This window comes from Xenopus laevis, chromosome 1L (genome assembly GCF_017654675.1).
Source record: "Xenopus laevis strain J_2021 chromosome 1L, Xenopus_laevis_v10.1, whole genome shotgun sequence".
Lineage (NCBI taxonomy): Eukaryota > Metazoa > Chordata > Amphibia > Anura > Pipidae > Xenopus > Xenopus laevis.
In genome coordinates, this window is record NC_054371.1 from 120,475,120 (window position 1) to 120,533,192 (window position 58,073).

At 38.5% G+C, this 58,073-nt stretch overlaps 1 protein-coding gene across 1 annotated transcript; it reads right to left on the bottom strand.

Annotated features, from left to right (window-relative positions):
* Positions 1–10,375: 10,375 nt before the first annotated feature.
* On the bottom strand, positions 10,376–48,996 carry LOC108713396 (polycomb group RING finger protein 3). Its single transcript, XM_041562787.1, has 9 exons — positions 48,582–48,996; positions 26,850–26,967; positions 21,515–21,611; positions 19,652–19,707; positions 18,485–18,595; positions 18,000–18,088; positions 14,128–14,265; positions 12,871–12,951; positions 10,376–10,765 (listed from the first exon to the last, which is right to left on the bottom strand). The coding sequence occupies exons 2-9, from the start codon at positions 26,956–26,958 to the stop codon at positions 10,718–10,720; spliced, it is 729 nt and encodes a 242-aa protein (XP_041418721.1). The 5' UTR covers positions 26,959–26,967; positions 48,582–48,996; the 3' UTR covers positions 10,376–10,717.
* Positions 48,997–58,073: the final 9,077 nt, after the last annotated feature.

A 58,073-nucleotide genomic window follows, 5' to 3' on the forward strand; every position in this document is an offset into this window, starting at 1 on the left:
AGGGGATGATCATGTATTTATATAGCAGCAAAAAGCTGCACAATAGTGATGTGCGGGTCAGGGTTTTCCTGACCCACACCCGACCCTAACCTGCCATGCTCCAGCCCACGCCCGCGCTTCCGGGGTCCTTTTAAAGACCCGCACCGACCTGCCCACTGATGATGTCACAATGATGTCACCAAAGGGGCGTGGCGAGCAGACGCGAGACTATAAAACCGGAAGCCGGCATTTGAAGGTGGCGGGCAGGGAGAGCAGGAGAAGAGCTCAACCCGCACTGGCCTGCCACCCGCGAGGAGCAGTGCGAGGTTGACCCGAACCCGCCCGACCCGCAGGTAAACCCTGATTTATAGCTAACATGGATCTCATGATGCCGTCTCCCTTACCTGCCTAGTGCTTACCCCTTTCACATCAGAATTGGTTGAGGGGGGAACAACACTAGTGCAGAGAGCACTACTGCACACATGTCACATATCAGAAATGACGACACCCAGAATTAGAAAAGAGTAATTGGGTCTGATTTGTGTGAAACGTACAAATATAATCGTGCAAATTGCAGTGCACTGCTTGCAATTGTGTCAGGCACATCTCACCCTGACAACTGCAATTGCACCTGCATTTTGGGGAACGTGCGGCATTGTGGTTAAAAAAAACATGGCAATGGTGGTCATAAATGACCCCTAAAGTCTATGTAGTACAATGTGTAGCCTTGGAGATTAGGGACATTGTATAATTAATACTGCCAAATTTGAATCGGAGTTCCTTGCCCAGCAGCAATCCAGGTGCATGTCATACAATAATAGAATTAGAAAAACTGTATTTTCCTTAGAGTGAGTTTAGAATTTTGCAACAAGACTGTCTGCTGAACTTCATCCACCAGTGGGTCACTAATCCGTATGGGGAAAATTCACCCACCTCTGCTCACTCACAAACTGTTTCACTGCTTTTGAAAAAGCTGACATAGGAAGGGTTCCTTTTTATACATATGCTGTGCACAGTAAATAAGAGAGGGCAGGACAGAATGAGTAATGCCAAGTGCACTCAAATTTTGATTTTATGCACAACTGACTGCAGCAAACTGTACAGAAAAAGCCCCTCGTATCTGGGTTGGACAAGTGAAAGAAGACCACAAACAGAGCATTTGAGTGCTTGATATCAACTAGGGACAGGCTATTAAAAATGTATTATTCGCATTTAATCACATTTATTTATTAAAACTTTTTGGCTCTGACATGTGACCTACGTATTCTGGACAACAATCATGACCTATCCATACATCCTTGCCATCTGGTGAACTCTTTTCTAAGGTTTTCTTGATGGGTTTCATAGATGACCAATCACCCAAATCCAAAGCAAGAATACAATTTAACATGCTTCTTTTGCAAGAAAGTATATTCTCCCCTACTGGACTGTTCTGTAAACTCAAGCAGGCACTCATCAACGTGGATTCTGCGTGTAATGGATATAGTACAATTGTGCTCTCTGCAGCAGAGCCAGGCCAACCCGGCCAGGCGCCCTAGGCAACCTGGCCGGGCAAGGCGCCGGCTTCGTGTGCACTCAATCGCACATGCGTGAAACTACGCACCGGCGCGTATGCGCTAAATTCACGCCAGCGCGCAATCGCATTTCAAACAAATTACCGGCGCCAGTCAGGGAGACAAAGGACCGGACACGGGGTAGGCAACAGAGCAGGTACTGGCGCCCCCTCAGCTTTGCGCCGTAGGCACGTGCCTACTCTGCCTACCCCTAGTTCCGGCCCTGCTCTGCAGTACAAAATCTAAATTTCTATTTTAAATAATGAAAAGTTGGCTATCAAAGTTGCTAGAGACCCCTCTTGTCCTGACTGATCAGGATGTGCCATTTCTGCATGAGCAGAAGGGCTACTTATAGGGGTCGTTCACTTGAGTCAACTTTTAGTATGATATAGAGAGCGATATTCTGAGACAATTTCCAATTGGTTTTCAGTTTTTATGTTTTGGAGTTATTTAGCTTTATATTCAGCAGCTCTCCAGCAATCTGATTACAAGGGTCCAAATTACCCTAGCAATCATGCATTGATTTGAATAAGAGACTGGTAATTACCTCTGCTCGGCTGACCAGGATGTCACAGGAAGTGCTAAAGTGGAACTGGTTTCATTTTTGTTTAGTGCAAGAAATGACTAAAATCTTGGATTTTTTTGTAAATTAAAACAATAGGCAAAACATATGCTCAACACACGTATGTTTCATTGAACTCATGTTGAAATATTGCAGAAATAAAACTCGTAGGATGCTACATTCATGTATATTTGGCATAGATGTTATTTGCACATACAGTAGTTATGCCTTAGGTCTGATCCAGCATAATAGTGGGGGTTGAAATCCTTGAGCCAGAATTGCAGTGCTAAATCAATGAAAGCATCAATTTTCAGTGGAAAACCACTAAACAGAAGAATCACAAGATACACTTTACAGTTTGTTTTGTTGTTGCTTTTATTACAAGCATATAATATAAATTGGCAAAACACAGAATACAAGCTTCACTGTATTAAAATCAAACCATTCAAAACATTAAGCAAGAGAACTTCACCCGAAGGCTTTTAGACAACTTTTTTTTCACATGAACGCAAATTGGAAAATTGTAAATGTTTAAATTTTAAATGTTCAGGGGAAGGGTCTGTATAATTTCTCATGCTGTATAGATCTTTCTGAAATAAATGTTTTTTTATTATCATAGAGCTTTAATGCACTTAATGAATTGCCCTCTGTTCCGGATTTGACAACTTGCTTAATTAAAGGTATGTTAGGGATGCACTGAATCCACTATTTAGGAATCGACCGAACCCCCAAATACTTCATGAAAGATTCGGCCTAATACCGAACCAAATCTGAATTCCTAATTTGCAAATGCAAATTAGGGGTGGGAAGGGGAAAACATTTTTTAGTTCCTTGTTTTGTTTTTGTCACGTGATTTCCCTCCCCACCCCTAATTTGTATATGCAAATTAGGATTCCAATTCAGCAGGGCAGAAGGATTCGGGCCAAATCCTGCTTAAAAAGGCTGAATCCTTGATTCAGTGCAACCCTAATTAATGTCTATACAGTTTTGTCTTCTTTAAAATAGAAAAAAAAGCTGCGTTTGCGCATTGCATCTCCTGAAAACGTGTGGAAATTGTCCATGTAGTTCTACCTTTAGAAGAAGGCAAATCATTCAAAAACCATAGAAAGAAAATATGAAGGCCAATTGAAAAGTTGACCATTCTATAACATACTAAACGTTAACTTAAAGGTGAACCACCACTTTAAGGGTAACTTTGGGTGTTTTGTCCACTGCAACTATGCAGCACCAAAATGACAATATTTGCCCTTTTCTTCTGAGACGAAAGATGTAAATCACCCAGAATGCACTTCAATTGGCACTTACAGGAAACTGTCAAAGAAGGCAATTTTCAGAGTTTTAGCACCACTTGTTTGGGTAACTAAATATTGCAGTCAGCTCAATACCCAAACCACCTGGTTTGCCTGAATAACCTTTCAATTTTAGTAAAATATAGAATTGTAATAAAATTTTAAGCCACTTTTCTTCTTCTTCCACCGAGATGCTTATTTCTAATCATCTGACGGATTATGAATTTTAGACAATTATTACACAGCAGAACTAGTTTGTTTTTTCCAGACCACTGTAACATTTTTGTGTGCAAAGAAGTATTAAGTAAAAGATAAAATATTTAGCACTTTTTTTTTTTTTGCAGGGGATTGAAGAGAAACTGGGCAACGAGAATGGTCTGTCGTGGAAACTCCAGGTTTGCAGTCACAAGCTGAACACCAAAATAGATTAGAATAAACTTGATGGACTAAGACATACAGTATGATTGATTGACGTTGGTGTGTATACAGGTGTGCATGCCCTTTGCATGAGAAGTTTCATTGTTGGGGCTCAAGTAATAGCATAACCACAGGGTTTAATCTACATCACATAGAAAGTGGCAACATTACATTGTCCCCCACTCACCCTCCTAAACTTCAATGAGAACTGTCAAAGCTTTCTGTCCCCTTTCATTGCTGAGAAAATGCAAAGCATTTGGCAGCTGCCATCTTGGACAACATCACTTGTGCTCCCTGTGATTGGAGAACAGCTTTGGAAGATGATGATGGTTGTGGGCCAGTTCATGGGCACCCAACTGCATGTAGAGATCTACATTTCTCTCAGCAATATAGGGACACAGTAAACTTCTGGAAGTGCCCAATTGTTAAAAAAAGTAGGGAGGCTTTAACTAAAGCTTAAATAGGAATATAATAACAAATAGTGTATTTTATATTTTGAGCTTTCATATTGTTGGACCAGCCCAGATGTTTAGCAGCCCTGTAACATTAATGATTCATGGTTTTAAAGTTGTCCATTGCAGCTCCCCATCTTCTGATCTAGTTAGGCCATCCTTTGTATGCCAGTAGCACTGCACATGCTCCTTGTGTTGAGAAGCTGAGTTTAAGAAACAATCAAAACATTAGCAGAAATGTCTGCATTTGTGACAGAATGCAAAAGGCCTTGAGTATATGAAGAACACGTACAAATGAAGTGTGCACATTTATGGTTCACCATATCTTACGACCGGTAAAAAAATGATTGAATGTTAAATAAACCCAATAGGATTTTTCTGCCACCAATATGTAGTCATGCAGCTTTGTTTTATTAATACAGAGAAAAAGGAAATCATTTGTATAAATTAGAATTCTTGCCTAAAATGGACTCTATGAGACATATAGATCCAGTAATTTGGATCTTTTTGGATAATGGGCTGCTGGATAAGGGAACCTATACCAATACTAGCAGAAAAAAATGAGCAGTTATTAGCCATTGCTACAAACTCTATTTTATCACATAGCATAGAAGTATTTTGCCCAGTTCCAAATACTTTCTAAATATTAAAAACATGAAGATAAAAATGAGAGAAAGAGAAAGAAGCTTGCTGAACATCTTACAATTTTATTTTATATGCCTGTAAATAAAGCTGGCCACGTCAACTTTTTTTTTTAATGGTAAAATAATATAGACAGCTTAAAATAGAATAAATAATTTCATAAAGTTATTTTAAACCCCCCCGATCCTATTAAATTTATCATATATTCTGTCAGAAGTTTCTATTTTCCATAAGAACTATATTAACTGAAACTGCATACCTGGCTAACTGGTCTCCCTGCTGCGGGTTACAACAAAGACACAAAATATCATTTTCTGTAGAGACTTGACAGTGAATGCAGTTCTACAAACCTCGCCACTGCAAACAGAAATCATCACCTCCAATATACATCTCAGACAAAATAGGGGGTTCGAACAGCACCAGAATATCAAATAAACTCTGACCAAAAGTGCATTCGTACCCATTTCCCCATTGTAACAATTCCTCTGAATTGATGGATGATTTTTTTTTACTCTATGCCTCACAGAGGCTTCTTTACATCCAATTGTATCTCCTTCATATACTGAATCTGCAGAAAGTTGGTGCAGTGCAAAACACCATCTTAGATAGTGAGGATAAAGGAAATTCAGACATGGAATTCGGAGTTTTGTTTTACTGCTGAGGTTGTTGTGTTAATACACTGTAAAAAAAAAAAGGCAGAAAAATACAGTTCTCCAATGAAGTTAAAGAGAACCAGCTGTTATTTGTGAATCCCAGCTTCTAATAGGAATGCTCATCTATGGCTGCGCAGATAAGCAGGGATATACAGTGAAACCTGTTTGAAGCCGCTTAGCCCGGATATAGATAGTAGGTCAGGTCCTACAAGCAACAAAAAGGTCAATGTAGCACCATAGCAAGTTCAAGTAATCCTAAAGATAGTTGTGAAAAATTGTCTGAGGCCTGCAAGTATTCATTTGAATCATGTTCCTTTCTTTGCCTTGCACCCAACCGGTTTCAGAACACCACAATTCATTTCTGGACCCACAGTGATGAATAATAATTTGGCTCAGACGTTAAGGGGCAAATTCATCAAGGATCGAATATCAAGGGTTAATTAACCCTCGATATTTGACTGGGAATGAAAATCCTTCGACTTCGAAAATCGAAGTCAAAGGATTTTGCGCAAATACTGCGATCGAACGATCGAAGGATTTTAATCCAACGATCGAAGGATTATCCTTCGACCAAAAAAAACTTAGCCAAGCCTATGGGGACCTTCCTTAACATTGGGTTCAGTAGCTTTTAGGTGGCGAACTAGGAGTTCGAAGTTTTTTCTTAAAGAGACAGTACTTCGACTATCGAATGGTCGAATAGTTGAACGATTTTTAGTTCGAATCATTCTATTCGAAGTCGAAGTATTCCATTCGATGGTCGAAGTAGCCAAAAAAACACAATCCTTCACTCGAAGTTAATGAATTGGCCCCTAACTGTAATACAGAAGCGAATCTATCTTTGTAAATACAACCTGCCAGAGTCCAATTTTTTGTAAGATAACCTTAGCACCAAGAACAATTAATGTCTCTAACTGTTGCACAAGGAATTGGGTTCATTAATAAAGAGTATATCAGGGGGAAATTAATGTCAGAGCACTAAAACAAAAATCATTAAATGACTTGTGCTGACATGAAAGTAATCTTACTTTTGTAAAATATTATACAGTAACTGGTCCTCGTCTGGTCTGCCTTAATAAACACACACAGTAATTCTAATTTTGCAGGTTAAGTTCAAAAGTGCACAGTGACAACATAAATACAACCACGGAGCGCTGAACTGACTTTGAAAAAAATGTAAAAAGTCATATTTTATTCCATGTTTGGTTAAGTTATATTCCTTCTCTTCACCTCATAACTCCCTATGTATTGCTAAAACAAATATAACGGACTGTTATATCTTCAACAGATTGGCTCAAAAATATTAGTTTGCTAAAACCCATAAACCGTGTATTTAGACGATAGGTCCTTGGTAGATTTTTTTTACGAAAAAAAAAAAAAAAGAATCCCATGGTAATTTGGTGTCAATATAAATATGTCCAAAAATTAGATACAATATCATACAGAATAAGGTCCGCACTCTCAGGACTTAAGGAACTAAAAAATTTTATTCACAAAGGAGACTGACGTTTCGACCTCTACAGAGGCCTTTCTCAAAGTACTGATAGATATTACAGAAATGTCTTAAATACACAGAATGGCGGGAAAAGGTCAGATTGGGAAAGACGTGTCAGCACAATCGTCAGTATACGTAACATAATTAGCATACACATATTTAAAAACTATACACTCATTCGGTATATTACTTTTAATAATAACAATAACTCACTAACATTTAGGGGCAGATTCACTAAGGGTCGAATTTCGAAGTTAAAAATACTTCGAAATTCGACCCTCGAATTGAAATCCTTAGACTTCGAATATCGAAGTCGAAGGATTTAGCGCTAAACGTTCGATCAAACGATCGAAGGATTTTTCGTTCGATCGAACGATTAAATCCTTCGAATCTAACTATTCGAAGGATTTTAATCAAACGATCGAATGAATATCCTTCGATCAAAAAAAGTTTAGCAAGCCTATGGGGACCTTCCCCATAGGCTAACATTGACTTGGGTAGGTTTTATCTGCCGAAGTAGGGGGTCGAAGTTTTTTTTAAAGGGAAAGTACTTCGACTATCGAATGGTCGAATAGTCGAACGATTTTTACTTCGAATCGTTCGATTTCGTTCTAATTCGAACGAATTTAACCAATTCGATGGTCGAAGTACCCAAAAAATACTTCGAAATTCGAATTTTTTTCATTCGAATCCTTCACTCGAAGTTAGTGAATCTGCCCCTTAAACTCAACCTCTCCTACAATATACATTGTTAATCAAAATGGTTAAAAAATAAAATACTAAGTAACATTCTGTTGCTATTATGGCTATTAACTGCTGCCATAGGTGGAGCTAATCATTTAAAAGTTTAATGTTTTCTCTTTTGTTTACTGTAAAATTTCTTCGTGCATATTGAAAACTAATAAAAAAATTTGTGAAAAAAAAAAAAAAGTTTAATGTTACAATTAGTATCTAAAACAGAGATAAGATTATAGGTCTTTGTTAAAGTGAACACCCTCAATTTTCATACATAAAGCCCTTATAAAATGTAATATAACTGATATAACCCACACTTTAGGACAGAAACATGCAACAGGCCCCACCTTTTGGGTAAGAAACATTAACTCCTCTCATATGGTAATTAACCCCCACAAACTGGTATTAACCCTTCAATAACAAACTTGATGGTCAACTCTATTCATGGTGTTAGGACAAACCAGTCAAGGCATATTTGAGCCTAGCTGTATTGGAACCCAATACTGGTATAAATCATTTATTAAATATAACCCAAGATTGGTGTATAAAAAATCTAGTGTATATATACAAATTAGTTATCTATAAGGTTTAACCATCAAAGGTCATATTAACTATCATTATTAATTAATTATTTATGTGAATAACCCCAACCCACACATGTGGCCATATACCCACTAAGCATTCACGTGTAAATCGTGCTCCCGTCATGTAATTAAAGTCCAATATCACGTGCATAAAAATAGCTAAACCACAAGCACGTATAAACATAAAAATAAAAATCGTGATGGTGAAAAAATACATAGCTCGTTGTCCCAGTCTGTTGCACCGGTTTGTCCTAGCACCATGAATAGAGTTGACCATCAAGTTTGTTATTGAAGGGTTAATACCAGTTTGTGGGGGTTAATTACCATATGAGAGGAGTTAATGTTTCTTACCCAAAAGGTGGGGCCTGTTGCATGTTTCTGTCCTAAAGTGTGGGTTATATCAGTTATATTACATTTTATAAGGGCTTTATGTATGAAAATTGAGGGTGTTCACTTTAACAAAGACCTATAATCTTATCTCTGTTTTAGATACTAATTGTAACATTAAACTTTTAAATGATTAGCTCCACCTATGGTAGCAGTTAATAGCCATAATAGCAACAGAATGTTACTTAGTATTTTATTTTTTAACCATTTTGATTAACAATGTATATTGTAGGAGAGGTTGAGTTTAAATGTTAGTGAGTTATTGTTATTATTAAAAGTGATATACCGAATGAGTGTATAGTTTTTAAATATGTGTATGCTAATTATGTTACGTATACTGACGATTGTGCTGACACGTCTTTCCCAATCTGACCTTTTCCCGCCATTCTGTGTATTTAAGACATTTCTGTAATATCTATCAGTACTTTGAGAAAGGCCTCTGTAGAGGTCGAAACGTCAGTCTCCTTTGTGAATAAAATTTTTTAGTTCCTTAGAGAATAATACAGAATAAGGTCCTGAGAGTGCGGATAATATATATATATATATATATATATATATATATATATATATATACTGTTTCGGAAAGTACCCGCACTATGTCGTGGTCCCGTGGTGGGTGCTTGGTCAAGGGTTTAGCATACAAAGTTCAGATTGGACCAGCACTCCACTTGTATTTTAAAATGATTTAATTGAATATGGATGAAACGTTGGATTCTATAAAATCATTTTAAAATACAAGTGGAGTGCTGGTCCAATCTGAACTATATTCTTATTTAATATTATTTATTTCTTTGTAAGACCTGAGAGTGCGAGCCTCCTCCTGGTATATACTTATCTTTTGGGCTTTATTTGCACCCAGGCAACTTACACCTCTACACGAGTTGTGCCGGCAGCTTATGCATGCGTTTTACAAACTTTGTAACTAAAAGTGTATTTTTTAAGAAAGTTATAGTTCAGTTGTGCAAGATTATTATTTTCAGGGGTTATATATTGAGAGTGCTGGGGCTACCTTGTATGTATATATGTATATATGTATGTATATATATATATATATATATATATATATATATATATATATATATATATATATATATATATATATATATATATATATATATATATATATATATATATATATGTATATATATATATATATATGTATATATATATATATATATATATATATATATATATATATATATATATATATATATATATATATATATATATGTATGTATATATATATATATATATATATATATATATATATATATATATGTGTATATATATATATATATATATATGTGTATATATATATATATATATATATATATATATATATATATATATATATATATATATATATCCAATTCAAAACTAGTATATATGTATATTCGGGGTGCACAGTTATGCTTGATACATATCCACTAAATTTAGAGGCGGCACACCCATAAAATTCTTCACCTGTTTATTTCAACACACCATTCCAACGTTTCGGTCCTCATCCTTAAAAAAGGTCCAAATGAGGACTGAAATGCTGGACTCTAATATGATGTGTTGATATAAACAGTAAAGATTTTTATGGGTGTGCCGGTTCTGAATTTCGAGGATATGTATATATTTTACACTCAATACATTTGAAACCCAAGTTGGAACTAAATTGCAGCAAAGACAAATTTATGAAAAGTGTTTTTGTATCTGTAAACGCCATGCTGGTAGTGTCTTGTGAAAAAATTAGCTCTTATTTTCTTTTTTTTGTACAAAAGTATAAATATTTTCCTGTCCAGAACTCTAGAATCCATGTTGTGTAAGAGAAATGTCTAGAAGCAGAGGTTCTTCTCTGAATGCGCTACAATCTTCTGGCCTTGAATCCGCTGGTTCAGGTCCCATGTCGTACGTGATGTGGTGCACTCAGCCCGTGCCCATGATAGTCTCTGCAAAACATCAGTCCTTACAGGACAATCAAGTTCTTTTACAGCAAGTCCATTTTTGGTCTGTAATGCAGGAGAAGCGGTGCTTTCTGTAATCAAATAAATGGTATATATATATTAACAAGACGTGTGTTATCATTATACATATGAGAAGCACATGCCTGTTGCACATTGGTGCCACATTTATTGCAGCAATTTGTTCCAAGATAATGAAGATCATGGTGGATAAAGAAAATTCTTGAAATAGCTGATAAAACATGTTCAATACACAGATACCCAGCAAGTACACACCACTGTTAATTGCAGTCTATTGTTCCTGTCGTACATACATTCCGCATGTGCCCCACTGCACAGTAACACCCATAGAGTCTACATTAAACACCCCAGCTTCAGAGGGAACTATTATGTCATTTTTTTAGTAGAGACAGTTTTGGAAAGACCAAGACAAGTGAGTAAATTAAGAATGCCTTATACAGATTTGGGGATACAGGCCACATTTCAAAGTTATTTACCTTTTTATGAGACATGGTACAATGAAACATAGTGACACTCATCCTAACCAGACCACCTGTCACATTTTGTACAAATCCATATTCCCAGAAAGCTCAGATTGTACGGACTAGAACTGACCACTGACTCTGTATGGACCATGAAGGAAGGTCATTCTAAACAACTTTAGCAAACTAATGCTGATTTACTAAACTGTAAGAGGAACCCACATATGGGCACATGATAAAAGTTCTGATAAGGTGAAGAAAACAATTAACCTGTGTGTTGCCAGCTTGAAGAACTTTTGATTTTTTACCATGTAACCACTGCATGGTTCCTAAAAATAAATATTTAAACCACACCTCACTAATGCATAAATACAATATATGGAATTAAATATGCAATATGTCTCCTTGATCCAGCAGCAGATCAATCACATCCAAAAATATACTCAATAGGTTCTTACTGGGTAAAACCTGTTGTTTTAAAGGAGAAGGAAATCTACAGAGGAGGTTTATTGCCAAAAGAAAAGCCACAATAGTGCAATCTATAACGGTATATTTATTCTGTAGAATGCTTTACCATACCTGAGTAAACAGCTCTAAAAGCTTGCTCTGATTGTTTAGGATAGCAGCTGCAATATTAGCTTGCTGTGACATCACTTTCTGCCTGAGTATCTCCCTGCTCACTCATAGCTCTGGGCTTAGATTAGGGGGAGGGGGGGGGAAAGGGAGGGAGAGAGCAACAAACTGAGCATGCTCAAGCCCTAGCCCTGGAGGTTTAAGCTGAAAAATCTGATACAGAAGCCGATGTGTTCACAATAGAAATACAATGTTTCTTGACAGAGGACTCAGAGCAGCATTACTTTGAGGGTTTACTGGTGTATTTATATAGACCTTTCTGATAAAGCTTACTTGGTTTTAACCTTTCCTTCTCCTTTAAAGCTACTGTATGTTATAAGAAAAACAATCAGGAATGCATTCTTTAAAGAGGCAGTACACCCTCTCATTGAACATGAATAGGGTTGCGCCGAACAAACTTTTTGCCAATTGTTTTAATCACAAAAAAAAACTAGGTTTTTTGTTTTATCTTGCACCAAGTAGGGCAAACAGGGAAACCGAAGCTAGCCCATGTTTGGTCCTTGCAAAGTAGAAAATTAGATTCCCAGTGCACAGATAATCCCCCTACATAATAGACTTCTGCTTATCGGGATGTTTATACAGAGCAAGTTAAACTAACTCATGTACAATTAATGGTCAGATAGCAAGTATAAAAGCAAAATAATGCTACCTAATGGAAATAGCTGAGACATAGGCATTCTTTTAAATAAAAGAATAGGCAGAAAGTATTTTCAGTATATGTTCTATATATTTTGCTCAAAAATTGTATACTGTAAGTGTATACGGTCCTTTTAATAAAATTGTAAAGGTATGAGGAAACCCTTCTATTGCCTTTGAATCCTACATACACCATTGAACTCCACACCCTTTGCATAAATAATCTTCCTTCACAGCTTCTGAAATTTAAATATATATATTTTTTGGAGAGCTAATCTGGCAAGCATCGTCCGGCACAAAGCTTCTGTACTTGGAAGCAATTTGCAATCAAAGAGAAGCCAAAATGTACCGGTTCATCATTCTCTTTAGGATCATGTCTCCCATTGTACTATTGTAACTATAGTTGTATGCAGAAGTAAAAAAATTACCTTAAATCTCCACCTCGTGACTACAACGAACTTGAGTGTGTGATCCTTGCCAAGTATTTCTTCATTGCATAATATATCCAGCTAAACAAAAAAACGCTTAGTACATGATTATGTTGCATAACTTTTTTTAAATTGCATATGTTTAGCTGGCATTATCTTTTTACTAATATATTTTAGGTCAGACAGTTATAGTATAAACTTATACCAACTGCTTGTTATTATTCAATGGATTCTTAAATGGATGGATTCTTAACATGAGTTCAATGAATAGGGCTTGTTCTAAACATTCTTTTTGGCTATTGTTATAATTACCAAAAATCTATGATTCTGGCTAATTATGGCAAACAGGGAAACTGAAGCAAATCCATGTTTATTAACCTTGTGAGGTAAATAATTAGATTACCATTATGCAACCCTTCCCTTCACCCTTTGTTGTGATTGTTTTGTTAGCAGAGGCACAAAAAGTATGTTTGGCATTTGCTCTTTTCATTGAACAAGAGGTATAATGGCCATTTAAAGGAATTCTAGAAGATACATATAGTAACACAATCAAAGCTCATCACTACTGACTTTTCAGACACCCACATAACAAGGGGAACACTGAGTGGATCATCCTCTTTCTTTCTCCTGTGTTATATAAGCAGGTAGAGAAAAGCGGATATGATCTTTTGTGTAGCCCCACTGACAGCACAACATCGATTTGTGTGGAGCTACACTGAATGGACATCGACACAGAAATTGGAAAGTGAAGCAGACTGTAAATAAGCATTTCCTTGTTTGTTTGCGATTATTAAAAGGAGATACCTTTGCGAGAAAAGGTTTACAACGGCGTTGGATTTGCCAGAGTTTGTCTGAAAATGGGTCAAGTTTTATGCAGATGGGGGACAGAAGTAGGATGGATAAGGAACTTGACAAATATGTCCCAGGATTGACAAGGAGTACTGACAAGTATGGGTTTATGGTAGATATTAGAAAACCAGTGTGAAGAAAGAAGAAGAAAAGATGATGGTGACATGCTGCTCTACAGTAGTACCACATACTAGTGCAGTTTTCATCCAACAGTTGCAACAACCCAGGATATCAGGTAAGCAATTATAAACACTGTGGGGTACTTAATATTTATTAGCCTTGAGGCATCTATTGTTAGGTTATCTAATATGATGAAAATATTGCCTCACTGCAACTGAGGAGTTTGATGCAAACGTAGACTACTTTTAGGACTACTAGACTGTTACTTGGTCTAAGTCAGAACCTTACCTCGTTAAATGATGTTAAATTAAGTTTTTTGGCTATGAACTTCTTTAGATGTAGGACTGTTGCTTGTGCTGAACAACGTATCCATTTTCGCTTCAGTCCACGCAGTTTGCTGCTGTTGCATTCTAAACATATGCTCACCTTAATGCGAGGAGAGAAAAAGAAAAAAAAAGACGCTCAATTATTTGTCAGACCAAATTCAATGCTGAGGCTCGATATTAAAACCCAGACCTGTCCGGCATAAGCACATTAAAGACACTTGCAAATTCTTAAGATCAGTTATGTATTTTACCACCGGTTTTGCATTTTGCAACCGTTTCAGCATTATAGTTGTTCACCTTTAAAACTTTTAGTATAAAGTAGAGAATGATATTCTGAGACAATTTGTAATTGGTTTTCATTTTTTATTATTTGTGGTTTTTGAATTATTTAGAATTTTTATGCAGCAGCTCTTCAATTTGCATTATAAGCAATCTGGTTGCTAAGGTCCAAATTCCTCTAGCAACCATGCACCGATTTGAAGAGACTGGAATATGAATAGGAGAGGCCTGAACAGAAAGATGAGTACTAAAAAGCAGCAATAACAATACATGTGTAGCCTTAGAGCATTTGCTTTTAAGAAGGGATCCGTTTTCACTTTTAGTCCAAGGATGAATAAAAGGGGAGAACATCTGGCTAATTTACAAAGACATTTGTGTTAATACAAAAAGATTAATGTAGATACACAGCTGCCACTTTTCATGGATTTCATCCTGTTTTCCTCATTTTTTATGCCACTAAAGACATTAAAGATAATCTATAAAGCTTTGCGTTTCTGAAGTTAATTTTAGTATGTCATAGAATGGCCATTTCTAAGCAACTTTTCAATTAGTCTTCAATATTTCTTTTTAAAGGATTATTTGCCTTGCTTTCACTGACACCACCTAAAAAACAAATGCTCTTTAAGGCTGAAAAATTTATTGTTATTGCTACATTTTATTACTCATCTTTCTATTCAGTCCTTCTCCGATTCCTATTCCAGTGTCATTCACAACAATACATGGCTGCTAGGGTAATTTGGACCCTAGCAACCAGATTGCTGAAATTGCAAACTAGAGAGCTGCTGAATAAAAAGCTAAATAACTCAAAAACCACAAATAATAAAAAATTAAAACCAAATGCAAATAATCTCAGAATATCTCTCTCTACTTCAACGTTAACTCAAAGGTGAACAACCTCTTTAACAGGATTTTCCAATTCTGTTTTTAAACTGGGAGCCAGTCAGAGATGTGCATATCTGCTTTCTAGTAGCTCTGCCTTCCTATTCAGCTACATGTTATACACAGTTTTGGGAACGGGTATAGACGCGGGTCGCTGGTTCTCGGGTCGGTTTGCGGGTGTTCTCAATAGCGAGTTTTACTCCTTTTTTTCTGAATCTGCCTACTTCTAATGATGTCACTTCCAGTCTACAATGACAACACTTCCTGTTTCTTGGTGTTCAGTGGGTCGTGGATCGGGTTGCGGATAAGGTACTTGCGGGTAGGGTCAGGTAGCGGGTCCAAGCAGGTAAGTATGCGGGTGGTGGTTCTGGTTTAACAAATTGGTTTCGCGCAGGGCTCTAATATGTTCCCAATGTATCGCTTCCACAGAAATAGGGAAATTTGTTCAATCTCTGTAATAACTTTTTACGTAGGGTAGTGACACGTTATTTTAAAGCGAGTTTCGGCGACAAGTCGTTCATTTTGTCTTGCCATAGAGAAAAATGTAAATTGAAAGCTACTACATACACAATGCTATTTGAAATCGCCTGTAGTCCCAAAATGCACAGAGACCCTTTATCAGAAACAGCATGGTTATTCAGAAGTAGTGAAAATCTGCACTAGCAAAACACACAAGGGGATTGGTATCTGAGATAGTATTCAAATTCTTGTGTGCGTGGCATGTTGTAAGTAAGAGAGTACTATGTACGTAATTTCTAGGGCGCCAATTTCCCATTCTTTGTTCCAGCTACTACACACTCACTCATCATTCGCATATATAGGCACAATATTCGTGCGACAATACGCTGTTGAAAATGCCTTTCTTAAAGCATTTGTTTGACACCGATAGGCTCATTGATCTTGTTGAAGAATGTCCAGCCATGTGGGCAGAGAAAGCACCGTGGTGCACTATGGGATGCAAATCATTCTGAAGCTGACTGAAATCTTTTCTTGCTTTGCATAAAGACGATTGCCTTGTCGTGGAACCTTGCGTTTTAAAAATCTCGGGCGACAAATCTCACTGTGTGTCACTACCCTTACAAGGAGTTTTGTGCCTTTTACCTTTCATATGACTCCACATAGAAAAATATTTTTTGCATATTCAAAATGGATACATTTCAAAAAGAAAATATATTTAATTCATACCTACACAGTTACCCATTTACCATGTAAAGTTTAATTCTGTTGATTGAGCATCTACAAATAAACTACTACTTGGCATTAAACATCCTATTTTATATGAGAAATGTTTGCATTGTTATTTTCCATTGTAATAACTAATCCCATTGTATTGTACACAGCTTGTTTTATGTGCTGTGTAAACAAATCCTAATCCATTTGAATGGCTGCTCCATGGCTAAACAGCAGTTTATTTAAATAAACTCTTGTAGTGTTTCTGCATACCTATAAAACACTTTCTTCTTTTGGTGTTGCTTGTCCTTTAAGTGCCATTTGTCAGTTTAAAACTACTACTACCTTTTAAAGGAACAGTTTAACACCAAACATGAAAGCGTTTTAAAGTAATTAACATATAATATAATATCATTAATTGTCTATCTACTTTCTATGGTATGTAGATTTTACCTCAATCTGATTGAGCAGCAGTGTTGACTATACTGAAGGGTTTCGCTGAAAGACTATTTCTGTCTGAATAAACTAGTAGTTCAGTTATATACCAATATACCTTCTCTGGGATACTATAGGAAACGTAATTATAATCAATATACTCAATGTATTAAGTGACATGGATATGGTGTTTATGGTTTTTAATATATTTGCATGGCTAATGAAATTGTAATAAAGATTGCATTTTATAATCCTACGGTGTGGTTCTATTTAGAGAATAAGGCTGGGAGCCAATAGCTCTTTTTCCTTTAAATACTGTGTATGTGTTGGAAGTAAGTTAGCCTATGATTAAGTGTCCTTGAGGGTCACGAAACACGCCAGGCTTTTATTTTTGTATACATAATGTAAAATAAAGACTTTTTGTACTATTTAAATATTTCTGCTCCTGGATTCTACTGACTGACTGATTTTGGTGTTCCGGAATGGTGCCTGCCCGCTATTCAACTATTCTGTGTGTTGTTTCCCTTTGCTGAAGGTCTGGGGCATGAGCACTTGGACCCACCGTGGAAAGCGGTAAGCTTGTCCTTTTATTCATAAAATCCATGCTTCCTATGGTTTTAACTTATAGTAGCCATACCTCTAGTCTACAAAAAATTATTTAAACATTAGTTAAACCCAATAGGCTGGTTTTGCCTCCATTAAGGATTAATTATATCTTAGCTGGCATCAAATACAAGGTACTGTTTTATTATTACAGAGAAAAAGGAAATCATTTTTTAAAATTATTTGATTTAAATGGAGTCTATGGGAGATGGCCTTTCCGTAAGTCGGAGGGTTTCCAGACAACAGATTCCATGCTGCTTGTATAGAAAAGTCCAATACAGTCCTCTAATGAAATCCATATTTGAAAAAGGTCTCTCACTGAAAACTGTAGCTATTTTATTAAATGCTTTACATTTAAAATTGTATTTATGATTACTGATTCATATGATTCATAGTTTGGGATGCAAACTACTTAATTTTCTCATGCACGAGACTGTTGTGCATTGCACCAAACTCATGTAAGGTTACCTGTTCATCACTTCTGTGATAGTCATGGTCTTCTTCCTGCTTTTCTTCTGTGGTTTCTTTATTTGTGTGTTCCTCTGCTTTTGTTTCACCTAGCAGCACAGAAAAAAACGATCAGCCTTCAAAACAACATTAAGATTGAATTTCTTCCCATGGCTGTAAGGATAAGCATCACAAGTCCCTGCCACATGACTGGTCCCTGAAAAGCTCCAGTGTTTCTCTGGGGGCCACATACTAGGGGCCAATTTTCATTCTAAGGTTTGAGCTCATCCTCGCACCTGGATTCTGATCTCTCTAATTGAAAGTGCTACAATATAACATCTCTCTCTACAAACGGAACTCCAGTACTTGTACTGTTAGTAAGATTATATTCTACAACACTTATTTTTAATGTACATTAAAACACTAGGTAGAAAAACAGTACTACATTGTAAATTGTATTGTTTCTTCAATAAAAGCCATGTCTGAATCAAGCTTAAGAAACTAACCATTTCTGTGGACTTCTACGTGTTGCTTTGCAGTACAGATTTCTGCTTTGATGTCTCCTGGTACTTCCATACCAAGTTTGTGATAAAATTCCCTCTGTTTACACATTTCCACTGTTAAAAGGTAAGATCATTATTGTTAAAATCATGGCTAACTCTCCACAATGCAAAATAAAAACAACACATTAAAATAGTTTTTTACATGGCTTGTGTACATGCAACACAGTGAGTTTAGTGCATACTGGAGTATTTTAGACATCATACAGTGATATCTGAAGAAGGAAAAATATGTCTTGTTATGGAATTATCTGCATTTGATATTGTCACAAAACATGGGTGGCTACATAATAATAATAAGCTAAAATGTACCATGAAATGTTATATATTTCACAAGACTGCCATTGTATAACCAAAGTGTTTGTTGGGTTTAGTTGGGGTAAAGCACAAAAGTTAAAATTGAGAATGAAAATGTGATATCCTGATGCCTGCTCAACAGTTAGGGTCAAGGACTCATTATATATATCTTCACAGTTTCCGCCAAATTCCCAACATCAATTTATTTGAATCCCTGGAGGCCTTCCACGGTTTTACAGCTCATATAATTTGAACTCCACGGGTGCAGAAAGCAAGAAGCTTTAAAATTTAAAGCATGCATCTCTGAGAGCAAAACAGAATAAGAGAGATTTGCTTAAACCACAGGGTGTTATAGTGCAGAACAGCTGGTGGGCTACTAGGGTGATATTTCTGGCATAACCCTCTATAATAAATTTTTAAAAATCAATCAATTTGGATGGTATAGAACAAAATACAAATTAAAGATTGCTACATGTTAGAGATCGCCAAGCCAAAGGTCTTCAAACATTTTGGGGTTAGCATGCCCCCCTGTTTGAGGTGCAGCATTTGTTCTGTTTGCTCATAACAGAAACATTGAAATATGAAACAGTTTGTAAGCATTCACCCCAAATCTCATTCCAACTATCCATTGGGATGGGGTCCTCATCCATGCTTTGAAAACCATTGCTTTAGGATAATATTCCATATTCCATGGATTATACAATACTTAAATCCAAAAAAATATTATGAAAACGGTAGCCCTTTAATTAAATGGCTGCTCCTATATTCTGTTTGTTCCATCCCATGCCCTGCAAAGAAATAATCATAATCAAATACCTTCTTGGAGACCGGGCACAAGTTTATAAACGATATCTTGCATTGTTCGGTCATGACTGCAAAGATAAAAAGAAATATACATATAAGAATGACTTCACAGCTATAGTATTGAAGTCTTTAATGAACAGACTAAGAAATAAATGCCCTAATAGTAAAGACATACTACTATCTACTGGACATTACAAGAAGAAAATCAACTTAAAAACAGGAAGAGAATAGTGCCCACTTGGAAAAATATTCCTCTATTAGGCCATTGTGTTAATGTAAAAAAAATGTATTGTCACTGCACATGACAACCTCCTGAAGCAAAACATAATAATCATCTACCTACCAACATCCTTGTTATGGCACATATCGCATATGTATATATAATAATGTGACAACAGATCCCTGGTTCCAATTTATTTTCCAGACAATTAGAATAAGAAACAACAGTGGTGAGTTATAAGGTAAGAGTAGTAAAGCAGACCTAGAGGTCATGGATTCATTCAAAGAAAGTGTTTATGTGCAGTGGTTCATCTCACACAATTAAATCGGCTGTAGGCAGTGTGATACCCCTACTATAGCATTATAGGAAACGGTGACAGGTGGAAAGTTCTATAAAACATCACTGGGCTCTAAATGAAAATGGACCATTTCTGTATCCCAGTGAACCAGGTAATATTCAGATGGGTCACAGTTGGCCATGGGCTGGTCCATTCAGCCTGACTATTTGCGCTGCTACCTCAGCCCCAGATAAGCAGCTGCACATGCACCGCCAGACTTTGAAAGAATTTTGGCAGGAGATAAGGCACAACAACATGAAAAGGACACCCAAAATAAAGGTGCAGTTGAATAGCATGTGAATCCTTCTTCTCTACCCTGATCCTCCACACTCCCCTTATGAAACACAGCAGGTGAGCCTCTGTGAAGCAAAACCTCCTGATATGAACACACAGTATGAAGGAGATGTGTCCATTTGCTTTTCTGTCCTCATTCCCTTGCCACATTTGTGAGGATCCTGAGAGCTGCAGTACAACTTTAGTTAAAGATCTACAGATGGGTAGATAATGCAGGGTTTCCGATGGCAGCTCAAGGCTCCAGCTACCTATTTATCTTGCTGGTCACATCCCTAGAGTTGAACTGGCCCGTCAGGGTACCAGAGAATCTCCCAGCGGTTCCATGCCCCATTGGGCCCCAGTGTGGGATAATTCCCTTCAGCCTTTTTCTTCTTTCCACCAAAAGCTTTTATAACCTGCAGACCTTTTAATGGTGTAAGCCCTGATGTCAGGAACCGATGAGGTCCAGTCTGCAGCTGGTGATGCAGACCCCATTACAGAAGGAGGTGGTTTCCTTCCTTATTTTATATTACACTGAACTCAATTATAATTGCCATTATTATGAGTAATCAAATTAAGTTTATCAAAAAATTCTACATATGTGCCATCACTGAAACAGTGTTTCCATGTTGTCCATGTAAGATAAGTCACTTTTTCTATTTTCTATTCAGTAGCTTGGTTTTAAGCTTTTGATATCATATACTGCCTTGAAGGGCCTTAACTTCTGACCAAATGAAGCACAATAAAATGTACCCATTCACAGGCATATTGCTTGACTCTACTAGTAAACCAGACCTGGTAAACATTCTGGGCAGAATATGCAAATTTGACACATAAGTCAAATATGCCATGTTTCATTAACCTCTCTGTGTTATTTATAGAATTTAGATTATCTACTAATGTCTCTTCAGGCGTATCTTAAAGAGAAAAATGCACCAACACGGTACTCTTTCATAGCTTATTATTCAATCTACAGTGTGAACAAACATGTTGCAAGACAAGAATATACCAATGCCAAGAACAAGAAATCCTCCTTGGTACTTACCCTATATACTGTAGTGGATGGCTCTGATGAATGACAATTCTACATGTGGGGCAGGTGTTATTTTCTTCCAGATATTTCACCAAACAACTTCTGCAAACTGAAGAGAAGCAAGCACATTTAGACCTTTTTAACAAACATGTTTAATTGTATTTATTTTCTTTTTAAATAAAAGACAATGCCAGTGCAGCTGTTAAAGCCTGGAAATTATTAAAAACAATCCCAGGACATTCAGTCTTTTTTCCCCCTGTATTAATATTTAAAACTAAAAATCTCATTAACAAATTGGTCTAATTAAAATTGCTTTTTTTGGCTACCATCTATGTATTTTCCATGTACAATTCAGGGCCGCCTGTTGTGCATTTATAGGCCATTTGCAGTCAGACACTGCCATCTATCAGTCAGTTTGGTGGTATCACAAAAAAGCTTTAGCTATATATACAGGAAAGATCAGAACATGTAGGGTTATAATCATAGACTTATACGTTAAGAAAAATCTATAGTCCGAAAAGCCTCTAAGATTATCTTATAAACTTTAAACTTCTCTTCAGGGTTGATTGAACAATTTTTTTTTGTTGCAATATCTTATACCCCATACAAAATCTAGGTGGCCATTAAGCAGGGCTTTGGAGTTGCTACATAAATCTTCTAACACCAAAAACCGAAAGTGTATCAAAGTAATTAAAATACAATATACCGTTGCTCTGCACTGGTAAAAGCTGTGTGTTTGCTTCAGAAAGACTACTATAGTTTATATAAACAAGCTGCTGTGTAGCCATGGGGACAGCCATTCAAGCTGCTAGAAAAAAGGAGAAAAGGCACAGGTTACATAGCACATAAACTAATAAAACACCATTGTATTGGACAGGGCTTATTGGTTATGTGCTATGTAATTTGTGCCTTTTCTCCTTTTTTCCAGCATGGCTACACAGGAACATATTTATATAAACTATAGTAGTCTTTCTGAAGCAAACACACAGCATTTACCAGTGCAGGGCAACCATATATTATAGGTTAATTACAGTATATTATAGGTTAATTACTTGTTCCTTTAATATACAATTGTATTTTCCATGTTAAGTACACAACATACAAGGCATTTTATCACTGCCAAAGCTCAAAAATATAAACCACATCCTTTGGAAATTCTAAACCAAACACAATTGGAAAACCTAACAACTTATATATTCTATAAACCTGGCATATAGCTGTAGAATAGCTGTTAAATACAATCCAATATTAACTAAAGTATTGTTCTTAGAAATAGAATTGCTTCTGCCAGATCCTCCTTCATAGAGACGTTTAAATCTGATTTGATTATTTTCAGTGCTTGTATTTAAAGTTATTAGGAGTCAGAACATTTTTGGTGACTTCGACTCCAGATACCCAAAATTACAACTGACTCCATAGTTTTGTCATTAAGAAACTATGTCCTGCTGCAAAAAAATAATGTTGCCAACTTTTTTTTTTTTTAAAGATATTTTTAAGAATGCTGTAGAACATTTCTTATCAGGAAACCCAATATCCAGAAAGTTCTGAATTATAGAAAGGCCATCTCCCATAGACACAAATTTACTTTTTTCTCTGTTATACTGAAAAAGTGCCTTGTACTGATCCTAACTAAACTGCATGAATGCCAAAACAATCTAATTGGGATTATTTACTGTTTAAATGTTTTTTTAGTAGACAAGGTAAGGTTAATAAAATAATAGAAAAAACACTTATTCATTAAAATGAATGATCTAGATCAGTGCTGTCCAACTTCTGTGGTACAGAGGGCCGTCATTGTTCTGGTCTACCTGGTGGAGGACCAATAATCGAAGCCAATGTTGACCATTCCCTGTTTTTAAACCGAACCAACTATTAACGACACACATTACCACAAGAACTTTAAGGGCAATGGCACACCAGGAGATTAATCACTAGCAATAAATGTCTACTTCTGCTGGCGACTTATCTCCTGAATTCTCCAGTAGAAGCTTTCCCATAGACAATAATGTGAATCGCTGGTGGTAAAACCCATATGTCGCTTAATATAATTAAGTTGTTATATTAAGTGTCTCCCAAAATTACTTGAAATTGTTACACTAAACTGTTAAACTTTAAGGGCAGAGACACACGTGGAGATTCGGGGAGATGTAGTTACCAGGCGACAAATCGCCTGCTCTTCGGGCGACTAATCTCCCCGAACTGCCTTCCTGCCGGCTAGACCCTTAAATCCATAAGCCTTTTCCTCCCCTGTGGATAATACAGCAACCCCCAGTACATGATAAAACACTTTAGGGGCCCCTAACAACAATTTCCAAATGCTAACAAGTATGTATGGCACACCCAATGGGCATAGGGTAGGCAGAGTATGGCACACACAGGGAGCATAGGGCAAGCAGAATATGGCACACACAGGGAGCACAGGGCAGGCAGAGTATGGCAGGCAGAATACAATAGGAGACAAGGAAGTCTATCATGGACAGTTCATACTGTGCTACATACAATCACACAATACTGGTTGTGTGAACAATTTGGGCACTTTCAGGCAGACTTTCATGTGGAGGGGGGACACACGGGGTGGGTCTCTATTTGGACAGCACTGTTCTAGATAATATGTCATATCTATATATCTTACTAAGCATTGCCAGGATAAGATGGATTTCTAGTTCTGCATGAAACATCATATTTGTTTCCAATAAATCCTTCCAGGCTACAATGCAAACCTAGCCAAGCTTCATTCTTTTTCATCTATTTTTTGGGAAGTGTTTAAATATCAGTCCATGGCCAGATGTTCTACATCACTCCTCTAATAACCAGATTACAGTACCAAGGGACAAATGTATGGATCAACACAATTTGGTTGCCACTTGTGGCAAATATTTTAATTTATTTGCTTTTATAAACTCAAAACTGAGGAAATGTTGCTGTAATAATCTCTACAAAGCTACTCTAGAGTAATGGGTGCTTAGAGGAGGTAGAACAAGGATATTGTCTTGGTATGATCCACACTTTAGGCAAGGTTGCCATCACTTCTGGGCTGATCCAATTGTTTGGTCCGAGTATCCCAATGATGGGAACCCAGACATTGTAGCAAGGACCACATCAACAAGCTGATGCAGCCCCTGCCCCAACAGCATTTTTAAATCTGCCTGATCAACGGGTCCAATTTTCTGCATACCTCTAAAATACATTTTAGTGTGATATAGAGTGATATTTTGAGACAATTTGCAATTGTTTTTTATTATTTAATTATTTGGTTTTTTTTGAGTTATGAAGCTTTTTATTCAGCTACTCTCCAGTTTGCAATTTCAGTAATCTGATTGCTAGGGTCCAAATTGATTTGAAAAAGAGACTGGAATGTGAATAGGAGAGGTCTGAATAGAAAGAAGTGTAATAAAAAGTTGCAACAACACATTTGTAGCTTTACAGAGCATTTGTTTTTTAGATGGGGTCAGTGACTACGATTTGAATGCTAGAGTCAGAAGAAGAACACAAATAATTCAAAAACTAAAGCAAATAAATAATGCAGACCACTTGAAAAATTGCTTAGAATAGGCCATTCTATAACATACTAAAAGTGAACCACCCCTTTAAGCAGTGCAATATGCATAATTAACTGAAGGCATTTAGCAGAATGGAAGATACAGGAATTGAAAGTGTAGCGCTAAAGTAAACTGATTTGCGTGAGGGCAGTTTTAGCTACTTTCCTTTGTGGGCTGATACCACCGATGAGCACTCTTTCTTAGGGGCAAGCCCTCGCAACACGGTGGAGGCAGGGTATAGTGTAACTGTAACTGGGTGCGATAGTACAATGATGGGCGCCAGTAGTTCTTTAACGGTTGAACATAGAACTGTATTTATTGAACAATAGCACATAGATCATTCAGCACATTGATCCACAATGGAGTATAGAATATACACAGCAGCATAAAGGAAGCATATACTCAGAGCACGTATAGGCTGAATCCCCACAGGCTAGGGAATATACAGCAGAGAGTAAGTTGACAGCATGTGATGGGTATTGCCCAGTTTTCAGGATATCTTCCAGTGGCAGACTAGGGGAATTCCTACCATTCCTATCTCAACACTTTAGTCCTTACTCCGGGTCAGTAATACCCTGGGATCTTAATCCCTCTAATCTCCTCGGCGGAGCCTTGAGCTGCTCCACTAAGTAACCTCTCTATCACTCCTAGAGTGATCTATAATTGAGTATAGCTGTCTAATTACTAGGGCCAAGGTGCCTAGGGTCGACACTACCCATTCCCTTTCAGCCTGCTTGGTTGGGCTAAAGCAATGGACCCAGACCTCATGGTTCCTAAACCTTTTATACTCTGGCACAGTGCCATCTGGTGTACACTGTGTGAACTACAGGGGTTACATAAGCACAAGGTCCCCATAAGGAACTCTTAGGCGTTTTTATATATTTTTATATGTTTGCAGGGCCAAGCAGGCAGCTCCCCTTTGTTTTCCTGCCAAATTGGTCTTTTTAGTTGATGGACAATTCGCACGGTCGTACGATCGTTCAGAGATAATCGTGGTCTCACGATGATGATCGGATCTTTTAAAAATCTCAACATCTATGGCCAGCTTTAGAGAAGTGGATCTGCTCCCTGCCCCTGCTCCATTGATCTGAATCTGATTAGCCTGTGTACACACACAGCAGAGAGTAGTGGAGGTCAGTCTGAAATGACTCCTTTTGGGCTGACCTTCGCGGTATCTGTCTGTGTGTGTGTGTGTGTGTGTGTGTGTGTGTGTATGTGTGTCTGTGTGTGTGTCGGTATGTGTGTCGGTGTGGGTCTGTGTTTTTCTGCAGGCTGAGAGCAGCTGAGCCTTCAGCCTGTGTCCATAGCTTAAAGTTAATAAAGCAATAGTCAAGTATAGCTATGGACCCTAGTTATTAGACAAAATCACACTCCAACCTGGGTGTAACACGCAACATGCAAGTGCAATATTTTGCCATACTCTTGTTATTGTCTTTCAAAGTACCTTTTTACACGGTCTGACCACTGAGTCCACAAATATAGGAGGGATAGAGAGATATTCCAACGAAGGACTTCCACTTCCTTTGTAGGAATCCTGTCCTAATTCTGGCAAAACAAATTTCTGTACACTTCTCTGTTAAGCATCTGAGATTTGAGTACATGGATAACATGACGTTTTATGAACTCATAACAGAGCTTGCCAAATTTTGGATGGCAATGGGATCCATTTTAAACACACATGTATATAAGCACATCCCTTATGGACATGGTTCGTTTGAGAGACGGGTCTTTCTGGTAAATTAGCGGTGTACCCTATAAAGAGAGATGTACACTGTGAAATGATTACAATTTCTAGAGAACATACTTACAGGTATGTAAGCACTCTGTTACAGTAGTAGCATCGATAAGATATCCATTGCACAAGCGACATGTTATATGGGCGTTGATATCCCAAAGTTTTATCTTTCGAGTCAGCATCTTTGGTGTCTGCAAAAGAAAGATATTTTGATGAGAAAACCCATCAAGGAAAAAAACTGATCTAAAAATCATACAAAAAAGGTTCATTAGACACCAATAATCCCTGGTTTTGAATCAAAAACCTGTTTGTAAAGAGAAATATCCCTCAAGTAAAGCTCTCATTTTGTTTTTGTAGAGGGATACTGGCATAACTATTTTTTTATACTTTAAACTACTGTAGCGATTTCTTTAACAAAAGAGACAGAACCAAAAATAATAATCAAAAAATTATTATTCAGACCCTTGCTCACGTCTCAATGTTACCAAATAAATCCTACCCTGAAATTTTCTTCTGTATGATAAATCTCCTCCTCATGCCCATGTGGCAAATCATATAAAACAAATGAAACATTCCTTTAAAGTATACACGAATCAAGGGGAAAAAAAACAGTCATGAAACAATTTAAACAAATGTAAAAGATTCCATTTTAGTGTTGTGCTCACATGGTGGCAGCATTGGCAAAGTTATCCTACTCCTACAGTATACATCACTTTCGCTCCTCTGTATCTTTTCACAAAACATTTTGATCTAGACTGCAAGATTTTAGATATTATGGTGAACAGACCAGAAGAGTATCCATTAGACCAATTAGCCGGTGGTAGAATTTATAATATTTATTTAAAAAAAATTTAAAAAAAAAAAAAACTTGTAAAGGATTTTATAAAGAACAAAGAATGTGATCCTGCTCATTTTCCATAGACTAACAGGGCTGTTTTCTTCAGCTGACAATTTAGTCCTTTGTCCTTGAAATATAAATATATAGAATATATTCTCATTATACAAAGTGCATGAGAAATGCAAAGTAATGCTCTACTGGTAAAGGAGGAAATGACCTGTTTGGCAGTTCCCCTTAGGGTGGGGGAAGGGTGACAGGTCTGAAGTCCTATAGTGCTATTATTCCTCGTTTGGCCTCTTGTTTTGGTGTCTGCTCACTCATTCAGCTTTATATGTTCCCTGAGCATAGATTTTACATTCACTCCTGCACACACTGCTCATGTTCATGCTCAAATTCATCTCCTGCCATTACTCAGGATGGACTTCTGCTCTATTAAACCACAAAAACTTAAAAGTACAGTAACATAAAAACAGGAAGGGGGTTATTTATTAAACTTCAAAAACTTAAGGCTTTTTGGGGAAAAAACAGAGTTTTTCGAGATTTATTACACCCCTTTGCTGCAAAAAGCCTGAATCCGAAAATCTGACATCTCACACCTGTTGAGGTCCAGCTTTTTCGGGGGAAAAAAATGTAAAAAAAAAAAAAAAAATCACGCTTTTCAGGAGAGAAGCCCGATAAATAATGTACAATTTGGGTTTTCGCTTGATTTTTTTTCTAGTTTTTTACCAATCCAATTAGATCGAGTTAATTTATTAATAAATAAGGCAAAAATGGGCATGTGAGTTTGGTCGAGCTTTTTTTATTGGGACAATGAGGTCATTTCAGATTTTAGCAAATAAGCCAAGTGTTTTAACGTAATTAAAATAGACTGTACTATATATAGCCCTACACTTGTGTGATTGCTTCAGAAACACTACTATAGTTATATATTTTAATAAGCTGCTGGGTAGCAGTGGGAGCAGCTATTCAGAGGCTCAGGTTACACAGCAGATAGTAGATATATATTCTACAGAGCTTATCCGTTATCCACTATTTAACCTGTGCCATTTCTCCCGCCAGCAGTTTGTTACATGTACACAAAATAGTAGAGTTTCTGAAGCAAACTGTTTAACCAGTGCAGGGCAACAGTAAATTATACTGTGATTATTTTAAAACATTTTTTATTTTTGGTGTTACTGTTCTGTTTCACTGCTTCCTCTGGGGGCAAAAAATGCTACTTTTCCCAACTAAGTAATACGCACCTGTATTTCTTTAGCCAAATAAAACTGACATTATCAATCATAATCACCAAGTGGTGGTTCATAATGTTTGGCACCCCCAAGTGATTTAACATTTCCTTCTCCTTTAACAGAATTGCTTATAAACTTAAAACAAATCGTATGTATATGCTTTTTACTAAGGATGAGCTTCTATAGAGCCCCTTGTGTTTGGAAGCCAGGATAGTGTCTGTGAATGTGTGGACATATCTTATTCCTCACAACAGAAGGAGGGGGTGGGTGAGAAAAACTTTAGAATAAGGTACAGATTCAACACTCAAATTGGCTTTGTTTATAAGAATTTTAAAGTGTTTAGAAATCAAATCCCAAACAGAAATTTGAAGGGATTGATTCCATAGGTAGATCAAGAACAGGAAGGAACTAATCTCCTTAGCTGTGTTGAAAAAGCATTTAATAGACGGCAGACTCAGAGCCTTCAGATTACTTTTGAGCTGCCATCTTTAATAAAATCCTCATTAAGTTCTTAAAAACAGGATTATCTATGGAAAAATTAGCTATAATTACCCAGTGGATGGCGTTAGCAGAGAATTAAAATATTTTGGGCACCTGTGTGGTTCACAGAGCTTTGCATAGGCTAATGTGATGGCGTGAAGTAATTACTAGTTACTAACCAGGGCTAACCTGTACCACTTGTATTATTTCATTTACACCACATGTGATATTCCAGTTAGAGCAGCGGAGACCCAAAAAGAAGGGAAGAAGCTTTAGTCAGTAGTGAAACACAGGCACACTCACAGTTATATCATCTGATGACAGGGCTGGACAAATAATCAAATATTCTTTCTTGCAAAGTTAAGACAAACCCTCTGGTGCTGTCACGGTGGTGGGGGGACCATAAGGTGAATAACTATGGAAGAAGGTGCAGTTCTTCATTTGTTTCCCTTTTCTAGACCCACCGACCACTAGATTTGTGGAGAGACCTGCAGACCCTGCAGTTTTTACTTTCCAGTCAATATGTGATCTACAGTGGGTGGCAGGTGCTATCTAAATAGCTATAAAAGCTTCCAATGTCACCACAAAGCATTCTGTTGGCACTATACATTGACAAACTGCCTAACGTTGTTCCTAATGGATTTAGAGAAACCACAAAAAAACTTAACGGTGGTGCAATAACAAGGCCAAAATTAAAAATTTAGCATTTTACAGGCAAAACAGCCCAGCAAGACAGGGAGGAATGGTGTCTTTTAGTTGTCTACTCCTTAAATAATATATTAAAAAAAAGGAATGCAGCAGCATTCTAAACAGCGTTCTTTTAGAAATTACTGCAAGCTTCACTTAGTTTAGTTGCTAAATTCAGATTTATAATTACAAAAACTAACAATAAGCCATTATTAATGGGCAGGTGTTGGTTCACATGACAGATTACATACAGGAGGCTACAACCAAAGAGGGAAAATGTAATTCATCAGGAATTAAAATTAGTACTAGAAAGGCATAGCTGGTGTATGCAGATGAAAATATCTCATTTGGTTGTTATAGGTACTGGGATACAAAGTGGAAATGTTTTATTTAGATGTTTTTAAATATTCTCATTTGGTTCTCTGGTTCTATTATTTGACCAATACCACCTTTTATAGCCTGTTTCTAACATTTATGTTAATAGTGTCCCTGCCTTTATAATCAGTCCAGGGATAAGGAATACACCTCACTGACTTAGGCAATATAAACTCTTTTTCAGAACATGAATCATATCATAATTGCAAGGTCCTTTTTTCCACACCGACAACCTCAGAAGCAGACAGAACCATGGGGCCTATGAAGATCCAAATTACGGAAAGATCCATTATCCGGAATACCCCAGGTCCCAAGCATTCTGGATAACAGGTCCCATACCTGTACAAAAAAAATCTAACAAAATAACTGCCTTTTGCACAATTTCTGCATGTACTAGAGATAGACATGATGTCTGGTTATTTTATAGAGTGAGCTCTAATACATCTTCTAGGCAAAATGGGTCCCCCTATAAGATATATTGGATCGAACTGTCAATGAATATCTGACACCCAACTCCTGCATGAAGACAGAATGAAGGGAAACTGAGAGAGGAATATAAACTTGATTATTTCAGAAACAGTGCAGCACTTTTAATTGAATATATTTAGAAAGTTTCTTATATCAGTATGATGAAACTTATATTAAATTTTAATTTTCATGATAACTTTAACTTTTAGTATGAGGTAGAGAGTGATATTCTGAGAAGCAATTGGTTTTCATTTCTTATTATTTGTGTTTTTTAATTTTTTTTTAGTTATTTAGCTTTTTATTCAGCAGTTCTCCAGTTTGAAATTTCAGCAATCTGGTTGCTAGGGTCCAAATTACCCAAGCAACCATATACTGATTTGAATAAGGGACTGGAATATGAATAGGAGAGGGCCTGAATAGAAAGATGAGTGGGTGGGGCTTTTTCAGCAAGACGAACATGCACAAATGCTATCACTGTGCGTCTTTCCTTGGAACCCTGTCTCACATCCACAAAGCAAAAGGTGTCTTGTTTACTCTACTTGGAGTTTGCAAGCAGATTTATGAGACATATACTTTTGCATACTGGCTTGAACACCAAAATAAGTAATAGACTATAAAACTATACTTTACTTCCCCATTCACAGGTAGATCTTGGTAGATATTGACACAGCCTCTGACTAAACCATTCACTTTCCCATTTAATACTTGTTTGAGTAATCTACTTGTGTATGCATGATCCATTCAAGGCACATATACATAGTACATAATGAGACTAGGGTTAACCCTTTTTTCTACATGGACAACAAGGTCACCTGGCATCACCCATTTGCATTTCCTCCTATGGATGGGGCCACAAGGGCAAGTCTGAAGGTGTGTGCCTTAAAGGAGAACTAAACCCTAAAAATGAATATGGTTAAACATGCCATGTTTTGTACTGAACTTATCGTACCAGCTAAAGTTTCAGCGTCTCAATAGCATCAATGATCCAGGACTTCAAACTTGTCACAGGGGGTCACCATACTGGAAAGTGTCTGCGACACTCACATGCTCAGTGGGCTCTGAGCAGCTGCTGAGAAGCTAAGCTTAGGGGTTGTCACAAATTTACATGTAGGAAATGAGGGTTGTCTGTAATAGAAGCTTCAGGGCTGATTATTAAATTCTGATGCTAATTGCACTGTTTTTTTTATCCGATATAGTAATTATCTGTATTCAGTACTAATCAGCCTCATAATCTGTATTGAGTATTAATCAGCCTCATATTGTGACATTTCTATTCTGAATAAACAGCATATTTTGAGTCGTCCCCAAGCTCAATAAGTGACAGCAGCACAGAGCATGTGCAGTGAATCAGCAGAAAAGAAGATGGGGAGCAACTGGGGCATATTTGGGGAAACAGATCTTCCCTGCTAAAGGGCTGTGGTTGCCTTGGGCTGGAAAAGAAGCCCAAAACATAATGTAGAAGATTTATAGCCTACCTCTTTAGTTAGGCTTTAAGTTCTCCTTAAAGCATGACAAGGCTATTGAATTTTGTGACAAATGTGGAACTCAACTACCCGTCTATATACAAAACAATATCACTTTCAACATAAGAATTAACGGATTTTTCATAGTATGGGATCTACTATCTTTACAAATATATAACCAGTATATGCTATGTGTAGATGTGTTGAAAGAGCTTACCACTGTACACGGTAGGCAAAACTGGCTTAACGACCAATATCTGGCCAGAAGCGGAGTAGATATGTTCAGATCTTAAAAAAAACAAATCCGATTTGTTTAGGTCCCTCTGGCCTGGGTGGTGGGCTTATTAAGTGGGCAAATGATCAGGTTTTTCCATGTATGACAGCTTTACATGAAGAATTGTCATATATGCCCCATGTAGGGTTGCCGCATTTTCAATTGGGTGAATCCAGGCAGGGGGTGGGGGCGGATGAGGTTGTGGGGCTGGTGATGTCATAGGCGGGGCTGATGACATGGCAATCAGTGATTGGCTGATTGCCATGGTGTTAACTTTAATGTCCTGCCTGGATTTCCTAATTTAGAAATCCGGATAGGCAGTTTTCAAGCGGACACTAATTCATTTATAACAAACATGCCTTACAATATTTTCATAAACACAAATGGTTATAAACAGTACAGATACCTCTCCTTTCATACACAAAATATTTCAGCTAAAGTGGCTGAGCATAGACGTTACTCTTAAATGCATGCAAATCACACTCATTCATGCATTACCTCAGTAGGATGCTCGATTTCAATGTACATGATCATTTTGCTGCAACAACTTTACACAGTAACATTTAAGGCAACCAATTTGAGGCACGGGGCATAAAGTAAACAATCACATCTAAAATCACAGGCAAAAGAAATTACTGTTGATCCATACTGCTGGACTATTCCTATTGATACTTTTATTTTCAAGAATTTAGGGTTTGTCAGCAGCAGTTCCGTTACTGCCTGCAGCCAAAAACATTGCACTGAAAGCAGCTAATGTAACCTGTAGATCCCTATACCTTAGAGCAGGTATGTCAGATTCAGACAATGGGGAGGGCTGAACTGGAAGGAAAGCTACTGAGGCAGATTATTTGGCATCACTTTCTGTGATATCACTTCATGCCCTGCTCTTGAGGTTTAAACTGACAGAAGAAGTGAAATACAGAAGCCCATGTGTACACAATAGAAAGTAAGAAACTTGGCGTTTCATTTGACAGAGCAGCATTACTTTGAGGGTTTACTGGTGTATTTATATAGACCTTTCTGATAAAGCTTACTTATGTTTAACCTTCCCTTCTCCTTTAAGAGGGTAAACATCTGTGAGGGCTACAGCAAACCAAAACTGGGTCACATACTGAACAGAGACATAGGATTTTGTGTGATATGGGGGTGGGCTCATTTTTAAACTAAATATCAATGTGTATAAATGAGAAATGTACATAACCCCCCCCCCCCCCAGCAGCAGTTCACATCCAATATGAAATCAATTACCACTCGGGGTAATGAAGAGCATACTTCGGCTTTATGATCTATAATCTTCTTAAGTGCTAATGAGGAACAGCACTTGTCATGGCTACACTGATGCTTATCAGTTCAGGGGTTAACGTTTTATGTACTTTGCCAATACCGTTAAGTACAACATTAACACCCGCACAGTTATAAATATTATTTTCATTATTAAGGAAAAAATGTATAGGTAAATATCATGGAGTGAGCTTTTTTTGAATTTCTGGCCTGACCACTTTTAGCCTTGTAAAATCATGAACAGCTTAGGGCTGCTTGTAACATTGCAACCATAGTAACTATTCTATGCAGGCCCACCCTTGCTGGCTAAATTATATTTCCCATTATATGCTTATTACAATCAACAGAACATGTTGCCATGTGTACTTAACAATTTAGGTATCTGTCACATAACATGGCAGAGCTACAAGCACAGCAAAACGAATAACCAGAAGACTTAACATGCATGCAGAAAGATCAGGTCAATCTAAATACAGGTTTAGGATTGGTGATCCGGAAACCAGTTATCCAGAAAGCCCCAAATTACAGAAATGCCATCTCACATTACTCCATTTTATCCAAATTATCCAATTTTTAAAAATGATTGTTTTGCTCTGTAATAATAAAACAGTAGCGTGTACTTGATCCAAACAAAAGATATAATTAATCCTTATTGGAAGTAAAAACAGCCTATTGAGTTTATTTAATGTTTAATAACATTATAAAGATCCAAATTATGGAAAGATCCATTATCAGGAAATCCCCAGATCCCGAGAATTCTAGATAACAGATCCCATATCTGTACTAAACACATGGAGTACTCAACATTAGAGCCGACCCAAAGGTTCTGACAAGGACATATCAGAACACACATAAACATCATGCACATAATCCATGAGCACAGACAAATACAGGGTGTCTGGCTAAATATAATCTAAATATTAATCTAGCCCCCTTTAAAGGCACTTATTTTTTTTATTTTTTTTGGGTGGGGAGGGGGAGGGGGGAGATTTTGGTCAATTCTGAACGTGCAAATGTATTTTCCCAAGATTTCACTAAACCTATCAAGGAAAATTTAGTAATCAGTTGAATAACCTGGGCTTTATTCTTACAGCATAGAAATATTTATGACTTATCTGTGAAATAGGACATTGTAACATATCGTATTTTTTTCATTACAATTTTAAGGAGTCAGTACATATTTGCTGACTCTTACTCCAGGTACGCAAAATGACTTCAGAATCCAACTCAACAGCTCTGAATCTGTGGGACATACTACCTGGAGCAACATTTACCGTTCATACGAGTGAGGAAGGTCTAAAGGTGGCCATACACGGATAGATCCGCTCGTTTGGCGATGTCGCCAAACGAGCGGATCTCCCTCCGATATGCCCACCTTGAGGTGGGCAATATCGGGCTGATCCGATCGTGGGCCCTAGGGCCCAACGATCGGATCCTAGCGTTCGCCAAACGGGCGGTCGGATCGCGGGACCGCATCAACGAACAGATGCGGCCGCGATCCGACGGGATTTTTAATCCCATCCGATCGAGATCTGGCCGATCTCGATCGGGGAAGCCCGTCGGGGGCCCCCATACACGGGCCAATAAACTGCCGACTTGGTCTGTCGGCAGCTTTTATCGGCCCGTGTATGGCCACCTTAAGTGTCAATTTACAGTTTTGCAGTAACTCCCAACTGCAATATAAAAGGGATTGAATGAATCAAGAATCATGAGCTTTTGTCAACTCTAAAGGTGGAGGTATTAACACCTATATTCGCATCTAAATGTTATGTTTTGGATACCTAGATTGGCAGAATGAACCACAGAAATGCTAAACAAAATGGAGCTGGATGGACAACTGAAGAAATTACCACACTGAACAAAGAGTTTGCGTATACAGGTATGGTTGGTAGCTGTTATCCAGGATGCTTGCGACCTGGGGTTTTCTGGATAACAGATCTTTCTGTAATTTGAAACACTATACCTTAAATCTACTAAAGAATGTTTTAAACAGGCTCGTTTATGCTTTCAATAACGCTTGAATTTTAGTTGGTATCAAGTACAAGCTAGTGTTATATTATTACAGAGAAAAAGGAAATCACTTTTACAAATTAGAATTATTTGGATAAAATGGAGTCTATGGGAGACGGCCTTTCTATAATTCGGAGCTTTCTGGATGACAGGTCTCTGGATAATGTATCCCATACCTGTATTTAAGATGTGGTGGCTCACGTGTGAGTTTACATGCTAGAATTGCTTTTCCACGTAAAGCAAATACAGCCATGCGGACTTAGAACAAACACTTGGGATCTGAATTGTTACATCTTCAAATTTTCAAGAACCCAAAGTTTAAAAAAGTATTGCCTTGTCCTTTAAAGTAACCAAGCACCTGTATCTGACAAACAAAATTTAGAGTTTGCCAGCATTCTTTGCTACTACATTTTCAGGAGTGACATGTACAAGATGGCAGAGCTTGTGGCTCAATACACTAAGGGGAAAACCCCACTAGATTCGGTTTGTAGAAGGGCAAATGTACAATTAAAGAAGCTGCACAGTTCTGCAATGAGGACTGCACATTCTCTATGCCCAGGGCAGGGGAAGAGAAACATGAATAACTGGAGTGGCACACATTTGTAAAATAACCAAAAATCCTTTCCCATTTAATGAACTTAACACGTGCCTTTCCTTGTAGCACAGACTTTCACCATAGGAATCTATAGAATCAAAGCTTGCTTCAAGTTGCTCATGCAATATGGCCCTATATTTCTGTAACAATGAGAAGACAAAACGTTAGCTACGTGGTTCTGTATGTTTCACTGCCCAGCACAGCACATGTTCATTGATCTCTTCTCTGTACCCACAGGGTAGGAGACTAATGCAAAACACAAAAGTGGGGGGGGGGGGGGTTGGTTTTGACCTATTTTCTTGCCTCAGTTTAGCATCAGACTCAGTCATTGTGCATACAGACCCACAGACAACTAAAAGATCAGTCAATATCTGCAATGAAATGCATGCAGTCTCCAAGCAGTGCAGTCTGGCTAAAAGTATAAAGGAGTGCCCCTAACTAATCTGCTGATCTGATCAAATTAGTCCAACAAAACTTCCAAATAAACACAAATGCTCTGTAAATATATTCTTATTTTGACTTCTAATTACTCATCATTATATTCAAGCTTCTCCTATTCATATTCAAGTCTCTTATTCAAATCAATGCATGGTTGCTAGGGTAATTGGACCCTAGCAACCAGATTGCTGAAATTGCAAACTGGAAAGCTGCTGAATGAAAAGCTAAATATTATTAAAAAATAATAAAAAATCAAACCAATTGCAAATTGTCTCAAAATATCACTCATTTTGCATTATCATATAAAAAGCAAACACCTTTAAGAATTATCAATATGTATTTATAAAGTGCAACCTATTTTGGAGCGCTATCCAGAATGCTCGGTACCTGGGGTTTTCCGGATAACGGATGTTTCATAATTTGGATATTCATACCTTAAGCCTACTAAAAATTCATGTAAACATTAAATATACCAGATAGACTGGTTTTGCTTACAATAAGGATTAGTTATATCTTCATTTGGATCAAGTACAAGGTGCTGTTTTATTATTAAAGAGAAAAAGGAAATCAATTTAAAAAATGTGGATTATTTGGAAAAAAATTGAGTCTATAAAAGATGGCCTTTACGTAATTCCGAGCTTTCAGAATAATGGGTTTCTGGATAACTGATCCCACTATACCTGTACTAGTATAGGTTCTTTTATACACAATGCTTGGGAATAAGGGGATGTCTGGATAAGGGGGAGGGGTCTTTCCATAATTTGGGTCTTCATCCCTTATGTTAAAAGTTCTGAGTGTGTCCAGTTGAGCAGACCTGTGCCTCACCAAAATCCCCTGACCTGCAACCCAGCAAGCCTGCACTTGCCACCCCACTATGTCCCTGCCCAGACTTGCTACCTGATTCCACCCGCAATGAGTTTACTTACTACCCAACAACCCACAAAACTGATGAGTGATGTCACTTTGAACTGGAAGTGATGTCACTCTGGAGGTGGATCAACCAGGTTAAGGAGAAAAATTGCTTGAGTAGAGTAGGTCAGAGTAGGTGGGATGGATAAGACCTGCAGTTTAGCTGGATACCCAGGCAGGGTACATGCACGTCTGGCTGGTTAATTTGGAACTTCTTAACTGAAACCGACCACTTTACGGGTACCAAGCCCACTGTGAAAAATCATTTCAACATAAAATAGGATTGTTTTGCCACCAATATTGATTCATGCAATTTAGTTGTGATCAAGTAACAGGTACTGTTTTATTATTACAGATAAAAAGGAAATCATTCTTTAAAATTTTGAATTATTTGATTAAAATGGAGTCTATGAGAAATGACCTTGCTGTAATTCAGTGCTTTCCAGATTTCAGGTTTCCAGATAACAGATCCTATACTTGTACAATAAATGGGTGTGTACAAAAACTGATACAATAGGGATCTGCCCAATATAATATATGCATTTTTTATGGTGAAAAGCACATGATGTGTGCAGATGCTGTGAGAAAATTCCTAATGTAGCATAGCCAATTGCAAAATCTCCCTTCAGTGTTTAAACAGAAATATCAACTAACCACATGTCTTTAGGGTTATAACGACCCGCTCTGGGCATTAGACCAAACTTGCCTTTTTATCGGTGTACCCATGCAATGAATATTTGGTGCTTTCCACCACATGGCAAGGCAGGCGTTCATTGATTCTAGTCTTCACTGTAGCAATATACTTATGTTGATTGCATATAAAATTCAACTCTATGAGGGCAAACCCTGGGGTTGTTCACCTTTTTGTTAACTTTTAGTTTTAATTTTTTTCTTATTTTGTGGTTTTTGAGTTACATAGCTATTTATTCAGCAACTCTCCAGTTTGCCCTTTCAGAAATTTGGTTGCTAGAGTCCAAATTACGCTATGAACCATGCACTGATTTGAATAAGATACTGGAATATGAATGAAAGAGGGCCTGAATAATAACAAGTAATAACAATACATTTGTAGCTTTACAGAGTATTTGTTTTTTATATGGGTCAATGACCTGCCACTCGAATACTGGAAAGAGTCAGAAGAAGGCAGCAAATAATTTAAAAAACTATAAATAATAAAGGAGACCAATTGAAAAGTTGCATACAATTAACATACTAAAATTTAACTTAAAGGTGAATCACATCTTAACATAACACGTAGAGAGAAACTTTTGAGACACAAGGAGGGAGCAGGGCCATTTGAGAGAGGTAGGGTTTTCTTCTTCATGTTGGGTAGACAATACTTTACACCTGATCCCAACTAATACAACATTATTCCTTACTGAAGAAAAAATAAATCTTATTGAGTTTATTTATTGTTGAAATTATACTTTAGTAGAAAAGATCCAAAGTACGGAATGATCCTTTATCCAGAATACCCCAGGCCCTTAGCATTCTGGATAACAGGTCCCATACCTGTATTAACAAAGACAGTAAGTCTAGGTTATCGACACTAACCAGATATATGAGGACAGGCATAAGTTAATTAATTTATATTTAGGGTGGCTGCAAAATTCCTGGCCTCTGCTTTCTGCCTAACAACTAAAGTTAGTATGTTTGAACAAGCAAAAAACCATATTCCTACCAAGACAAATTGATTAAAAAAATGACTTTCACTGTATACTGAATTAAGTTGTTAAGGCTAACGACAGACCAGGCCATTTCATCATCTATTTGTGTAGGCTAGGAAACAGCCCTCGCTCACATCTTCGCTCTCCTGCATCTGCACCTGGAGCCACTGTGTCAGCTTCAGTTCAGATACACTGAGCAGACTTTGTAGCCAAAATAAATACCGGGCTAACACAGTGGCTCTAGGTGCAAACACAGATGAGGGCAGATCTGAGGAGCTGTTTTGCGGCCTACTCAAATACATGGGCTGATAAACAGCCAGGTTTGGGATTAGCCTTGTAGTATTCTGTAAATGTGAACTTTGGGATTGTACAACAGGTTGAAGGTGAAAGTCAAGTAACATACTGTAGAGTGTATTTAAAAGGCATTTATGTAATTTCATAAAATGGCAGTAGATAGCAATGTGGGTATTTGAAATTTAAGGAAATCAATATGTTTTTATTTATGATACCTTTGTTGATCTTAAATGTGGGCCTGATGGATAACTTTTTATAGGTGATCGGGTCACCTGTTTAGTCCTCAGATAAGTCATCTCATTATTTTTTTCCAGTGTGATGCCTCATCTCTTAAATCATTTAATTTTTACGTAATAAAAGTCACTAAATTTGCCAAGGGGCACTAACCCATAGCAACCAATAAGCAGGTAGCATTTATTAGTCACCTGTTAAAAAGCAAACATATTATTGGTTGCTATGGATACTGCTCCTGGGCAAAATTAGTGTATTTTATAACACATGGGGGAAAGGATTGGCAAATAAAGATTCAAAATTCAAGGGACACAATTCCAAGGGACTACCTTGGTTGCAACATTGTCCCCAACACACAAAGATCAACACACAAATCCAATAGATCTGAAGTCAACCAAATGACCATCTTACTAGGGGGCCCAGCTGCACTAAGCAACCAGTGACCATAACCATCCTATTCCAAACAGATATTTCATTTGGCAAAGATTTCATTTGGGCCCACACATTAGCCCAGTGTAACCAGCATAAGGTACACATAGCATCTGTGATGTGTTTGATATGCAACAGCCTTGCACTTGTCATGAGATGTAGTTATATGAGGTCACTGCACAGCAACAAACAAGTAAAATGGAGCACATTAGACACAATAGGGCAAGACCAAGACCCCCATGCACAATTTTCATGCATTCATCATAGATATATGTGTTCGTTGCCATGGGTACAGCCCTTCTGTGTAAAATGTGATCAGTTCACTTATGTGTTGCTGTGTGGTAACCAAACATATCAAGTAGATAATTTGCAGCATTGCTAAAGAACAGCATGCAGATTTTTTTCTAGGAAGCGATACTACTTTATTAAACATTATTACAATATTATGGAAAATGAAAGCCATTTTATACATTTAACAGCTTGTTTTATTACATTTCAGCTAAAACATTGACTACTACTTGAGTAACCCAGTCCTATTTAGGACATAACAGAACTGAATCTCTCTTTTAAAAACAGGGGACTACGGTAATACTCGCTAGCTCCTTGGTTGATGCTGAGTTACAGAACATGGACAAATTTAGAGCCTTTTATTACATAACCACAGCTCCTTAGTTTGTTTTCATTATATAATTTACTAAAATCAATGCCTACAATGCCAACAATACAGTATCAAGAGTTTCTGTATCATTGTTGGTAAATTCCAATGGCTTGATGCCTCCACCTATGTGCCCTAACCACCAATTATACAATTCAGCAGTGTGTAGCTTGGAAAAGGGATTATTAAAAAATACAGCAATTCTCATTGATTCCAAAGACCTAAATTTTAATGTAGTTTATTTCTCATAAAAATGTCAGTATTGGTTTAGCCACACAAGCTAATTCCTAAAGGAAATATAGTTTAGCTCACATCCAATTCCCCTGTCACACGACATTCGGCTACATGCCATAAAAGCACACATTACCGAACTAAAAATGTAATTATATAGATCTTTTTTATCAAAATAAAACATATTTTTCATAAGATAAAGTTTGAATTTCAGCCACAATCACTACAAAATCATACCACATACCAGCACACAGCAAATATGCAGTCAGATTAAAATGAAAGACTGTGTTCCAGTTTAGGTATTGTAATAAAAGTCACACAGTTGCTAAACTGGAGGTCTGGGGCCTGCACCGCAATAGATAAATAAACCGAGTTGTCAACCCTGAGAAATTGGGTCCTGGGGATGTCCAATTTAATTGTGACAGTACATGTATGGGATCTGTTATCCATAAACCCATTAACCAGAAAACTCAGAATTATGGAAAGACCATTTCACATAGACTCCATTTTATCCAAACAATCCAAATTTTTAAAAATTATTTTCTTCACCTTGTACAAACCAAGATATAATTAATCCGTATTGGAAGCAAAACTAGCCTTTGGGGTTTATTTAATGTTTACATGATTTTTACTTGACTGAAGGCATTATCTGGAAAACCCCAGTTCCCAAACATTCTGGATAACAGGTAACATACCTTTATATCTTTTAACAACCATAATACAAAACAACTAGGGATGCACCAAATCCAAGATTGGATTCGGGATTCTGCCTTTTTAAGCAGGATTCAGCCGAATTTTTTGTGCCTGGACTAACGAAATCCAAATTTTATTATATAAATAAGGGACAGGAAGGGAAATCACTTGACTTTTCAGCACAAAACTGTCACGGTCGGCACCCAACACCAGAACAAATGCCAAGCACCCTGGTCTCGGCTCGTGCTTCAACTGTAGCATGACCGCCTTTGGCCTCGGGAGGAGCCCTCAGCTACTTGGATACCACCAAGACTTAAACAAGAGGTGCAAGGCAAGAGGTTCTGGATAGGCAGAGGGGCACGACTGTTAGCGAGAGTCTCTGGGCAGAAGGTCGTAGTACAAGGCGTTAGGCAATAGAGTAGTCAGATCAGGCTGGGTCGAGGCAAGCAGAGAATAAGCGTAGTCAGGCAGGCAAGGGTCAAACCAGGAAGTCAATCAGAGGGTTAAGCAGAATCGGAGTCGGTGAACAGGCAAGGGTCAGGATACAGAGAGTAGAATCGTCAAAGCCAGGCAGGAGTAAAAACGGGTATCAGAATCAGAATACACAATACAGAAGCTTCAAAAGCACAAAGCACCAGGAACAAGATTCTATATGGGCAATGAGAATCCGCATAATGGCCCTTTAAATATTTTCAAATTTCGCGCTGACGTCATCACGCCAGTGCGCATGTGCCAATATACACAGGAAAGACACGCAGCGTGCACCAGGAGAGAGGATGCGCCTCGTGGCGGGCGTCCCCGCCGAGGGGGGCGGCAGCCGTCCCTGCTGACCCCCTCCCACTAGATCACCAGGGTAGGTTCTTACAAAAACAAAGAAGTAAAAACTTTTTTCCCCACTTTTTCCTTCCCTGCCCCCAATTTGCAATATGCAAATTAGGATTTGGTTTTGTATTCAGCCAAATCTTTCAAAAAGGATTCGGGGATTCGCCTGAATCACAAATAGTGGATTCGGTGCATCCATAAAAATAACACACTCACCCCAGTCAGCATGTCAGATCTTTGACAATCAGTCTGATACAAAGATCTAGACGCTGCATCAATGATTGGGTGACATGGACTGACAATCTGCTGTAAGATGCCAGTCACTATGTATTAGGCCTCTGTGTACCCAAAATTGCAAGGCCCATTATGAATCTTAGTTTGGACCTGGATGTTGCCTGGTTAAAAAAAAATATATACACAGAAGTGAAAGAGGAAATGCACATTTGCCTTTTAATAATGAACACCTATCATTAGACATCCTACAACACAGGCGAGAATTCTTAATGATGAAATTAAAGTTTTTGAATATGTATAACAATGCACAGTAATACGTTTAAAATCAATTTTACTCATCTACAAACCAAGGTGGCTGAAAGTAGTTTGAGGTATTCCTCCCATGTAGATGTTTTGATTTCAATATTTCATTTATACCATGTGGTTTATTCAAACCAGAATTACATCATAAAAGTTGGTGGAGCCTGTCTACTGAGAACATGAGAACATAATACATCACACTTCCTTACCAAAACTCACAATATACTGTGCATGTGCTGTTTTAGGCAGACATGAAGAAGCTATTTCCCTATAGGCAGGACAGAAGTAAAAGACTCACATATCACATATCCATCAGCAATACAGGTTACTCTATGGCATGCCCTTTAATACAGGGCATGATATTTATATCCGGCACATTCAGTTCTGCTTCATGGCAGGGAATGCATCAGTTGGAATGATTCAAATTGAAAGCTGTCAATTGTAAGACGCAGACCTGTAATAAGATGTATTGAGTAAAAAAAGATATTTCTTTATGAAATCAAGAAGTTTTTAGACAAAACTTCAGCTGTGCATAGCCATTTGGTGCATTCAATCATATCCCACAATTCAGCTGAATTTTAAGGAGAACTAAACCCTAAAAATTAATATGGACAGAAATTCCATATATTATATTCAGAATTTATTGAACCAGTCTAAAGGTTCAGCATCTCTATAGTAGTAATAATTCAGGCCTTCACAGGAGTTTCCCATCTTGGATTTTCTTAGGAGAGTCTGCGACACTCACATGCTCAGTTAGGGGTTTTTCACAAATCATCAAGCAGAAAATTAGGATTGCCTGTAATATATGCTGATGCTACAAGGCTGATTATTAAATTATGATGCTAATTGCACTGGTTTCTGTGCTGCCATGTAGTAATTATCAGTATTAATTACTAATCAGCCTTATACATTTGTATGCTATGTGTACTGTATATTGTGAGTGGGTCCCTAAGATCAGTAAAGTGACAGCAATACAGAGCATGTGCAGTGAATCACTAGAAAAGAAGATGGGGAGCTACTTGGGCATCAGATCTTTACTGCTAAAGGGCTTTGTTTCCCTTGAGCTGGTATAGAAGCTCAAAGCAAAATGTACAACATTTCTTCTCAATTCATTTAGTTAAGCTTTGGTTTTCCTTTAACAAGCAGGTTTGCCCTGTGTTTGACTGCTTAAAAATGTTTGCTAAACCATACAAAGTTATTGACACTCCCTTGCTCTAGAACACTATTAAACAAATGCAAATAAATATTAATAGGTTATAAATGATAAAAAGGGAAGAAAAAAGATGGATATTAAGAAAATGTTGCCATGTATACAGATGGCCAAACTGCACAGATCCAAATCACTAGTTAGAAATCTGTTCAGTAGCAGAAATTCCCCCTTGCTTTCCAGTAAGGCTTAGTCCACACCAGGCGATTCGGGGAGATTTAGCGCCTGGCGACTAATCGCCTCTTCTTTGAGGCGACTAATCTCCCCGAACCGCTTCCTCTTCTCCTGCGCTGGCTGTAATGAGAGTCGCCTGCGTTATGACACACACATCGATTCGTTTTCCGAATTTGCTCTAAGTTTCCTCAACTTCGAGCAACTTCAGAAAATGAAGCACCGCGTGTTTCATAACACAGGTGACTCTCATTACAGCCGGCGCAGGAGAAGAGGAAGCAGTTCGGGGAGATTAGTCGCCTCAAAGTAGAGGCGATTAGTCGCCAGGGGCGCTAAATCTCCCAGAATTGCCTGGTGTGGACTAAACCTTAATCTGTGTACAATCCATTATGAAAGGCAGACTTTTGGTCAAAGATCATTACATTGTGAGCCTAAGGGTTGTTGGGAAACATGTTGTCAGGATATCATAGTTTCCTTTTATTCTGCAGAATCAGGTATGTCTGTGGGAAGATATACGTTACATTTTGGCAAATTATATAGTGTTTAAGCACATTCTCTATACAGGTATGTGATCCGTTATCCAGATGCTTCATATTATGAGAATGTCATCTCCGATAGACTCCATTTTAATGACTTCCATTTTAAGAAAAAAGTACCTTGTACTTGATCCAAACAAAGATACAATTGATTCTTATTGGAGGCAAAATAATTTAGTAGACTAAAAGTATGGAGATCCAAATTACAGAAAGACCTGTAAATCCAAAAAAACAACAGGTCCTGAGCATTCTGGATAACAGGTCCCATACTTGTATAAGCACAATTGAATGAGCTCAAGTCAAAACACGGTGTATATTTTCCTTTGATTACGAGATACTGCCATCTCTATAATTTTCAGGCATACCCAATATAAGTCAAAGTAAGATAACAGGTTAATTTCGAGTGCTTCTGCAACCTTGGAAATACATTCTGAATATCTGCCTGTATGCCATATTTTTTTAATAAGAACTCATTGCCATGTGTGAGGCCAATTTCCTTTCAACAACTTTTTAACCAAATCAATCACCAAAACAAATGGAGCTAATGAGATTTTTTCCAATGCTGGGATCAAAGATATTGGGAACTAGAAAATAAGTGGGACAAAAATCATGAGATATAAAGGAGCATATGGGACATATAGGTGACCATACATGCTCAGATGTTTGATTTTCTGTAACGAAAACTTGGCTAGGATTGCCACATTGATAAACCTATAACCTATTTGTAGCCAACTGCATTAAGCTGCTCTCCACATAAAAAAGGACAGACATGAAATAGACAATGAGGGAGAGGTACAAAAGGCAACAACTGTGACATGAACTACAGAAGACATATCTAGGAACATGAATACAGAAGCAGTGGTTACAATAAACAGGCAAACAGAATAACAAAAGAATATGCGCCCAACAGTGGAAATACATATGGTAGAGAAGGCAGTCTGAGAACCGACAGATCAGAGAGGAGGCTGAGAACTGCCACAAGAGAAAGGCAGAAAGCACCCTGAGAATGCAGACATAGCTGTCCAGTAAAGGAGAGGGTTCCCTGAGAATGGACACAGCTGAGAAAGAGAAAGCAGCCCTAAAGTCCTGCTGGGGAAAGGGAGAAAGTGTGCCAAAAACTGTCAAAGGGGACAGTGAGAAAGTGGCTCATAAAGTCACTCTGGAGACAGGGGTAAAAGCAGCCTCAGTAAACTTGTTGGGAAAAGGGAGAAAGATCTCCAAGAACTATCACAACGGACAGGGATAATGCAACTCAAAGAGTAACTCTTGGACAGGGAGAAATCACCCAAAAAAAGTGACCTGGGACAGGGAAAGAGCATTTCAAGAACTGTCACAGGGAACAGGTAGAAAGCACCCAGGAAAGTGGCTTAGGGGACAGGGGGAAAGCATTTCAAGAATGGTCACAGGGGACAGAGAGAAAGCACCCAGGAAAGTGACTCAGGGGACAGGAAAGTGACTTGGGGGACAATGACAAAGCATTTCAAGAACGGTCACAGGAGAAAGGGAGAAAGCACCCAAGAAAGTGACTTTGTGGGAAAGGAAAATGTGTTCCAAGAACTGCCACAGCAGACAGTAAGAAAGTGGACAGAAAAGTGGCTCAGGGGGGGGGGGAGAAGTGACTCTGTGAACAGGGTGAAAGAGAACAGAGAAGTGACTTGGGGGGGGGAGAGAAAGTAAACAGAGAAGTGACTTGGGGGGGAGAAAGCTTTCAAGAACTGTGACAGAGCTAAAGCAGTCTGGGACACAGAGAAAGCAGACACAGAATGACTCGGGGGCGACAGAGAGGAAGTAGCCAGTGAAATGAAGCAGGAGACAGAAGTGTCTTGGATGGACAGGGAGAAAGTGGCCTGAGAAGTGCAGGGGAGAGTGTAAAAGTGGCCCCGGACGAGGGGGAGAGCGAACAAGCGGCCCCAGATGAGGGGAAGAGAGGGAACAAGTGGTCCTGAACACAGGGGAGAGTGCAGCAACAACCCAAGGATTGGAACAGAAGAGATCAAGATAAAACTGCCTGTGAATTGACAAAGTGGACTAGAAAATGCCATTGGAACTGTTACAAATGAGAAGCAAAAAGTTTTCTGAGGGCTTGTGTAAGGGATAAGGTCAGGGAACTGGCCCAGTGGGAGAGCAAGTAAGTTTGCAAAGAGAAAATACTTGGGAAATTGCTCAGTGCCTAAGCATAACGTGGTCTTGGAATTTGTCCAGGGCAGGAAGATACTGGCATGGACATGGCACATGGTTGTTAGAAAGAAGTCACAAAAATAGAAAAGGGTAGGGAAAAAGCAGTTGGTGAAATTAAAAAAAAAAGAGGAGCCCAGAAAATAACACTGAGGAAAAGCAGCTCAGGAGCTGGTATGGGGTGAGGAATACATCTGAAAATAGATACCAGAAAGAGAGCAATGGAACAGGAATTAATTTGGTCAGAAAAAAGGAGAAATGGCACAGGAACAAGAGAAGTGATAAGTTGTTCTGGTTGTAACACAAATAATGAGACAGAGCAACTTGGAAACTGGCACAGGCAAGTGAGAATGTAGCTACATAACTGGTACAGTAGAGAGAGAATACAGGACAAGAAAGTGGTTAAGGAGATGTCAAAAAGAAAAGAAGCAGGTAAAGGGGTGAAGTGGGGATCTGGACGGAGAGGTGAAGGAAAGGCAAGTTCTCCATATGGTTAGATATACAGACTATGGTTTATGTATTTATGGACAGGGATTTATAATGTGGGTAAAATGTGTTTGAAAAAAGGGGGAGAGGGGAAACAAAACAATGGTTTGTAGGGCCCATATGAATGCACAGAAGGAAGGTGACAGGATAGAACAGATATATTGGCTTAACTAGAAATAACATGATTATGTGACTGTCACTGAGGTGGAAGTGTAAATGGGGCAGTTTATTTCCAAAGCTGAGACAGACATTGGGAAGGGGGTAAACAAATATAAAAGGCAAGAAGAGCAGCAGAGCTGAATGGGTGGGGGTGGAGGGGACAGAGAAACCCCTGGAGGCCAGAAACCAGGGGGTCTCTCTGTGAAGCAGCAGAGGAATGAAGAGGAGGACATGGGGATGTACATGGAATTAGACAGCATGAATACACTGTATAGGAAACCAAGTGGCTGTAGCAATGTGAGAGATGGGAATGCTCCTCGTGTTAGAATGCAGTAAAATAAATAAATAAGACTATGGGGGGTGGGGAGACAAGTCCCTGTATAAAGCCTACAGCCCCTCTGCCAATGGATGTTCACCCCAGCTCCCCCTTCACTCTCACACTTCGCAGAGGGATAGAAAGCCACTGACCTGCTGCAATGTTTATGGTGTTGCCGTCGCTGCTGCTGTAGTTGTGTCCCCGGAGATAAAGGCGCTGCTGTTTGCTGTAGGGGGTTTACTCCACCGGGCACAGCACAGGCACACAAGGCAGGAGGAGAAGCCTTGCTGTGTGTGTGCAACTAGGAGACACGAACGGGTGGGAGGGGGGCAATCTGCGGGTACAACAACCCTTCAGACAGGGGGAAGGGAATAAGGGGGTCTCCGCAGCTCTCTGTGAGACCCCCCAATTCAGAAATAGGAGAAATATGAGGAATAAAAAAATTTCCGGCTGGAGTTTAAAACAAAGAGGCGGAAATAGCCGATGTTTGCCGAGGAGATCCGAGGGGGAGGGGGAGGACAGAAGGGCTGGGAGGAGGGGAGTACGGAAAGCATTTTAGGACATCCTCTGGAGAACTCTTACTCCTGCTGTGTTCGCCTCTCATAAGGAGAAGAAGGCAGACTCGCCTCTTATTGTACTCACTCACACATCAGAAGAGGCTGCAGTCACACCTCCCTCCTGGCCACATATCATGTTCCAAGCTCCCCCCTTGTGTCTCAATTATCGGCCCTCAGTGTTGAAGCTCTGCCTTCTCAGCCCTCCCTTTTCAGCTCTCAGCCTGACTTATGAGCTGAGGTCTGAGCACTGACTGGAGTCAAGCTATCAGACTGTTTCTGAACAGCAGTCAAGCTATCAGACCATTTATTTCAATGCACACAGTCAAGCTATCAGACTATGCTTTTAGCAACAGCAAATCACATTTTCCATGCATTCCACCACTAATGCCATGAAGTACAACACCACCTTACCCAGCCCACTTAGTTTGGTGAAATTTCACTGTCGAAATTTACCGCAACGCTTCGCCAAATATTGAAAATCGCACTAATTTCTAATCCTCATATGCAAAGTTCTGTTAGCCATAGAAACAGCAAATCACATTTTCCGTGCATTCCACCACTACTGCCACGAAGTACAACACCATCTTACTCAGTCCACTTAGTTTCGTGAAATTTTACTGTCGGAATTTACCGCAACGCTTCGCCAAATATTGAAAATCGCACTAATTTTTAATCCTCATATGCAAAGTTCTGTTAGCCATAGAAACAGCAAATCACATTTTCCGTGCATTCCACCACTAATGCCACGAAGTACAACACCACCATACTCAGTCCACTTAGTTTTGTGAAATTTTACTGTCGGAATTTATCGCAATGCTTCACCAAATATTGCAATTCGCACTAATTTCTAATCCTCATTTGCAAAGTTCTGTTTTCCATAGAAACAGCAAATCACATTTTCCGTGCATTCCACCACTACTGCCACAAAGTACAACACCACCTTACTCAGTCCACTTAGTTTCGTGAAATTTTACTGTCGGAATTTACCGCAACGCTTCGCCAAATATTTGTTCTGTCAGGTCCCCATGAAATACACATCCCATAATATTATCCTGCCCGACTGTAGCGCCCCAAGGGCCTGGACTCCAAGTCTTGCGCTACACTCACCTCATTCCTGCTTCTGCCACATTCATTATTCTCTATGTACGTGTCTATCAGCTGTGTACAACAGTCTATAGAGAATAATGAATTGTTTCATGTTTAGCCTATGAGTAAGTGTCCCTGGTAGACACGAAACGCGTCAGGGCTGTTTTCTTAATTATGGAAAATAAAATGTAAGCTTTTTTAACTCTTTTACAACTTGACTCTGGCTTTACTACTTCGTGGGTCCAGGCTTGTGCCAGCCTCTTTTGAAGTTTTTCTGGTGTTTGACTCCTCTTGCTGAAGGTCTGGGGCATGTGCAGCCGGGCCCAACGGTTACAGCCGTAAGCTCATATAAAACCTTCTCAAATGCAGTAGATACTGGTTAAACAATTTGTTTATTTTGTACAAACTGTCACCTTAGCACAGTGACCAAATGCACTTATGCTCCGAACTCATTCTCTCATTTGGTGGCTCTATGAACACATACAAGGTCTGTGCAATGCAGCACGTGGGAAATCACTTGTGCAACAAACATTACATATACAGAATGTGCCTTATGCTTGTGTATAGCTTTATTTAATTATTTATGGAGCTGGATTTTCTTTTCTGAAATTCCCAGTACATTCTAGCTTATGAACAAATCATAAATACACACTTTTGGCCAAGAATATTGTCAGCTTAATACTCACCATGTTTACAGATTAATTAATGCTAATTACCCATGGTTTATGTGGCCATTTAAACATGATTTGACTGGACTTGCATTCATTCTGCACAATGCGTGCCAACTCAAAGTGTAGGTAAAGTGTTTTAGCATTTTGTTATTTCCAATACTGCATCACTATTGGATTAATCATTATTTTGACTCACGGTAGAATAGCTTTGATTTATTTTATTTTTTAAATACTCTGTCCCAATTTCTTAAAATAAGCAGCTTAAAAATGTATATTGCATCTTTAGCTGGATGTATGTTGGATTTGTGCAGAAACGTAAATGTCTCCCTCTTGTGGCTGACACTGCTCACTGCTAATAAAATACAATTACGCATATAACTAGAAGTTCATGTTTACACAAAATTGATCGTAGAATTGTCCTCTATTTATAGTCTGCATTTATAGTCGAACACATAAGAATTATTCTATATAGATTCTTCCTGCTTTATGCTAATCACATATTAACTAAGGAAGGGATATTGGCAGTTTTGATGAGATTATATTGAAGGTCATAATTGATGTTGTTAAGGGCTACAACAGTCAGAGAAGATAGCAGGATCCTCACAGCAGTGCACAATTGCACAAGCAACAAGTCCAGGACAAAAAGAAGGAAGACTTTGCTGGAGGGACCCAAAAAATATTACAAGTGCTCCAAAAGAATCACTCATTGCCCAGACCACCTGCCAAAGAAGGAATGGTGACACCCAGGGCCACTTTAATGACCAAGTCAAAGATCCAGTTGTTGAGTCCCAGAAGCTCCAAACAAATGTGTGACAGTACTACCTCAATCTAACTCCATACAGACAGATACAAGCTTGTGTATTAAAACTATCATCTTTACTAACAATTAGAAAATTAAGAGAGAGTGAAAAAGAGACGTCTGTTCAAAATGTCCCTGCTAACAGATTGAAGGCATTCTTGGTGCACTTTTTTTTTTGTCATAGTTGCATAGTAAAGTTGGGTTGAAAAAAGACCAAGGTCCATCAAGTTCAGTCCCTCCACATGAAACCCAGCTTCCATACATACACACACACGCCAACCCCTCCACACATTCACTAAAACTATATATACCAATATCTATACTAACTATAGAGCTTAGTATCACAATAGCCTTTGATATTATGTCTGTCCAAGAAATCATCCAAGCCATTCTTAAAGGCATTAACAAAATCAGCTATCACAACATCACTGGCAATGCATTCCACAATCCAGTGTCGGACTGGCACACTGGGATACCAGGAAAACTCCCGGTGGGTCCAGGTGTCAGTGGGCCCTTTTGCTTCTAACTATGTGGCCAATTTCATGGTCATTCCTTATTTCTTTATGGGAAAAATGCTTAATAATGGAAAAATAGACTAAGTAAATATAAAAGACTAGGAGATTAAAGAGGATGAGTGAGGAGAGGAGAAATAAGTTTGGTAAGTGGGCCCACGGTCTGAGGTTTTCTGGTGGGCCCCTGGCATCCCAGTCCGACACTATCACAACCTCACTGTGAAGAACCACCTATGTTGCTTCAAATTAAAGTTATCTTCTTCTAGTGTGAGTTATGGGTAAAACGGTCCCCTTCTATTTGTCTATAATGTCCTCTAATGTACTTGTAAAGTGTAATCATGTCCCCTCGCAATCAACTTTTTTCCAGAGAAAACAACCCCAACCTTGACAGTCTACCCTCATAATTTAAGTCTTCCCTCCCTCTAACCAGTTTAGTTGCACTTAGTCTGTGCACTCTCTCCATCTCATTAATATCCCTCTTAAGGACTGGAGTCCAAAACTGCACTGCATACTCCAGATGAGGCCTTACCAGGGACCTATAAAGAGGCATAATTTTGTTTTCATCCCTTGAGTTTTGAGCCCTTTTTTATGCAAGACAGAACTTTATTTGCTTTAGTAGCCACAGAATGACACTGCCTAGAATTAAAAACATTGTATCCAAAAGGTGTGAGGGTCTCCAAAAATAAAGAAACAGATGTAAAAAGTAGAAAATTTATTAGGACATGAAGACCTAACGCGTTTCGTGCCTATAGGGGCACTTACTCATATACTCATACTCATATTTAGTGTATAACTTGCATTTATATTATTTTGATGATATACTTCTACCTGTATAATTATTTATAAAGCAGCAGCAAACTCTGCAGTGCTGTACAAAGGAAGGTTGTACAAATATATGTATATACAGGTTATATACAAATACAGGTGGTTAAGAGGGTCTTTCTCCTTTGAGCTTACATTCTAAAAGAAGAAAGGGTATGCGGGGTTGGAGTAGGCAGAAGAGGCATGTGCCTAGGGCTCAACGTGCCAACGCTAGACACATAAGTCTTATTTTTGCATTCCCATAGTTTGGACCTTCAGTAATACAGAGGTTGTTTCACCCACACTTTCAGTTATTCTCCTCCCCTGCTCACCTCTGAGAGTGCATGTGTACAGAGGAGCAGGGCCGCCATCAGGGGGCACAGGAGGTACTGCTGTACCGGGCCCGGGCCCGAAGGGGGGAGCCTGATTGTGCTGCACTTTTCAAAATAGCCGGGCCCCCCTTGACAGCACCAAACCCGTGCCGTCTCTCCAGAAGTCCGGAACAGCCGAAATGTGGAAGTGCTGAGCAGCAGAATCTGCGAAAAGACCCGAAGTCAAGAAAACAGCTGAAATTGAAGTCTTGAAGCTGCGAAAAGACTCGAAGTTGCGAAAACAGCCGAAATTGAAGTCCTGAAGCCACAAGTTCAATTCTACTGAACACCAATGTGTGGTTTTTTATTTTTATAATCCCCTGGCCACCAATGTATTATTTTAATAATCTATAGACCCCCGTCACCAATCTTTTAAAAAAAAATATTCTCTGGGGGCCACAATTTTTTTTAACTTGTAAGGGGGGCCCTGGCACCAATGTTTTTTTTTACTTACAGGGGGGCCCTGGTCACCAATTATTTTTTTTAACTTGTAAGGGGGCCCTGACCACCAATTTTTTAAAGAAAACTTTCATGGGGGCCCTGGCGCAAAAGTTTTTTTTTTTTAACTTATAAGGGGACCCTGACCATCAATAGCTTTTTATAACTTGTGTGTGTGTGGGGGGGTTACTGACTGATGTCTGTGTGGTCTTTTAACTGTGGTGTGGAATAGGAGGGATCTAGGGTGGGCTGGGGCCCTGAAAATTTTGTTGTACGGGACCCCATGATTTCTAATGGCAGCCCTGCAGTCGAGTGCCCCTCACTCCCTGCCTTGGGTATCATATTGCCTTGTTCCAGCACTGGGGGTATGTGACACAAGAGGTGGGATAAGCAAGACAAACAACATAAATAATGGCTGCCATTATGTTCGACACAGAGAGCCACCGACCCAAAGCAGCCGGCACAAAGTTAAACAGTTGACTGCTGCTAGCGAGGTTTTTGGGGACATTTTCAGAAATCCTTTCTGGGTGGGAAGCAGTGTTCTCTCATAACTGCTATACCTTTTTTCTGATATCACCAGCTTCTTTCATTTTCTTTCCTGATTTGTGTTCTATTTGAAGACAGGTATTTTGAATGTTTCAGCTATAAATTGTTTAACCCTTTAACCACAAGGAGATGTTCTTTGCCTTGACTCCAAAAACATAAAGCACCAACAACATAGATTTTACATTACTGACAGTCACAGCGATGAAGAACATCTCTAGCTGTGGGGCCTGTCCATTGCTCATATTCTCAGTACTTGAGTCATTCAATATTATTAAGAACACTAGGCCAGATTACAAGAAGTAACCCTCAGTTTGGTGTTGTTTGATTTATTGCTACGGAGTGGAAGGGTTAGAGGTTTTCAAACTGCTGCCACTCTTAAAGCTTTGAAGCTAAACTCACCAATGCTGAATCACATAATCATGGGGTCCCCCCCGAAAGAAACTACGACCCAAAGTGGAAGGAGCCAACAACAGCCAATCCAATTTCACCCATTGGGGCAAATTCACTAACGCACGAAGCGCCGAACGCTAGCGTTAATTCGCTAGCGTTGGGCATTTTCGCTACTGCGCAAATTCACTAACGAACGCTGGCGTAGTTTCGCTAGTGTTACTTCGCAACCTTACGCCAGGCGAATCTTCGCTAGCGACGAAACTACGCAAATTCACTAACTTGCGCAGTGTAGCGAACGCTACCTTTTACGCTAGACTTCCTTCGCCACCTCAGACCTGGCGAAGCGCAATAGAGTAGATAGGGAATGTTTCAAAAAAAGTCAAAATTTTTTCTAAGTCCCAAAAGACGCTGGCGTGTTTTCTACATGATGGCTGATAGGCTGAAAAAGATCGAAATTTTTTTGGGGCTCCCCTTCCTCCCCCCTACATTTCCTGACTCATGGCAACTTACCTAGACAGTGGGCACATGTGTAGGGCAAAATAAAAATTTTATTGGCTGATTTGAAGGTTTCCCAGGCATTTGTAGTGCAGATACGTGTTCCTCCATTGAAATTTGAATTTCGCGCCGTATGCAAATTAGCCTTCGCTAGCGCAACTTCGCTTTATATAGCGAAACAACGCTAGCGCAACTTCGCAACCTTACGCTACCCCTGTGCGCAACTTCGGATTTTAGTGAATTTGCGGAGCCCTGGCGAAACTTCGCCTGGCGAAGGTCGGCGAAGTGCGGCGAAGTTGCGCCTGGCGCAACTTCGCATCTTAGTGAATTTGCCCCATTGACTTTACTGGAGAAATTTAAACTGCTGCCAATGTTACAGCTTTGAAGCTGCACTCGCCAAACTTAAATCAGATATTCATGGGGTCAACCTGAAAAGGCAATATTTATTGGATGCCCAAAAGTGGAAGGAGCCAACAACAGCCAATCAAATTTCACCCTTTGACTTTCAATGGGGAAATTTAAACTGCTGCCAGTGTTACAGCTTTGAAACTACACTCACCAAACTTGAATCCCATAGTCATGGGGTCAACCTGAATGAAAAGATTATATTTATTGGATGCCCAAAAGTGCATGGAGCTACAAACAGCCAATCAGATTTCACCCATTAACTTACAATGGGGGAATTGAACCTTCTGCCATTCCAGTGTCTTATTCAAATCAGTGCATGGTTGCTAGGGTAGTTTGGACCCTTGCAACCATATTACTGAAATTGCAAACTGGAGACCTGCTGAATAAAAAGCTAAATAACTCAAAAACAAGAAATCATAAAAACTCAAAACCAATTGCAGATTGTCTCTGAATATCACTCTCTAAATCATACTAAAAGTTAAAGGGGAACAACCCCTTTAACTACTGTACTTATCAATCCACCCCTAATATAAAGCTAATAATGAAAAAGAGGCAAGAAAATCAGACTGCTGTGTTTTGACCTTTCATTATCACAATTTGACACTTGCTTTGAGGTCAGCAAATTATTTTCATACATATTTGTTATGAATACCATTAATAAGCTCCAAACAGAGATTGGTCCAGATTGATTTCAATTAATTTATATAACTTGAATTTAATAGTGAATAGTTGTATAAATATTTTGGTAGAATCAGAGGAAGAAGTTAATGAAGACTTTCATTAAACCAGCAGATTCGTAGCTGTTTCTTGTAGTTGCCTAGAAATTGATTCTGTTTTATTAACTGGCTCAGTGAAATACTAAGACAACGAGATATCACTCACACAAGGTAGACAATAAGGCCTATCTCACACATGTTGTTGCAAAGAAAACAGGTGGTAAAAATGTCCCAAAAATAGAGTCGGACACACTATCCATGGTACATGTTATCAATTACAGACCAATCAGAAGCAGAACTCCCTATAAGCAGAGTGCAGCAATGACGGAATTGGTCCTTCCTAAAGAGCTGCTTTTCATCAGGAAAGACTGATTTTACTCTACTGTGCAGGCAGAAGTCTAAATCTGGGAAAAAGGTTGCGGCATATATAGAAAGTTAAACTTGTTAATTCAAGAGAAAACCTTACAGATTGTCATAAAACAGGGGTACTTCAAGTTTTGCCACTCCTAATGAGTTTAGGTTTAATTTTCCTGTAATAATTGCCCTACAATTAGGGTTCAATACCACCTGGAAATGCCTTGATCCTTCAAACCCATCCCCTCATCCTCCAAAACTCTGTCCCTAACCAGCCACCCCACCTTATGTAGGAAGCCCAGTCCCTTTTGTTGGCAGTCCAAGTCTCCTGCTGGTATATGCTAACTTAAGTGCTTCAATCTGTTATTGCGCCCATAGACAACGTTACAGAATATTAAAGTGTGGGAACTGAATAATTTTGCAAACTGTATATTTCCTTTTTTTCTACATAGATTCAGTGTTTTAAAATAAAAATAGCTTAGAAAACAAAATGTAAGCGTAAGATTAGTTTTTCAGTAAAATGAAGAATTGTTCAATAGTCTAAATACTAAATATACTCCACAATCACTATCACAGCCTCATAAATGGTTGAATTGGCACATGGTTACCCATGTGAGCAGTAACGCCACGTCAAGGCTTCAACTCTTGTTACTGTCCATTTATTGCAGCAAATGGCTCACCCTATAATTTGCTGCAATAGTTCCCTAGCTGGTCCAGCACTGAGAGACAAACCGTCATGGGACCTTTCCTCCTCAGTAATGACTGAGAGGCACAAGCTAAATATTCACACATACACATATTGGATTTCATTCAAACATACGCTAGCTAATTTTATTTTGTTGGAGCAAATCAGCTGGTGATCATAGGCATAAGGAGGATGAAATCCTCACTGATTTGCTGACCATATGACTTGCTGCAATGATTCCCTATTTAGTCCCTAAAGCTCTTCACTGGGATTTTTTAAGTTCACATTCAGACACAAAACTGACTTTCATCACACAAACATTGACTATTTTGTAAAATCACATTGAGACGCATAGAGCACGTGGGATTTATACCTCTGCTGTTTGGCTAACCATATGGTTTGCTGCACTACTCCCCTAACCAGTAAGGATTTTAGATTTTAAATACTGGTGAATGACTAATGATGTCCCTATTTAGCTGATCAAATTATTCAAACTTGGGGGTACAAAACAGGTGGTGACTAGGCAGCGTTTTGGTCAGGCCCGGACTGGCAATCTGTGGGTTCTGGCAAATGCCAGAGGGGCTGCTGTATGGCTCCATAGAAAGTTACCATATAGTGGGCTGGTAGGGGTCTGTTTGGGCTGGTAGGAGGCTGTGGGCCTCTTTTTACTTGGAATGACAGGGCCTATTTTGACTCCCAGTCCAGGCCTGGTTTTGGTTAATCAAGCTCTTCCCTGCATTTTATGCCAGACACAGAACTAGATATTTTGGGTTTGTTTTTACAATGCTCATACGTCTCACAAAGCCATACAACAT

Coding starts and splice junctions, on each gene's coding strand:
- LOC108713396 (XM_041562787.1), bottom strand. CDS start 26,958: ATGCTGACTCGAAAGATAAAACTTTGGGATATCAACGCCCATATAACA. Junction 19,708..21,514: donor CATCCACTACAGTATATAGG/GTAAGTACCAAG, acceptor TTATCTTTGCAG/TCATGACCGAACAATGCAAG. Junction 14,266..17,999: donor ATCACAGAAGTGATGAACAG/GTAACCTTACAT, acceptor CCTCGCATTAAG/GTGAGCATATGTTTAGAATG.